The sequence below is a fragment of the Nicotiana tabacum genome, chromosome 24 (assembly GCF_000715075.1).
Source record: "Nicotiana tabacum cultivar K326 chromosome 24, ASM71507v2, whole genome shotgun sequence".
Taxonomy (NCBI): domain Eukaryota; kingdom Viridiplantae; phylum Streptophyta; class Magnoliopsida; order Solanales; family Solanaceae; genus Nicotiana; species Nicotiana tabacum.
This window is the reverse complement of record NC_134103.1, coordinates 54678938-54751026: the sequence shown is the minus strand read 5'-3', so window position 1 is coordinate 54751026 and position 72089 is coordinate 54678938. Positions and strand designations below refer to the sequence as shown.

Below are 72089 nucleotides of genomic sequence, written 5' to 3'. Positions count from 1 at the left end.
GAGAAAGGTTTTGGGAAAAAGATACAAATTGGGGAAAGAGGGGAAATCAAATAATTTCTTGTAACCATCCCTGGAATTATTCCCTATTTCCTCTTCTTCTTCTGGTTCTTCCTCTAGATCTTCTTCAAATTCCTTTTCATTGTCATTGAACTCATATTCTTCCTCTGGGTCTTCCTCTGACTCTGTCTCGGACTCTATTTGGATACACTCTACCACTCGGTCATCATCTTCAGCATGTGGGAGCATATGATCAATGGACCCCGGGACCACTTGGTGGTGCATGGAGGTAGTTACAAGATAGTGTTGCAGGATGTCATGATAGATTTGCAAAGCTGCCACTGCGTCCTCCAGCCAGGCTATTCCTTTCCAGCTTGGTCGAGCTAGCTCGTCTTCTTCGTTGATCTAGACATAATATTCCAGAGTGCACCACGAGTTTTGACCCATTGGCATTGTGACCAGATCATTCGACTCTTCCTGAAGCCTTCTTATCCTTGGTATTGGAATCTGTCCATTGTACTCGTGTCATATAGTGCTTGTCCAGAGAGGCACATCCGAAATCAACCCAAAATATCTGAGAGCCCGTAGGGGTGAGTAACTGGATGCCCTCAAGTCCTATTAGATCAATAAAGTATTTATGAGGATTCCTTAGGATTGCCCTTCCACCTAGCCATGACAACTTCCAATTGACCCATTTTTCGCTTAGGTTAGTCGACATCACTCTCCACTCTTCCTTCCCGTGTGGGAATACCCAATGTCTCATCCTCTCGTTATGGCTCCAAATCATGTTGCTGATGCCCATAAAGTATTCAAATATGGCCTCTCGCTGAAAGAAATGCTTTGTGGCCCAGATTTAAAGCAGCAAATTACAGTCCTTAAAGAAATCATACCCTCGAGCACATGCAGACAAAGCCCTTAGAATCTCAGCTAACACCACGGGTACCAGAGTGGCTTGGAGGTTGCCTCAGAATGTCGCCAGAACCACGGGTAACAAGTTGATATTTATCCTCCCTCTTCTTTGCGGGAAAACCAGCAGTCCCAACAGTGCCAAGGAGAAGGTTATGGGGGGGGGGAGACTCTCCACGTTGCCTGATCACACTGAAATTCTCCCAAGTACCATTCATAGCTTTCACGATGTCCGAATCTGTAGAACAATTGATCCAGGCTTACCCATCCTTCCTCGATGTTTCTCAAACCTCGACTATTTACCAGACCCAAAGCATCAAGAAACTTGTTACCAGGCATGGTGACTAGCAGTATCGGTTTCCTCCCTATAAATGGAAGCTCCATGAAACTTGTAACTTTTTCTAACGTTGGCACTAACTCACAATCAGCAAACTTGAACATCACATTTGCCGGGTCCCAGAACTCTATCAGTAGGTGAGTAAGCACCTTATCTGCTCGGATGTTTAGCAAAGCAATCAGCGCTCCTAGATGTGTCCTCATTTCATCTCCATGTTCTTGGTGGATATTTTTCCACTATGGCTTTAGCTTGTGTGGTGCTCCCATCACCATATTGTTCTCAGGGATGTTTTGGTTGATTTTCATTTCTGAAGTGGTTAAAGAAAGGGTTTGATAAGTTTTTGCTTCGGATTTTAAGTGTCTCATCATGGTTTGTTCGTCTTTCCACAGAAGTCATGTCGTTGGGTGCAAGACCCATTGACATTAGGGTGGTTTTCCTAATCGTGTGTCGATGCCAAGGACCGATTCACCAAAGGTTTATGCAATATGACCTATGTTTGCTAGAGTAGAGTATTTCTTACTTTTGAATTGGACTGAAAACTGCGAGAAGTTATGTCAGTTGACCTGACAAAGCCATTCTATGAAACTAAAGAATTTTTGAAAAGAAAGATTAGAGGGGTGTAAAATACAATCCTCGCATGCCATTGTGTATGATAGTGTACGGCCAAGACTCGATAGGAAGGAGTGTGATGAAAGTATATGTAAAGCGGTAACAAATAGTGATGTAACAATAACAGTCTAAGATAAGTAAACATCCATGATAATGAGCAAGTATGGCAGGCAAGCATATAATTGCAAATTAAACATAGTTAAAGCAATGTACAAACAAATCTATGTTCCAAGTCCAGTCTAAGTCTGCTAAGGTCAGAACCTAAGTGTGAATTCCCCAATAGAGTCTCCATGTTGTTGCACCCTATTTTGCACTTAGTCAAGACATGATTCAACTTATGGTTTCTCTGTTGTTGATAAAAGAGAGTCGCCACCTAATATTTAATGGTATATAAGGGTTCCTATTTAATTACTAAAGTCATTCTTTATTGGTTTGCTAGCCGGTGAGATTTTGGATAAAGGTTCTTGTTATTCGAAGGGAAAGGTATTAGGCACTCCTTAAAATCTACCTGATGCAGCTCCATAGGACTCAGACTAGGTTTAAAAGATTAGTTCTTTACATTCTGATTAATTAGGATTAAAGGGTACGACTTACTATATATCTGAGTGAGAATATGATATTAACAAAGGGGATGTGCAGCTTTAAAAGGATATGAGTTTATAAAGGAGTCTTTGACAAATAATGTTGGTGTGTATAATTGAAAGAGTTAAAAAATATGTACATGGGTGGTTTATATATGGAAAAGGGGCTAAGATGTAAAATACTTTATTTTCAAAAGAATTGATGTTCGTGTAAGTCTAATAAGATAAAGAGGTTGTAAGCAAGTGAGCCTAAGATATACCTTGACTTCTGAAATTATTAATATTAGACTTGAGGAATCGTTTTGAAAATCTTTGCTAGACGGCAACACTTAGGTTTTGAAAGAGTCAATTTTCTTTTTAAGGAAGCCAGTCTTGAAATTCATTTATGGTTATGAAAAAAGGGGCTTCCGTCTTTGCTAAGTTATTTTGGCTTCAAAAATCTTCATGAAAGATTAGTAAAACATGAAAGATTAATAACGTGAGCAGCACGTGATTAATGAATTTAAAACTAGTTACTATCTAGTATTTCTTTTAATCCTATGTCTTTTAAGGCTTGCCTAAGTTATTTATGTAATTCAAAAGGTAAAGTAAAATATTAAATCAAATATGATGAGAGCAATGTCATATACATGTAAGAGAATATATAGAAAAACATGATATAATAAAGCAGTAAAGAGGTAAGTAGTGACTTTGGTTTGGGCCTCAAAGAGGTAGGCCCAGCAATCAACAGGGACGGACGACAATAAACTCCAGACTCTCAGATGCACTGGTATGAGATTTGCGCCCGAGTTCTTTGAGAACTCAGCAGGCCCAATGGTTGCATATGTAAAAAAAAAGAGAAAGAGTAATTAGAAATAACATCCTATACATACAATCATACATGAAATATGCAAGTGAATGACTTGAATAAATAACGACTAATGATAACTAAAAATTACTAAAGGTTTCACTAATGCAGGGTCTCGTATGGTAAAGTGATTCACATTGAAAATCTTTCGTTGTCATTAAACACTAAAACTAAAGGGAGTAATGAATGTCAATAGATCAGAGGCTAAGGGTAGAGTTCCACTTAAGGTCAAGGCTCCCTTTGGATCCCCTGACACTTCAAAGTTTTCAAGGGTCTCAAGGCCTAGGGCAATACTTGTGTCAGATAGAGTAACCCAACCAAAGGTTAAACTCTACTCACAAATACCCCTAATCTTTAACACTCACTCTTCCCTATAGATTTAAGTGCCAATGAGGCACGTTCAATGTAAATCCGATCACCACAGTAATACCATACCACAGAAGTATATGCCTTTCTCATGATGGCCAAAACAGAACACCATAAGGCTACAAGACAGTTTATCTACATTATCATAACCATTCCCAAAAACTAAATGGATGATTAACACATTAAACATGTCCAAAGAAATAGGCTTCAAACACACATTATCATGCTACTGTTAAAAACCAAACATCTGAGGTCAAGCATCTTAAGGGTAGAGAGAGCATAATTCAAGTCTGTAATACCTTATAAACACATGTGCATTTTCCTTTACAACCCTCAATTACACTAATCATAGGTTGGTTAAGTCTTGCCCTTTAAGTACACACGGGTTAACAATACTAATTGAGACTTCTGAAAATGTTAACAGAGATATGGACTTACAGTTTCAACTAAACATCTGAGGAAATTAGGAGAGGGTAGGTTAAGAATCACAACTATGATCCCTGAAGAGTGTTAACGACATTACAGGTTCATTACTACTATTGATGCTTTCTAAAGAATGTTAGCACAGACGTAGCTCAAATAGCTTCAGTTATAAATACAGATCGGTAGTCTTAATCAAGAGGAACAAGTTGATAACTTCGAATGGAGCATTCAAAGATTATTGACAGAGATTCAGAGCAACAACTTCACAGCTGAGACTCTTACAGGTACTACCGGGGATGTCAGACTACAAATTAGAGTTTCTAAAGCATTGATAGGGTTACATATTCTCAACTTACAATAGAACTTCTAAGAACATCAACGAGATCACAAATTAGCAGACTGTAATTAGAACTTCTAAGGATATTAACAAGATCATAAGTTCATAAATCCAATTAGAGCTCCTAAAAGTACTTGAAAGAATCTCAAACCATCAATTCTACTTAACTTTAAGAATTAATGACATATTCACTTCTTTTAAAAGTTTTTAACTTCAAACTAATCCCATTAAAATAAAGCAGGCTATTATATCCAAGCAATAGTAACAAAAGGGGGTTTCTTTGAAGTCCACAAGCTAAGCCTAGTATACCTAAGAGGACATAGTGAGGTTTCAAAGCAGTGTGGGCATGTATATAGTCATGAAGGATAAACAGAGACACTGGATAACACAACTGAACACAGGATCACAAACACACGGAGGGAATTTAGCAGAGATTATATCATAGGGGTGCTACTAATAGTGCCATCATGGAAGGTCCACGAAAAGGATAAATATATCATCACATTAAGGGAAACATGTTAAGCATGTATGGGATTGGGTTTCAGGCACAAAGGGAACTTAGTAGCAGTGTTCTAAATGAACAAATGTGTTACCATAACTTAAGTATATTTCATCAGCTCTACATAACTTAAATTCAATATAAAGCAATCTCAGAATCATACACAATGTAGCACAAAGATCCAACTAACTCAAGATATGCCTACATAAATAGTCATGAGTTCAATCAAGTAATTGACAAAATTATAGAGATATATTAGAGAGGTAAGAATAGATTCAAAGATCATAAGCTAATGCATTAATACCATAATAACAATCTGACTCTCAACAACTAATAGAATCATGTTCTATTGGATTGAACCAATATAGAATGGTAAAATGATGTTCAAAACAGATTAGTGTAGCAGTCATGATAGTGTTAACAGAACATAAGAGAGAGAGAGGTTTGGACGAAATATTAAGAACATCAAGAAAGTCTTTGGTCATTTCAAAGTTAACAATAAACATGAATCAACATAAGCATATCAGTATCAGCATTCAAATATTATTGGCAAAAATGACCTTCGGGCCATTTAAACTTGCACCCATTTGACAACCCGGTAGATAAACTTAGAAATTTTTCATTTAAACACCTCAACTTAACTAAATGACTATAAATAAACACACATGACCATGTGTGTTGTTCAATCGCTGCTGACATGGATAGCATTTAACATTTTTTATTACCATGCCTTCCACATTATATTTTCTGGACACTGTAAATTATGGGTCTCACTTTTTTTTCATAATCATTTTTTGTCAGATTGTTTTAATTGCGTGTACCCCTTCGTCTTCTTTAGAAGTAGCCGGAAATTTTTAGATTCCCTTCAATTATCACTGGAAACGTTTCTCCAGCCGCTGTCATTTTTCTTTCACACCATTACCTTCTCTTCCATCTTTCGTCCTCTTCTCACTAACAAAGTAAAAATCATTAAAAAATAAAAATCTTCAGATCTGACTTTCACCAAACGATGCTTCGAATGGGCACATCAATATTAGTTTGATATTGTCTACCAACGACTTGATTTATTTGATCTTTGCCTTGAAGATCCGGCTGCAAGATTGCTGGCTAATAACCTTTTTCTTCATAAAAAAACTTGTCTCTGCAATTCTCCATCATTTGCATAGCGAAGAGATGAGATTGAGGTAAAAAGGTGAAAAACGGTTAATATAAATCTTATTTACTTGGCCTTCAACATCCTACTTTCCTCAGTAGTTTTATTATCATCTCCACCTCCTTTGTTGGTCCATTCATTGCACTTATTCCTTCACCTCCCATGGTGATTTTTTTGTTATGGCGAAGGAATGATCTTTAGTTTTATTGGGTACTACAATGGTTAAAGGCAATGTTAGTGGAATGGAGATGACAAAAATGGTGGAGCAATGGCAAAAAGTGGAATAGAGAAAGAAAGAAAAGAAAAGAAAGGGGAGGGGAGGTCGAGGGTGGGTAGCGGGAAGGAGAAAGCGGTTTGGAGAAAGCGGTTTGGGTTTTCTTTTTCTCTTTTTTTTATTTATGATTTATTTATTTTAGTATTTTTTTTATTTAAAAAATATTTTCACGCTCCTTTTCAGCGTGAGCATCACGCACTATTGCAACATCAGTTACCTTGTTGCCACATAAGTATGGTCAATGGTTAGAGGTGTATATTTATATGTATTTTATGGAGTTGAGGTGTTTACATGGGAAATTTCTAAGTTCATCTATCGGATTGATAAACGGGTACAAGTTTAAGTGGCCCGCAGGCCAATTTGTCTTAAATCAATAACAACCCAATGTACAGGCCCAACCTCTCATCTACCCGGTCCCGGTCCAAATCCCAGTACATGTTGGCAATCCGCCCCATCCCTGCGAACCAATCAAAATTTACCATATCACCCATCTTCAACACTCACACAATAAACACACTTTATTTAGGTCGTTGATTCAAATAATCAACGGTCCATCTTTAAACCGAATTTTTTTTTAATTTCAAATACCCACCAATAATTTATCTCCACCGTTGGATTAAAAGAGATCCAACGGACACCCCTTTTTTTAATAAATAATTTTATGTCAAAACCCTACATATTCCGTCTAAAGACCAGCTGCCCCTTCCCCTTTCTCTCTCATTTTTCCTCAAATCCCAGACCAAACCAGTCTCAAAACCTTGCACCGTGCAAGATCGTATCTTCTGACCCCGCGAATCCCGCCGGAACCTTCCTATATCATCATACACATTCAAAATCTTGAGTTCTCTGAACTCAAACACAAAGATGAAACTTCGAGTCCATAGACTTCCTTATGATGCGACCAAATTAGAGCATGCATGAGCTCCTCATGATGATTATTCTAAATCAGAGGTCAAATGCGATGACCTATGGACCTCCGGTATTTGTCTGATGGATTCTTTACTTGTAATGGCTGTCACACATTTAGGTAAGGCTCTCACTCATTTTTCCTTATGATTCACTCTGATTTCACCCTCCCTACTATCATCATTCATCCTTCGTCGTCCTCCACTATCAATTTGAAATTTGAAACCCTAAGGCTTTACAACCACTATAAATTGGGGCTTTTAATGCCTTCACCTAAGACACAATAAGATATACCTACTAGCTACACCTAACGTCTAAAAGTTAATACGTAATAAAGTGTTTAGGAAGATTTCGATTAAGTTGAGTTCTTGGTCAGTTTTCTGCTTTTCTTTTTCTCTCTGATTCTGAGTGTGTTACTGATTAAGATCTTGAGCTCTTGGATTCCTAAAGGCTAATTTGAACACTCGTTTGGTTTGCTGCACCAAACGAGGTCAGTAAAACCTCAACCTTGCTCTTTTTTTACTAGTTTAAATCCATGAATATGTTTACTATTTCTGTTGATTGATCTTATTGGTAATGTGTTCATTCCTTTTAGTCGTTTTATGTGTTTGTTAATGACTGATGAGTAGATTCTGCAATCATGAACTTCTTTAAAAAATATTGGCAAAATGGCCTGCGGACCTTGTACCCGTTTGTCAATCCGGTAGATGAACATAGAATTTTCCCATTTAAACACCTCAACTCCATAAAATACATACAAATATCCACCTCTGACCGTTGACGTGGCAATAAGGCAACTGATGTGGCAATAGTGCGTGATGCTCACGCTGAAAAGGAGTATGGAAATATTTTTAAAATAAAAAAACTAAAATAAATAAATCATAAATAAAAAGAAAAGAGAAAAAGGTAAAGAGAAAAAGAAACCTAACCCACTTTCTCCTTCCTACTACCCACCCTCGGCCTCCCCTCCCCCTTCTTTTCTTTCTTTCTCTATTCCACTGCTTGCCATTGCTCCACCATTTTTGTTATCTCCATTCCACAACCATTCCTATTTCACTTCTTGCCATTGTTCCACCATTTTTGTCATCTCCATTCCACCACCATTCCTATTTCACTTCTTGCCATTGTTCCACCATTTTTGTCATCTCCATTCCACTACCATTGTCTTTAACAACTGTAGTACCCAATAAAACCAAAGATCATTCCTTCACCATAATAGAAAAATTACCATGGGAGGCAAAGGAATAGCTGCAATGAATGGACCAACAATGGAGGTGGAGATGATAATAAAATTACTGAGGAAAGTAGGATATTGATGGCCAAGTAAATAAGATCTATATTAACCATTTTTTACCTTTTTACCTCAATCTCATCTCTTCGCTATGCAAATCATGGAGAATTGCAGAGACAAGTTTTTTTAGGAAGAAAAAGGTTATTATCCAGCAATCTTGCAGCCAGATCTTCAAGGCAAAGATCAAATAAATCAAATCATTGGTAGACAAGATCAAACTAATATTGATGTGCCCATTCGAAGCATCGTTTGGTGAAAGTCAGATCTGAAGATTTTTATTTTTTAATAATTTTTGCTTTGTTGGTGAGAAGAGGACGAAAGATTGAAGAGAAGGTAATGGAGAATATTTTTCAGTGATATTTGAAGGGGTTCTAAAATTTTCCGGCTAGTTCTAAAGAAGACGAAGGGGTACACGCAATAAAAAATATCTGACAAAAAATGATTATTAAAAAAAAGAGGGACAAATAATTTACAAGTGTCGAGAAAATATAATGTGGAAGGCATGGTAATAAAAAATGTTATATTTTATCCATGTCAACAACGATTGAATAACACGCATGGTCATGTGTGTTTATTTATAGTTATTTAGTTAAGTTGAGGTGTTTAAATAGAAAATTTCTAAGTTTATTTACCGGGTTGACAAATGGGTGCAAGTTTAAGTAGCTCGGAGACCATTTTGCCTTGACTTAAAGAATAACCCTTTTGTATTTAATAGAGAATTGCAATTATAGCCTTAGCCATTTTAATCCCTTTTGAAATTAAATTACATAAACTTAATTATTTTCAACAAAATGTGATAAAAGTATAATTATCATATACACTACTAATTATTGTAAATTAATTAATTATAAAATACTTTATTTTTTGAACTGTAATTAGTTTCGAATTATTGAAATGATAGACCAATTAACTAAAAATCGAAAAAATAACTAATTAAACTAATTGTAAGACCTATGCAATATATATATATACACACACACACACACACACACACACACACAAGGTTATTTTACTAATAGTAGGTATAATATATTTATAGTTACAATTATAAAAATTAAATTATCAATTTTAAAATTACTAGTACCAAATTAATTTTGTAAAAATAGATGTTATTGATTGCAAATATATTCAAAAATATACATTGTAAATTATTAAGTATAAATAAATTAATTTTAAAAGGGAAGGTCAAAATTAGCCGTCAACAAAGCCAATTCCGAATGCCCGACATTCCCAAATATAACGGCACCACAGATCCAAACGAGCTTGTAATCCTCTTATACGTGCGCAATAAAAGGTAATGACCTAGAAGATGACGAGATCGAGTTGGTGTTATTGAAGAAATTTGGGGAAACCTTGTCCAAAGGGGCGATTATATGGTATCATAACTTGCCTCCAAATTCTATTGATTCATTTGCTAAGCTTGCAGATGCCTTCCTTAAAGACCATGCAAGCACCATCAAGGTCGAGACGGGGAAATCGGACCTCTTCAAAGTCAAGAAGAGAGACAACGAGATGCTTAGGGAGTTCGTGTTGAGGTTCCAAATGGAGCGAATGGACCTGCCCCCGGTCGCAGATGATTGGGCCGTTCAGATGTTCACTCAAAGGCTGAACCCCCGGAGTTCCATTGCTTCTCAACAGTTGAAGCAAAACTTGGTGGAGTACATGGCGGTTACTTGGCCTGATGTCCATAACAAGTATCAATCGAAGATCAGAGTCGAGGACGACCATCTGGAGCCCCCCCTTTGGGTCTGTTTACCCCAACAGAGTGAACGATAGATCTAAAAGAATTATGGACCAGGAGCCAAGGTCGGTTTGAGACCGGTATCATCCATACTGCTCGGACAGAAGGGGAAACGGCCCCGGTCGCCACTCAACCAGGAATGATAGGAGAAGAGACCAAGGACCTAGCAACCAAGATTTGATGAATAAAAATGATTTTGACAGATCACTTGAGGGCAGGGAAGCCCCGAGATTATCGGAATATAACTTCAACATGGACGCTGCGAGTATAATGTCAGCCATTGGTCGCATCAAGGAGACCAAATGGCTTAGGCCACTTCAGTCTGATCCCGCACAAAGGGATCATAGCTTGGTGTGTTATTACCATGGTACTCACGGTCACAGGACCAAAGATTGTCGACAATTATGGGAGGAAGTAGCTCGACTATTCAACAACGGGCATCTTCGGGAATTCCTAAGTGAGCGGGCAAAAGATCATTTCAAAAATAGGGATGCCAAAAAACAAATTGAACAAGAGGAGCCTCAGCACATGATCAACATGATCATTGGGGGAGTGGATGTTCCACAATGACCAATGATAAAATGTACCAAAGTTTCTATCACGAGAGAAAATAACGCACCCAGGGTTACATCCCGGAGGGATCCATCTCGTTCAGCACTGAGGACGCCGAGAGCATCATCTAGCCTCACAAAGATCCACTGGTAATATCTGTACTTATCAATAAATCTCGAGTTAAATGTGTATTAATTGATCCAGGTAGCTCGGCCAACATCATCCGATGGAGGGTCGTAGACTAATTGGGAATATTGGACCAAATCGTACTAGCAATATGGGTATTGAACGGGTTCAACATGGCATGCAAGACGACGAAGGGTGAAATAACCCTACCAGTAAACACTGTCGGGACCAGCCAAGAAACAAAATTCTACGTGAACGAGGGGGATATGACATACAATGCCTTGTTCGGGAGGCCATGGGTTCACAGTATGAGAGCAGTGCCTTGGACCATACATCAAGCATTAAAGTTTCCCACTCGGGGTGAAATCAAAATGGTCTACGGGGAACAACCGACTGCAAAGAAGATTTTTTCCGTCAAGGAAGTGACCCTGGTGCCCCCGATCACGACATCAAAAATTAGGGGACTGATCGAAGAGAAAGAAACCAAATAGCAATCAACGGTTCCGACCCTGACCAGGCTGGGGAAATAAGAGGAGCACACAGCAAACAAGGAAGATGATTATGGTGTCCCGAGATCCTTTATAGCACCCGATGATATCGATGCCACCAAATCGACAATCGAGGAATTGGAGCAGGTCATACTGATCAAGTACCAACTAGATAGAAAGGTATACTTGGGCACGAGGTTAACTCCCGAGATCAGGAAATTTTTTATTGATTTCCTTAAAGCTAACGTCGATTGGTATGCCTGGTCCCACTTAGATATGACAGGAATCCCACCGGAGGTGACAACTCACAAACTGAGCTTGGATCCAAAACTCCACCCGGTCAAACAGAAGAGGAGGGTGCAGTCCGAGATCAAACACGCATTCATCAAAGACGAGGTACCAAAACTTCTGAAAATAGGTTCCATTCGGGAAGTTAAATCCTGGATTGGCTAGCTAATGTAGTTGTCGTTCCTAAACAAGGAAATAAACTTAGAATATATGTAGATTATAAGGACTTAAGCAAGGCATGTATAAAGGATTCATTTCCTTAGCCTAACATCGACCGAATGATTGATGCGACGGCCGAGCACGAGATACTGAGTTTTCTTGATGCCTATTCCGGGTACAACCAAATTCAGATGGACCCGGACGACCAAGAAAAGACTTCTTTTATAACTAAATTTGGTACCTACTATTACAACGTAATGCTGTTTGGGCTAAAAAAATACTGGTGTCACGTATCAATGATTGGTTAACTGGATATTTGAAGAACAAATAGGAAAATCAATGGAGGCTTATATTGACGATATGTTAGTTAAGTCCCTGCGAGCAGAGGACCATTTGAAGCATTTGCAGGAAACCTTCGACATACTGAGGAAATACAACATGAAGCTGAATTCAGAGAAGTGTGCCTTCGGAGTCGGCTTGGGCAAGTTCCTCGGTTTCATGGTATCCAATCGGGGAATAGAGATTAACCCGGAGAAGATAAAATCCATAGAGGATATTACCATAGTTGACAATGTCAAGGAATTACAAAGATTGACTGGGCGGATAACTGCGTTGGGCCGGTTTATTTCGAGGTTGTCTGACAAAAGCCACCAATTTTTCTCATTACTAAAGAAGAAAAATGACTTCTCCTGGCCCCCGAAATGTCAGCGGGCTTAGGAAGAACTCAAATGATACATGTCGAGCCCTCTTTTGTTGCACACCCTGAAGGCAAACGAGCAGCTATACAACTACTTGGCAGTTTTTGAGGTAGCAGTAAGTGGTGTCCTAGTTCGGGAATAAGAAGGTACGCAGTTTCCTATTTACTATGTTAGTAGAACCATAGGCGATGCCGAAATAAGGTATCCACACTTAGAAAAATTGGCACTCGTCTTATTGAGCACATCTAGGAAATTAAAACCGTACTTTCAGTATCACCCCATATGTGTCGTGACCTCGTACACACTGAGGAATGTTATGCATAAAACCGAACTCTCGAGCCGGCTGGACAAATGGGCCGTAGCGATTAGCGAATAAGAGATCGAGTACAAACCCTGAACTACCATAAAATCAAAGATTTTGGCAGACTTCGTGGCGGACTTTATCCCGGCCTTGGTCCCCGAGGTTGAGAAAGAATTACTGCTCGCCTCGGGGACTAGCCCGGGGGTTCGAACCCTATTCACAGACGATGCTTCTAACGCGAAAGGGTCTGGGTTGGGAATCGTACCAAAACCACCTACGGGTAACGTAATAAGGCAGTCTATTAGAACTGTGAAATTGACTAACAACGAAGCCAAATATGAGGCTATGATTGCAGGTCTAGAACTGGCTAAGAGCCTGGGGCTGAGGTGATCGAAGCCAAGTGTGACTCCCTCCTCGTCGTTAGCCAAGTCAATGGGACGCTTGAAGTAAAAGAGGACCGGATGCAGAGATACTTGGATAAATTGCAAGTGACCTTACACCAATTCAAGGAATGGACTCTACAACATATACCTCGAGATCAAAACAACTAGGCCAATGTATTGGCCAATTGGATGACTCCGACGAATTCAACTCTGGAGCAGTAGTGTAATTGATGAACTCAGTAATAGAGGAAGATCACATCGAGGAAAACTCGACAAGCTTGACTTGGGATTGGAGAAACAAATACATAGACTGCCTGAAGAAAGGGAAATTATCGTGGGATCCCAAGGAATCAATGGTCCAACATACTAAGGCTTCTAGGTTTGGCTTGGTTGGTGGAAAATTATATCGAAGATCATTTTTCGGGTCGTTAGCAAGGTGCTTAGGACCGGGGGAGACCAACTACGTGATGAGGGAAGTACACGAGGGTACTTGTGAAAACCATTCGGGAGCAGAGTCCTTAGTTTCGAAAATAGATCAGAGCCGATTATTACTGGAACGAGATGGAAAAAGATGCGAAATACTTCATTCAAAAGTGTAACGAATGACAGAGGCATGCCCCAATGATTTACCAACTGGGGGAGATGCTTCACTCGGTCCTGTCCCCCTGGCCATTTATGAAATGGGGGATGGACATCGTCGGTCCCTTGCCATGGGCACCCGGCAAAAGCCAATACATATTACTCATGACCGATTATTTCTACAAGTGGGTCGAAGCACAGGCGTTCGAGAAGGTTCGGGAAAAAGAGGTCATTGACTTCATCCGGGATCATATAATATACCGGTTTAGGATACCGGCCGAGATCACTTGCAATAACGGGAGGTAGTTCATTAGCGGCAAGGCTAGTAAGTTTTTTGAAGACCACAAAATCAAAAAGATTTTATCGATGCCCTACCACCCAAGTGGGAACGGTCAAGCGGAATCAACGAACAAAACTATACTCCAGAACCTGAAGAAGAGATTGACCGACTCAAAGGGGAAATGGAAAAAAATTTTGCCCAAGGTCTTATGGGCATATCGAACGACTTTGAAGTCTAGCATAGTAAAACACCGTTCTCTTTAGTTTACGATGCGGAAGCCTTGATTCCGGTAAAGGTAGGAGAACCGAGCCGAAGGTTCCAGTATGCTACGGAGATGTCAAACGACGAGGCTATGGCCACAAGCTTAAATTTAGCAGATGAAAGGCCAGAAGCAACCCTAATCCGGTAAGCGTCCCAAAAGCAACTAATGGGGAGATACTACAACCGAAGGGCAAACCTTCGACAATTCCAAGTTGAGGATTTGGTATTGAGGAAAGTTACAATGCATACCAAGAACCCGAATGACGGTAAACTAGGCCCGAATTGGGAAGTATGGTACAGAGTCACCGGTATATCCAGGAAAGGCTCATACAAGCTCGATTCCGGGAACGGTGTACAACTACCCAAGAATTGGAATGTGGCACACTTAAAGCGGTACTACTACTAAGGTACGAACACAATTTCCTTTGTAGTTTATTACGCTTTGAACTAACCTGTGCAGGTACTCAGTCGAGGTCAAACCTGAGGATTAGGTCTGAAAGCACGTGTTGCGCTCTTTTTCCTGTGGACCATTTTTTCCCGAAATTGGTTTTACGGCAAGGTTTTTAATGAGGCAACAGTAAAACATGCTACCCTAGTTTTGAAGACCGGCCTAAGGCCGGGACTGCGGGTCACCCATGTTAGACCATTAGTATTCGAGCCCTCATAAGTTCAGTCTCGAATACTAGGGGGCCATCACACCCTAAGTCAAGATCTTGAGTTCGAAAATTCAGAAGGCATTTTTTCTTATTCGATATTGAAAGCCAAGGCTTGAATATTAGAATTAATTGTAAGTGTCAAACGAACCATGCCCGTGTAGCTCATTCTCGCCATGGCAGAAATCTTTTTGTACCTTCGGTTATGTATTCTACATTCAAAGTAATAAAAGAAGTTTGCCTTCTATATTTCATCAGTTCATATTTGCACCAGTGATATTATCGTAAATATTGGGTTCAAAATCCTTAAGCCTACGTGAGTCTCCGAATCGGGGACTGCTACCCGACAATAAGATTGGACAGTTCGGGCTACCAAATCCCGGAGGCACCGAGCCTACTAGGCAGGGCCCAAACACGAAAGGCTACGGCTAACTTAAATGACTTGGAAACGTCCGAGTCCCTACATAGAAAATAAGGTCCTTACACGTTTTGTAAACCTATGAAATATTATTTCAGACCCGGCCATGAAAGGATCCATCTTCGACAAAGAATAATCGTGTCCGGTTAAAACATTCAAGTATTTTAATAAAGAATTTGTTTTTAATTGGATCCTCCGAAGTCAAAGCAGCTGGGAAGTGTTACTTAACCCAGGCCTCATCCGAGCTTTGGGGGAACGAACAGTAAGACATGTCAAATTCTATGCTAGGCATTGATGGCATATTTTAAACATGAGTTATAAGTCTCGAACATAAAGCAAATACTGAAAAGTCAAAGACACAATATAACCGAAAGGAATTTATATATATATATATATATATATATATATATATATATATATATATATATATATATATACCAAAAGGTATTTACAGAGGCACTATAAAATGTCCCCAAGATAAAATTAAAAAAAATGCACAAAGGAAAACAAAAAATAAACTAAGACATTTTATGCCTAGTCTTCACTGGAGCCAGACTCATTGCTCGTACCTCTCTTTGGCCTCGACCTCTTTGCCTCTTCGATCTCGGCCGCTAGATCAAACCCTCAGGCATGAATCTCCTCGAGGTCTCCCTTCGGGATAGCCACTTTACATGCTCGGCCTTTGTTGTTATACGGGCCCCGACCACCTCCATGTCATTCTTATACTGGGCCAGCATATCTTGAACTTCGGAGGACTCATTTAAAGTCGCCTCCAACTTGTAATTCAGTGCGGTGTACTCCTGGCCGAGGGCATCTCGTTCCGTGATGGCCGAGTCCAGTTGTGCTCGGAGCTTATCATTTGGCCGAGACCATTTGTCGGCTTTATCCTTCATCAACCGGAGCTGATCCTTGGCCAATGCCAAATCCTCTTTGGTGGCATCCCGTTCCGAGGCCAGGAGATCCATTTTGCTCCTCAACTCCTCGGCCGCGGCTTTGAGCTCGTTCATTTTGGCCCTAAGCTGGTCGATCAGGTCTATCTTCTCATGGACCTGCGAAGTCGAGGCCTCCTTTTGAGCTTTTTTCAGCTTGGCTTGGAGGACAGGAAGGTCCTTGAGTGCCTCATCATTTTGCTCACTAAGAGCTTTGTACATGTCCTTCTGCCGAACCTACTCCTTGAGCTCGAACTTGAGATGACCCACCTCCACCCGAGATCGGTGGAAGATCTCATGATGAAGCACCGAGACCTGAGGAAATTTTTTTTAATCATTAAAGTATGCTAAGGCTAAATGAACCCTTTAAGGGAAATAAGGAAAGGGAAACATACCCTGTTCAGCGCCTGTTGTGCCTCGTTGAAAATGCTTGAAGAGTCCACTTCATTCATCCTCGCTTGGTCCTCTTCGGTTACCATGCAACGAAGGTAGCTGGCTACACTAACAGGCCCAGATAACCCTGGTATCCGCCAGTATCTTAAAATTGACCGTTCTCTTACGGTCGGGATCCGCACTGTCACGACCCAAACTGAAAGGCCGAAACGGGCACCCTATGCCTAACTCAACCGAGTACCAATGTAACATATCTTTCTTATCATACTATCATGTGTAAATGAGCCAAAAAGGCTGTTATGAGATAACCAGAATAAAACATAAGAGAATACTTGACATAGGATGACCCAACATGGAATACAGACTTATACATGTGATATACGGGCCTATAAGACCAAAATGATCACTTGTACACTCAAAACATAGGACGACAAGGCCATACAATATTTCATATGCATGACATCTGTCTACAAGCCTCTAAGAGTACATAAATATCATCAAGGTCGGGACAGGGCCCCGCCATACCAATCAATACATGTCCAAAGCATATTGACCAAATAGGAAACTTCAGAGCAAGTGGAGAGCATCAACACCTTTTACTGAGTTGATAGCCTACTAAGAGGACTGTCAACCTATCTATTGGGACCTGCGGGCATGAAACGCAGCGTCCCCAGTCAAAAGGGATGTCAGTACGAATAAAGTACTGAGTATGTAAGGCATAAAAAGTAGTATATAAAAGACATGAAAGAAACATGGAGTAAAGGACTCAACCTGAAAGTCTGAATAGCTTTGTGAATCATGAAACATTTATAATGTCATGCATGTGCGTATAAATGTCATATTATGCATAGGTATATGAATACATAACATCATCAAGCCTCTAGGGCATCCCATCATATCATCTCGGCCTCTGTGGGCGAAATGATCAATGTATACCAGCTGATCATGTGGTGGTGCGTATATAACGATGTAACCTTTCCCCATAGCCCATATACATATAATATACGTGTATATAATACCATCTTGTCATGGGTCAATGTACATGTATAAATGAATGCAATGCATAATGAAGTAAGTCAATAATATCTCTCGGAATGTCATAAGATCAATATGCATTTGGATAAACTTTATCAACTTACGTATTTTCTAAACCCATGAACAAACTATATAATAATAGGACACATTGGGAATCAAGAGCATATGCACTCGTAGTACTTCTATGAATAGTGTCATTTATGAAAGTTGCGCGTTTGCTCATTTTGTTTTTATCATATGGATCATGCCAAAAGGAAAGAAGGGATATCCTTAACATACCTTATAGAAATATGTCCAATAACAATGCTAAACTCAGCTCACTGCACCTTAATCTACAACAACGACAATGAAGCTATTGTCAAGCTATGAATGACTCTCTCATTTATATAACGAAAGTAACTTAATCTGTAACAAAACGGGCAGCCTTTCCCCTGTTTTACTGCTTCCTCAAGCCTATTATAGGCGAGACAATAACAAAATACAATCAGCAAATCAAAAACAACCTAACTACAATTCGAAACCTTTAATACAACAAAAATCCCAAGTATACCATAACACAATCAACAAGTTATCAATTAGCCTAAAATTGCAACGATGAGCGACAAGCCCACTATCATACCATATGTGGCATTTCTCCATGCCCTTTTCCTTCCAAACTCCATAAATTAGCGGCACAAGATGCCAACACGAGTGGACTACAAAACAGTCCACTACAAGTGGAATAAATCAAACTCACGGCTTCTGATCACCGTCGCGTGAGTTCTGACTACTAGAAAATGAATTTATAAACCTTCCTTGATATTTAAAAAGCTTAAATACAGAAAGTAGGTGTTTTCTTAACCATGAATTACCTTCCAAAACTCAAACTACAAAGAAAAAGAGAGGAGGTATAAAGATACTTACGTCGTAGGGATCGTTCTAGTGTTATCACTTCTTGATTTCATGAAAGGGATGTTGATCTTGCTTGGAATTTCTTGGAACAGTACTTGGATAGCTTGAGAGTGTTTTCGTATAAGCATTTTCTGTATATTGAAGAGATATAAAGGAAAAATATCACTTATAAGCCCACCGCCTTAATTCTCCAAGCAGGTGGGTAAGATGTTTGCTTGGCAGCTTGAGCGGTGCAACTTCGGATACTTGTATCTCTCTACTACTACATTGTATTGACAAACGGTTTAAAGAGTTGGAAACTAGACACATGGGGTTTTAATTCATTATTAAAAAAACCATGTAACTCTCAGTTGATTGGGAGAAAACTGCCTCGCAACCTGGCCTATAAACCTGTCAGTTTCTCCGAAGTGCGGCAACGTGACTTGGTGACCCTACTTTAAAAATTCATATTTTTCTACCCCGATGTCGCATGAATAAATGGTTTGGACCGTTAGAAACTAGTTTTCAACTTCCAAGACCTTCATTTTGGTATGAGATATCTCCCAAAATGATATCATAAAGCTTACGAATTTAATTTCTCAAAACGATTCATTACAAGGCAAATCTTAACTCGATTTTTCAGTAAGTTAAATCCGATTTTTCTCAAACTTTATATTTTATATCCAAACATCATATATAGTCATATTGTGACTTTACACTCATTTAAATCATGATTAACAAGTCTCATATTCATTATACGTCACCTTGGGATGCACAGGGTGTAATAATCTTCCCCCCTTAGGAACATTCATCCTCGAATATTTACTCTTAAAGGCTTGCGAAAACGAGGCATAAAATCATTAAATCAGTTTATATACTTTCAAAGAAGATCTCATTTCCTAGCTTATATCAATTTACTTATGATGTACTTTCACGTACGAAAATATAGGGTGTAACATCATTCCCCCCTTTGGAACATTCGTCCTCGAATATTGACTGATGTGCTTATCATTCTCATAACCTATAGCTCTTATGAATACTTTAATACCATCCTTTCCATCTAGGCAATTGTTCTGTGAATAAATCCAAAGGCCAGGGCATTCCCCCCTTTAGCCACTTTCTCACACCATGACTTGTGGTCGGAATTCTTTCAATCTCGTAACTATTGCTACCTTCTATCATGCAGTCTGTGTGACTTTGTCCTTGTATGTACGCCTATGCGACACTTCTCTCCTTTTTCCTCTAGCTTTTAGCCAATCTCTAGGCCTCACTTTGTGAACATATACAGAAATATGACAAGCTATCCCTCTGGGCATCTATAGGTGTACTGAAGTTCTTCGCTTGGTACTTTGTCGAACTTACAACTATTGCTATATCTTGTTTCCTAGCCTTGGTTATCTATGCTTATGGTTTTACTATGTCTATGTAGGTTATACTATACCATAAAACTTACTTCAGTTTATTATTACCGAGGTCTGCTACCCAACTCCATGTTCCTCTCTTACTGCTTATCCTATATGTATAAATCTAAGTCCTTTAATGCTTCCTTATTACTATTCATCTTAAGAATGACGACCTAATCTTATCTCATACTTTGTAACTTTTATTCATCCATTGTTGATTCACATTAATTTTGATCCATAATCTACCACTGATAACTTGAAACCTCTTACGTAATACATTATCACTAGCGCTCACGTCGCATCGGGGAACATTTAAAGTAATTTTCCTGATCCACCTAGGGACGATACTATACTTCAATAACCATATTTCATAGCATCCCAAGGTGATTCATCTTATCGAGTGTATTCTAATCCCGTGCAATTCATGAAATACCTTTTCTTTTAATCATTACTCAATCAAAGGCCTAAACGTGTCACGCCCCAAAACCGAGGAGCGTGACCGGCGCTCAACCGAGTGAACCCGACTGAGCAAGCCTGTTAGATTTTATTCTACCCAAATTCTTTCGTGAATAAAGACGAGATGTACTCCGTTAATCAAATACTGAAGAGATTTCATTAACCGCTTCCATTTTATTCCCATTAACAGCATCATTCAATATTTTCAAAATAGTACGAGTTTATAGATTTAATGAATAACATGTTGCCAAATACCAACAGTTCTAATCCAATTCCAACATCAAATATCACCCACAACCTGTCTATGGAGCCTCTAAGTACAACTGAAGAGTAATATGGAAATGCCGGCAACAAGGCCCCGGCTATACCTCAACCATAAAGTATATGAGAAACAAAATATACATGACCCTGAAATGAAGTGGGGCTCACAAAATCGGCTGAAAGGAGTGTACTGCTATCACTGATCAATGCCACCTGCTGTAGAACTACCTGTATCAATTAAAGATGCAGTGCCCCCGGCAAAAGAGACGTTAGTACTGTCATGGGCGGCTTTCCAGCCATGCCCCATGACCCCTTGGACGCGCCTCGTGGCGTCCTGGCCAGCCTCCCAACGCCCGTCGCCACGGTCGGCCCCGTGGTCTCGGCAGCTCCAAGTGACAAGCGCGCATGTGCCTCTGTCGCCCCACCGATAGCCATCGCCAGCGCCCAGCCACAGGCAAAAGCCGACAGCGCCGCGCGCGCAGACAATGCCGCGCGCGCAGACCCTGATGCTAAAGACAAAGTTGCTGCCAAAGGACTTGCTGCTGCTTTGTAGAAGACTAAGTCCTTTTCATTGTAAATATAGAGTAGTTTTGCTGCATTTTCTTTAAGTGTGATTTTCCAGCTTTCATAGGTCTAGTCATGTAACTTTGGTTTATTTTTTTAAGCATTATTAAGGGGGACCAAGCAATCAAAACTTTCAAGCAAGCAAACAATTCTCTGTACTGGTGTCTCTCCCCCCGACACCGTCTTGTTTTCTGTAATAGCTTTCATTCAATGCAATCAAGCTTTCTTTCATTCTCAATTCTCTTTTCTGCTCTGATACCAACTGTTACGCGGCGCCTTCCTGAAGTTCCTTGGAAGGGCGACGTAAGGCTAGGCAACCGATGTCAGTACGGTTGCTGTCCGCCAACTGAGGAAAGACCTTGGGAAAGCGTTTCCCTGGACTTCATCACCGGATTGCCCAAGGTCGGAGATCTCACAACTATCTTGGTTGTGGTGGATCGGTTTTCCAAGTATGCTACCTTTATAGCAGCCCCACAATATATATCAGCAGAAGATACAGCTCGACTATTCTTCTCTCATGTCGTCAAGTATTGGGGCTTACCTAAAGACATTGTTAGTGATCGCGACTCACGCTTCACTAGCAATTTTTGGACCTAACTCTTTAAGTGCCTCGGGTCAAAATTGAGTCATAGCTCAAGTTTTCATCCGCAATCTGATGGCCAGACGGAGCGATTCAATGGCATGCTAGAGGAATATCTCCGGCACTTTGTGACCGGATCGCAGAAGAATTGGGTGAAGCTTTTGGATGCTGCTCAACTGTGTTTCAATTCACAAAAGAGCTCAAGTACCAACAAAAGCGCTTTTGAAATTGTTACCGGACAGCAACCGCTACTCCCACACACAGTGAACGCACCAAACATGTCAAAATCTCCTCGGGCTGCCAGCTTCTCAAAAGAATGGAAGCAAAATTTGGAGATAGTGCGGAGCTATCTTGTCAAAGCCCAAAAGCGGATGAAGAGGCATGCTGATCAGAATCGCCGCTTTGTGGAATACCAGGTGGGAGACAAAGTGATGGTCAAAATCCCAAAGCGGTCGGCCCCGTCGCCACGGTCGGCCCCGTGGTCTCGGCAGCTCCAAGTGACAAGCGCGCATGTGCCTCTGTCGCCCCACCGATAGCCATCGCCAGCGCCCAGCCACAGGCAAAAGCCGACAGCGCCGCGCGCGCAGACAATGCCGCGCGCGCAGACCCTGATGCTAAAGACAAAGTTGCTGCCAAAGGACTTGCTGCTGCTTTGTAGAAGACTAAGTCCTTTTCATTGTAAATATAGAGTAGTTTTGCTGCATTTTCTTTAAGTGTGATTTTCCAGCTTTCATAGGTCTAGTCATGTAACTTTGGTTTATTTTTTTTAAGCATTATTAAGGGGGACCAAGCAATCAAAACTTTCAAGCAAGCAAACAATTCTCTGTACTGGTGTCTCTCCCCCCGACACCGTCTTGTTTTCTGTAATAGCTTTCATTCAATGCAATCAAGCTTTCTTTCATTCTCAATTCTCTTTTCTGCTCTCTTTCAATTGCTCATGACATTGGTTTTCCCGTACGGCACTGACAATCTAGTCTAGCGTACGGAGGGGACCTCAGTTGGCGGACAGCAACCGTACTGACATCGGTTGCCTAGCCTTACGTCGCCCTTCCAAGGAACTTCAGGAAGGCGCCGCGTAACAGTACTGTTGAATAGCACTAGTATGTATAGCTAGAAATCCTCTTTCAAAATAGAATGCCCATATGATCTATACGTTGAACACATAATATAATGTAATTGAAACAACCTGTACAAACAAGGATAACAAAAGGGGCACCTATTGTTTGCATTAATAATGTGTCTCATTAGACCGTCCTTAGTGTTCACATATCATATTATATACTTATGCGTTTCATAGACCGTCCATAGTGTTTATTCATACCGTACATCTATACCTCTTATACACAATGCACCTATGCGTCTCATAGACCGTCCACAGGATTTCATATCACAATGGATTTCATAACACAAGATACCTATGCGTTCATAGACGACACAGGATTTCATATCGCAATGTACCTATGCGTTCATAGACCGTCCACACGATTTCATAACACAATGTACCTATGCGTTTCATAGATCGTCCACAGGATTTTATAACACAATGTACTTCATAACACAATGTACATATGCGTTTCATAGACCGTCCACAGGATTTCATAACACAATATACCTATGCGTTTCATAGACCGTTTATAGGGTTTCATAACACAATATACCTATGCATTTCACAGACCGTCCATAGGGTTTCATAACATAATATACCTATGCGTTTCATAGACCGTCCATACGGTTTCATAACACATTGGAAATAAAAGTACAAATACGTACATCTCATAACCTATCACACCACATATCAACTAATCCGTACTTTCAACCACTTACAACATTATTATTTCATTGGCTCTCTTGGCCATACATATGATTCTTTATTCATGGCGCAATGGTCGTACTTCATATTCCACAATTCCATTTCTTTCCTTTCATAGATCATCATCATAATTATCAACAAGTAGAATATTCTGTAATTCACAACTTTAAATTCATTAGTAATGAAGGCTTTAAACACAATCGATTTCTTTCCAATAAATGGAGTAAAATGATTGACAATCGAAGTACAAGTTAAAATCATGCACAATTTCCACTCACGAATATGTAAGAACGCAAAACACATTGAAAATTTCTTACAAAGCATAGCATTAGCTAAAACAGCCACATATGGGCATCACTTGAGTTCATAAACTTTTAGCCGATTATATTGTCGAAGTCAATTTTGAAATAGTTGAGTCAAAGCTCATTTTATAATCTTTCTCACATTATTTCATTTCATTGGCACCATTGGTCACAAGTATAACTTTCACTAGTGGCACGTTGGCCACACTTCATATTCCCAATTTATTGATTTCACTTCCAACCATCTTTATAGGTTATCAACAATAGGACATTCTCAATCAAGACTTTAGGTACGCATATGAGCAATTAAGAGTCTTAAGAATATTGAGATTTTCTCACACAATTTGGCATACTAGCTTTCATTTGAAATATGATTCAAGCCATCACATTTTAATACGTAACCCATACTATGAAACTCATGGAAACATTATGGAATTCAATTCCAAGAGAGAAAGTTTAGCCAACATACCTCAATTGAGCTTTCCTTAAATTACTACAACGTTCCGGAAATTCTAGCAATCCCAATCTATTTGAGACATAACAAAATTGAACCATAATTAGGAAGATATTCATGGTCTCAGCTCATTTGAGCATTTTATCAAACACTAAGTGTGGATTAAGGTTCAAGGTCCTTTTATGGAGGATTCCATCATCCCACAACCCAATCTTTATCATTTTTAGCTCAACAATCTTTATACACCCTTTGATAACACATGCATGTAAAATAAATAACCCTCTTGCCCAGAAATTACCTTGCTTATTATCCATTTCTACACAAAATTCGAAATTGAGGGTTAGGGTGTAGAATCTTACTTCTAGGATGAAGACCTAGTGAGTTTCCCTTCTTAATCTTCCAAAACTTGGGCAAGAATTGAAGGACAAATATTGGAGAACACCTTCTCACTCTAGGGCACCCTCTCTCACTCTAAAATATCAGATTATACCTCAAAAATGACCCAAAGAGTGTATTTAATGAAATAGGGTCGGATTTTAAAAACCTAAAAATGAAGCTCCGGAACAGGTTCTGCGGTCGCATATCGATCGCATAATTGGAGTCCAAAATGACCAAAAATCTGCCTGAGTCTGCGGTCACTATGTGGTCCGCATAACTGTTCTGCGGTCGCATAGTATACCGCATAACAGTATGCGGTCGCATAGTCGACCGCATAATTGCTTCCAACTAACCCAATTAACTGCCTCACTCTGCGGCCATTATGCGGTCCGCAGAGTGATTCTATGGTCGCATAATGGACCGCAGAAATGCACTTTTCCGCCAAAAATTTTCCTTTACTTTCCCGTGTATTGTTCAACCCAAAATGTCCGAGCCGCGGATCGCAAGCTCGCCGCGAAGAATTTCTACAATCCTCAAACACGTAATCCTAGTCCGGCACCATGAAACATTATTTGTTTTGCAAATTTTATCGGGCTTTACACTTAAGTTTTTCAAAATTTTCCGGGGTGTTACAAAATGTTATCCTCGTATATCACAATTACACCTTTATTCTACTACTAAGGTAGCATTTCGTCTCTTCTACATGTTCCTAGGCTTAAACTCCTCCGAGTTCATTCAGGCTATACTGAGCTTTCTATAACTTACGAAAACTATCAAATATCTTTTTGGGCTTAATCCCGAGGCCTTACCTATTCTCGTCACCTTCTCACTCGCCTTTTCTTATTCTTACTCCTATCTACCTAAAACCTTGTCACTCTACTATACTTTAGCTTCCGGCCTACACATATCCATTTATATTACTCGCAACCTTCCTTTAACTTTCTAGCACCATAGATTTCCTTGTGTGCCTTCTCAGTTGTATTTAAATGTAAGCAATTACTTTTTCTGATCGTTCTGCTACTTGTTGCATTAATACTTGGCTTATCTCAATGCCCACGAATACTAGAATTCCCTATAACTCATATGTTCTCAAATATCACTTTTGATTTTTTCTCCCGTTCATTATCCACGATAGGTGCTACTCTCTTATGGAGTGTATACAATATTGTAGTGTGACTATTGTTACAAGGCCATTTCTTCTTCAAGTTACTATGCTTAGGTTGAAGCCTTCTTCCTTATTTCCTCAGCTAGTCTTTCATTGTAGTACTTAGGGAAGACCCTCTGACTCTTGTAAAGCTGCGAGCTTATTACATCATACACCTGACGGAATTTTTTATATTCTTGCTCGCCAATAATTATCCCTAGTTACTTACCTCTACACCCTCGTGCTCGTAGGGTTGCTTCTAAACTGAAATTTTGACTGTCTTCCAAGTGGCACTATCTTTTATTTTCGTAACACATATACGGTATCTTTAACTACCCTAAATCCTATATGAATATTTCTCAAGGATCATGATGTCATATCTGCGATATTGAATTCACTATGTTAGGGTTCACTACGTTTATCTTGCATGATCTGGTGATTTGTCTGTATCCTCTTGTCTAGCCATAACTAGGCTCTTCCCGAATCAACTGCTAACTACCCGTTGGTCCATTATACCTCTTGAACTGGCTCATGATGTATCAAGTGTCCATTCACACTTATATATCAATAACATCTATTGCTGGAACCGTTACTGCCTCTCCCTGGCGTCGTGCTTGCATAATGTTCTGGAGTCGTATCACATCTATAGGATCTGAATAAATGCAATCTCATTCCTTTTGCCTTTCTACCAAATTCTTCCTTTGCTATTCTATAGTTACCTGAACCACTTAACTCCGACTTAATACCACATCACATCATCTTCCCCCTTTAGGAGAGTACTAACATTTAATGCTATGAAGTTTTACCTATAAATGTTTTATCTCTTCATCTTTGGCATCTTTGCACATCTTCAAGGATTTTTACTCGCCTTGCGATAACCCTTCTGTACCAAGGATAACTGAATTTCTTACGCACGAAGGTGACACCTAGTGTAACAGGCTGACTTAGTCCCTTAAGCTTAACTATGCTCACAGTGCTTGCTTTAGAGAAGCGTCTTCCTGAATGGCCTTTAAAGGTTGTTCTTCTGTTGTCCATTCTATTATTGGCAGAACGCGGTATCTGAAATTTTCACAATGTTGACTATTATCAAATCCTTCGGTCCCTAATTTATGTTCAGTTTATCTTGTTCACTAGCCCATACTGATTTCCATTACTTCGGGGGACTAAATTTTCCTTTTGGTAATCACGTTGGAGTCACCAATTTATTTATCGAAATGAGGACATGAATTTATGGCTTATACTGTTGAATTATTTCAAGGCTTGTCTCCACTTGTCTATCCCTTCACTTGACTATAGACTCTGTCTTCCTGTCATATTTTGATTTTCCGTTATCACTTATTTATCACACCTTACTCATAATGCTTCATTTACTCTCTTCTTATTCTCCGGCTAATATTTCTGTCTATCACTTTATTCTGAAAACTTCAATAAAATGTTCTTTCACTTTTAGCTCCCTTGCTCCATTCACTGGCTCTTCAGGTCGCCTAACATTCTCTCTTGGCTAGGGAAGAGAACCATACTAAGGTAAATATTTATCCCTTCTAGGATTCGAGTGCCTATCTTCTGAATTTTATGAACATGGTAATATTCATATCTAATTGTATTATTCTAGAGTGCACTGTCTGGGTGTCTCACAAGAAGAACTATTACCATGTTTGCACTATCCTTCGGAAATGTTAGCTAATGATAATAATCCATCCACCATTTTGAGTTACTCTAACCCCAGCGGGATCCTGATATCTCATCCTTCACTTAAACTATATATGTTAGCTCCCATAGGGCATAACTGAGATGGGTGTGGCCAATTGTAAATATCTCTCTTACTGTTGAAAGTAACTCAGAATGCTTATATTTCTCTGCTTGAATTGTAAATACTGATAATCTTCACTAACTGGGTACCTCGTACCCTTCTTCACCATGCTTCTTTTACTTGTTGAAACTTGTATCTACCTTCTGATTCTCTTATTTCTTTTTACCATATGGGTGGATAGATATTCTTTCCTTGGGCTCCTTATCAAGAAGCTTGCACGTCTTAGTACACACATGATCCGCTGAAGAGCTCACATTTACTCATCATAAGAATGATGCAAAATCGAGTTCTTCTAACTCAACTCTACCACAACCATATTCAATCACTTACCAACTATCTTTCTGGATATGGGTATCGTGGTATTACGAATAAAATAGAATTTAGGAGTTTGAATTCTTACAACTGAGCTCTACCATACGATCTAGAGTAAGAAGAAAGAGTGACAGCCCTAAATGCCCTATAGCCTCCTGCTTATAAGTGTGGTGCACAACACACCCATAAACAAGACTCTACTAGACACAGCTTGTAGACTCTTAGGATAGAACTGCTCTGATACCACTTTTGTCACGACCCAAACCGAAGGGCCGAGACGGGCACCCGATGCCTAACTCAATCGAGTACCAACGTAACGTATCTTTCTTATCATACTATCATGTGTAAATGAGCCGAAAAGGCCGTCATGAGATAACCGGAATAACATATAAGAGAATACTTGACATAGGATGACCCAACATGGAATACAGACTTATACATGTGACATACGGGCCTATAAGACTAAAATGATCACTTGTACACTCAAAACATAGGCCGACAAGGCCATACAGTATTGCATACGTATGACATCTATCTACAAGCCTCTAAGAGTACATAAATATTATCAAGGTCGGGACAAAGCCCCGCCATACCAATCAATACATGTCCAAAGCATACTAACCAAATAGGCAACTCTGGAGCAAGTGGAGTGCACCAATACCTTTCGTTGAGCTGATAGCCTACTAGGAGGACTGTCAACCTATCTATCAGGACCAACGAGCATGAAACGCAGCATCCCCAGGCAAAAGGGACGTCAGTACGAATAAAGTACTGAGTATGTAAGGCATAAAAAGTAGTATTCTAAAGACATGAAAGAAATATGGAGTAAAGGACTCAACCTGTAATTCTGAATAGCTTTGTGAATCATGAAACATCTATAATGCCATGCATGTGCATATAAATGTCATATCATGCATAGGTATATATGTACATAATATCATCAAGCCTCTAAGGGCATCCCATCATATCATCTCGGTCTCTGTGGGCGAAATCATCAATGTATACCAACTGATCAGGTAGTGGTGCGTATATAACGTTGTAACCTTTTCCCATACCCCATATACATATAATATATGCATATATAATGTCACCTGGTCATGGGTCAATGTACATGTATAAATGAATGCAATGCATAATGAAGTACGTCAATAAGATCTCTCGGAATGTCATAAGATCAATATGCCTTCGGATAAACTTTATCAACTTACGTATTTTCTGAGACCCATGAACAAACAATATAATAATTAGACATATGGGGAATCAAGAACATAGTACTTCTATGAATAGAGTCATTTATGAAAGTTGCGCGTTTGCTCATTTCCTTTTTATCATATGGATCATGCCAAAAGGAAACAAGGGATAGCCTTAACATACCTTATAGAAATATGTCCAATAACAATGCTAAGCTCAGCTCGCTACACCTTAATCTACAACAACGACAATGAAGTTATTGTCAAGCTACAAATGACTCTCTCATTTATAAAATGAAAGTAACTTAATCTGTAACAAAACGGGCAGCCTTTCCCCTGATTTTACTGCTTCCTCAAGCCCACTATAGGTGAGACAACAACACAATACAATCAGCAACTCAAAAATAACCTAACTACAATTCAGAACTTTTAATACAATAAAAAGCCCAAATATACCATAACACACCTAATCAACAAGTTATCAATTAGCCTGAAATTGCAACGATGAGCGAGAAGCCCATTATCCTAAAACATGTGGCATTTCTCCATGCCCTTTATCCTTACAAACTCCATAAATCATCAGCAGAAGAGGCCAACACGAGCGGACTACAAAACAGTCCAATATAAGTGGAATACATTGAACTCACGGCTTCTGATCACCGTCCCGTGAGTTCTGGCTATTAGGAAACGAATTTATCAATCTTCATTGATATTTAAAAAGTTTAAATATAGCAAGTAGGTGTTTTCGTAACCATGAAGTACCTTCCAAAACTCAAACTACAAAGAAAAGGAGAGGAGGTATAATGATACTTACGTCGTAGGGATCGTTCTAGTGTTATCGCTTCTTGATTTCATGAAAAGGATATTGATCTTGCTTGGAATTTCTTGGAACAATACTTGGAGAGCTTGAGAGTGTTTTTTAATTGATGGTAGGCTATAATTACATGTTTTAGTTGCTTATCACACTCTAATTTACTACACTTTAATTGAGTTTGAGCGTTAATCGCTAGTGTTATGCACTAATTATGTGTTTTATGCCTTATAGGAGTGATCTCGAGGTATGTAGATGTTATGGGATGAATTCACGCCATTTTGGAGCTTTGAAGTTTGAGTAAAAGCCCAAGGATTAAGTTGGGAACGAGTTCGGGGAACAACGGACACTAGTGCATTCAAAAAGAGAAACGAAGAATCGAGTCGGGCATCACCCAAGTGCCCGAGCACGCACTGGGTGCGCATGTGAGGAAGTGGACCACACAAAATGCACGGCCAAATGTGCGAGCAGGTCCCCAGGTGCGCGACCGCGCACGTCCTGTCAGGGAAAAGTCCTACTTCGTGAAGGAGAAGGTATGCTTGTTTGGGCCCGACCCTACTTGGTATATATACATGGGAAAACGGTATTTTGAGGACTTTTGACATAATTTAGACCTAAGTAGGCTAAGGAGAAGTGGGAGAAGCAAGAGCACAAGGATTTCGTGATTCAATCCTCACTCAAGATAAGGGTTTTGATCGTTTATGTTTTCCTTTAACTTAAACTTATTTGTGATGAATTACTCCATCTCTATGGAGTAGTTCTCTTTAGGGATTGATGGATTTGGTGTATTGAGAATTGTTTGTGGATATTAACTCGAGTTTTTATATATTGAATCATTTTGGGTGTTTTAATTATTGCATCTATTTTCACATGTTCATGTAATCGAAAGAGGCATAACTTGTGATTTTTTGCATTATCTTGTTAGTTAAATTCATTGATTCTTCTTAGTAATCGAAAGAGGCTAGTTGAATTATTGTTTAGACCTAGTTAGGAGGATAATCAAAAGAGGTTCTTCTAAAGACCAATCCACTACGAATTCTTGCATATCTTTACCGAGCTTAATTTAGTTCTTATTGTGAGGTTGAGACTTAATCGAGAGAGGAGTATCTACTGAAGGTTTGAACCAATAATAGAGTGAATTTGAGAGACTCACTTGAACTTTACAAGTGAATCGACTAAAGTTAAATCCCAGACAAGTATCTTGCACCTATCCAATCAACCCCTATTTTCTCCCATTGATATCTTGATTACTCTTGTTGCAATTGTCATTAGCCAATAGTTTAGACTCTTAGTTAATTTTAGTTTTAATCACATAAATCTCAATTGTTGATCATCTTGGATAGCAATCAAGCTATAAACTATGAAAATACTATTTAACTCAAATCCATGTGGATACGATATTATATTATACTATATTCGACTAGCGAGCATATTTAAGTGTGTATTTTGTGCTCGTTAAATTTTGGCTCCGTTGTCGGGGATTGGAAATTAATAGTGTTTGAAATAGTTTGTAGTGCTAATTCAAGAATGTTTCCTTTTTTTCCTTCTCTTTTTACGTTTGGTGTTACTTGATTGTGCGCAGGCTACAAGTTAGATTGGTGTATGACTCGATCTTCTGAGAAGGAAGTACTCCCATACGAATCGAGAAACAACTGCGATAGTTGAGGAAGGAAAGAAATCTCCCCGAGAATACATAGAAGGTTGGGCAATCCTCAACCAAAGAAATTATTGCGGGAGATGATGATAATGTTGATTTGGATGCAAGAGAGGCAGCCCCGTAAAGAGAAAAAGTTGTACGAGATGCTGAGGAGACAACTCTTCGAAACGCACAACTTGTCTTTGAGGAGGAGAGGGCTCGGAGAATGGCTCAGAATCAACCTGTGACTGTAGACCAATTCGGAAACATAGCTCCCCGTACTAGGAGACCACTTGGCGATTATGCTAGACCGGTCTACAACCAAGGCTTATCAAGTGTGAGACCACCTCCAGTTGCAGCTAACAATTTTGAGTTAAAGCACGGGTTGCTCCAAACTCTTCAAAATAGATGCGTTTTCAGAGGAAAGATGAACGAATATCCAAACAATCATTTGTGGACTTCGAGGAGATTATGAACACCTTTCAATACAATTGTGTGTCATAAGATGCAGTTTACTTAAAGGCATTCCCCTTCGCACTCAAAGATGATGCAAAGCACTGGCTTCGAAGCTTGCCTAATGGATTGATTAGAACATGGGATGAGATGACCAGAAAATTTCTTGATAAATATTTTTCATAAGCTAAGACGGGCAAGTTTAGAAGAAAAATCCATAACCTTTGTCAGAACAAGACTGAAACTGTGTTTGAAGCTTGGGAGAGGTTTAAGGAAATAGTGCGAAAGTATCAACATAGCGGAATTGAATTCTGGATGCAACTCCAGGAATTTTGGGATAGATTGACACCAGCCTCATGCAGAACATTGAGCAATGCAGTTGGAGGTCCGTTGATGAAAAAGACTCCAAAAGAGATAGTCACAATTCTAAATGAGTTATCTAAAGACACAAATCAGTGGCCCTCTGAGATTGCTGAAAAAAGAAGATCAACTGGTGTTCACCAAGTTGATGCTAACACATCTGTACAGGTACAGCTTGATGCCATGGCCAAAGAAATAAGGAAGCTCACCCTAGCTTCAATACACAGTGAGCCTTATGCAGCGTGTGATATATGTGGAAGAGGGCACCCTACTCATGAGTGTCAAGCCTCGATGGAGGAAGTTAATGATGTTGGGAATTATAACTTCAATGCAATGGGTCAGAAGCACCCCGATTTTTCATGGAGTTTACCTGGGGGTACTGCAAATGCATGGCAACAAAACAATCCCTGATTTCAAGGACAAGTAGCACTTGGTTTTGTGAATCAACCGAGGCCGCAGTTCCAGCCTCAACATTCCACTCAGCCTGGGCTAGAAGATCTAATAAAGTCCTTCATTGTCAAAAAAATATGAGAGATTAGATGCTCATGGTTCAGCTATCAAAGAACTTGGCACTGGTTTGCGAAATTTGGAGAATCAAGTGAGATAAATTGCAAATGTATTGTCTGAGAGAATCCCAGGTACTCTACCAGCTGACACTGAAAGAAATCCCAAAGAAACAGTAAATGATGTGACCTTGAGAAGCGGGCAAATCTTGAAAGATCCCACTCCAATCCAAAAAGAGGTTGTGCCTGAAAAAGAAGTTGAGGAACAGTTGAAAAATGAAGTTGATAAGAAGAAGAAAGGTAAGAAAGGAGGTGAGAAATAGAAGGAGGAGGAAATTTCAAGAAGGGAGGAATCTAATGAGAGCGAGCACATGCCTTCTCTACCTTTTTCCCAAACGCTGTATAGAGAAAAGTTGTACAAGCAGTTTGAGAGTTTCTTAGAGATGCTGAGATAGGTTAATGTAAACTTGCCATTCACAAAAGTTCTCTCACAAATGCCAGCTTATGCCAAATTCTTGAAGGAGATCCTTACAAAGAAGAGGAAGATAGAAGAGACCTCAGTGGTCAAGCTCACCAAGCATTGCAGCGCAATCTTGCAAAACAAACTCCCACAAAAGTGTGAAGATCCAGGGAGTTTTACTATACCTTGCTTGTTAGTCACTCTTAATTTTGATAAATCTTTATGTGATTCTGGTGCCTCAATTAATTTACTGCCTTTGTCTATTTACAAGAAATTGGAGAATGAGCTTAGAGAGATAAGGTCTGCGCCAATATCTTTACAGCTGGCAGAGAGGAGAATAAAGAGGTCTCCCTTATTTTAGGAAGACCATTCTTAGTGACGGGCATAGCAATATTAGACATACATGATAGAAAACTCATGCTTAGAGTAGGTGATAAGACGGTGACTTTCGAGATAAATGTGGAGATGGGGTGAGAAAGAAAAAGCCAGTTGCAAGTGTAAAGTGGAGAGTGAAAAGCTCGAAGGAGAAGGTCCCAGTGATTGAGAAAGACAAGTGTGGGGTGTACCCCAAGAAGGCTGAGAAGAAGTTGTCCGCGTGGATGTGTGCACTAGTTCGGGCAAGAAGAATGGAGCCCGACTTCAACTCAGATCCCGACTAGAGATTCAGGGAAGTTTTCTCTACCTTATACTTTTTAAGTTTGTGTCATGGGGACATGCCACAACTTAAAGTGTGGGGTGGGGGATATTTATATATATGTATGTATGTATATTAGTCTTAGTTTTTGTTTGTTAGTTTTAGTAGTTTGATAAAAAAAAAAAAAAAATTGGAAAACCATAAAAATTTTAAAATTTTCGATTTTTCCCGACGATGGATATCATTCGACAGGTTTCTTGAGGGATTAAAGTCGAACGAAAAAGACAAAAAGATTTTCTTTTGTAGTTAGTGTAATAATTCCCCCTTGATTTTCTTTTTGTGCCTGTTCTTTTCCAAGGATTTTGTTTGAACCGGGTATAGTTAGTTTTTATTTTGTAGAATAGTAGGAAACCTTGTGCTATAATTTGAAATGAAAGCAATATCTCTTTACTTTATTATTCCTTGAGAATAGTAAGTGCTTTAGTTATGACGCTTAGGCTCAATTTTTGACTCTTGCATAAGTACCTTAATTTGTATAAGTTTTACTTTGTTCAACTACTTTGATTAGAGTGTCTTGATAATCCAATCTTGAGTGAGTTATGTGCCAGGTGTGTGTGAGATTTTTGTGTTATTCTGTGTCTTACATTTGATGTCTAGAACTTGGCCCGTGTGTTTGCAAAGCGAAATAGTAGTTTTATTCAGTCTTGGAAGTGATATAGGCATTTCTTTGTTAAGCCAATGATATGCTTTTACCCACCTAATTGTTATGTATCTTAGTTAACTTCTTTGAACCGGTAATCCTGTTTCTTTGGCAACTACATTACAAGTCTTACCCATTTGTTTAAATTGACCATCTATTTAAACCATGTACCTCTCATGAGCACTTGAAATTGTATGAACTTTGTAAAAGTTGAAGTGTGGGGTGATTGGGTTAGTTTTTGAGTGGAGCTAATGAAATAAGGAGAAAGATGTATTGTTTTGAAAAAGTAGGAGCCACCTAAATTGAAAAAGAAAAAAAAATATACATAGTTTATTGTTGTGAAAATTATTCATTGATAAGTGATAACTCTTGATGTATTTGTGCTTAAAGAAGTTGGGAGTTAATGTAAATTGATGTGAAGATGGAGTATTAATTTGATATAAGTGTGGGGTTTTGACAATGAAATATATGTATTAAAGTGCTTAGGGAGGTGTAGCCACTCTTATATCTAAATGTATCCTACTCATCCCGCAGCTTACATTACAACCAATTAAAGTCCTACTTGATCCTTGACTAAATGAGCTCAATTAGTAGAGTAGTACACTACGGGCAAGCCTATGGTTCATCGTTTGTGGCATATGAAGTTATTTCTGAGAGTGAGTGAATTCTGTCTATCTTGAGTTCCTAGTTATTCTTAATGTGTATTGTGTGTGGAACTACTCTCTTTTGTCGTGAGGGCACTTGATTCATGAAGGAAAGGTAATGTCATTGACCTCTATGTTAGAGTAAGTGAGCGAGTTGTAAATAATGCATGGTGCTTTAGAGTCAAATCTTGAGGCGAGGATGTTACACTATTGTGCTTAATCTATTTTAAATATTCTTGGTATGATGAGTTATGAGAGTTGTGTAATAATGTTGTGTCTATATAAAGTGTAGTTTGATTGCTCGGGGACGAGCAATCGTTTAAGTGTGGGGTGTTGATGGTAGGCTATAATTGCGTATTTTAGTTGCTTATCGCACTCTAATTTACTGCACTTTAATTAAGTTTGAGCGTTAATCGCTAGTGTTATACAATAATTATGCGTTTTATGCCTTCTAGGAGTGATCCCGAGGTATGTAGATGTTATGGGATAAATTCACGCCATTTTGGAGTTTTGAAGTCTGAGTAAAAGCCCAAGGATTAAGTTGGAATCGAGTTCGGGGATCAACAGACACTAGTACATTCAAAGAGAGAAACAAAGAATCGAGCCGGGCGTTACCTAGGTGCGCAAGTACACACTGGGCTAAAACATTAGAAGAACTAAAATATAAAAAAAATAAACTCAGAAAGCATATGGACAAATAAAGAAGGAAGAAGAAGAGGAAATACTTTTTCAGCTTTTATAAAAATATTGCTTTAGAAAATTATTTTTCAGTTTTTACAAAAATATTGTTTTAGAAAATATTTTTCAGCTTTTTTTAAAAGCAGCTTTTTTGTAAAAATTAGGAAAAAAAATATTTTCGTTTTTTTCAGTTTTTAATAAAAAAAATTTTACTTTTTCCAGACTAAATAAATGCTACATGTTTAATTAAAATGCTCATCAATGCCATGTCATCTTTCCGTTAAGAGAGGGGCATTTTTAAGCCTAAAAATAACATTAAGGGCAAATTTGAACCTATAAGTGGAAGGAGGGTATTTTTGAGCCATTTCTAATACGTTAAGGGTATTTTTGGCCCTTTTCGTTTTAAAAATCACTATTGACACGCATATCAAGGCAATAAAGTTATTTTTTGTTCTTTAGCTATTGTTCAAAGTGTTCTTCAGCTGCTTGTTTATTAAGTTGTAACCGAGCTTGTTCCGAAGGTAGAACCGGGGCCGATTTCCAAACGTTCATTACAAGGCTATACTTATTCATCAATTGCATTTGGTTTGATCATTTTGATTTTCTTCAATCCCATTATTTATCGTTCATACTTCATTCGTGTTAAATAAAATTACATATTCTTTAATCGCGTATAAATTCAATTGTTACTTATTTTAAGGGTAAACCGTTATAATTTCACACCTCTTTAGTCTTATCTTTAGCAGAAAATATGGACAATTACCTTCTTCTTAATCATGATCCTACACGTCTATTTTAATATTAAATGATAATTCGCATAAAAATATCATTTGTGAGAATTTTGATGCAACATAAAATTCTCAACATATAGAGAAATATGGATGCTAAAATACCAATGTAAGAATTCAGATCCCAGTCACGGCAAAATGGAGTAATGTCAGGATCAATGGGTAGACTTTTCATAAAAAACAAATTCTTTTTTTTTTCTTAAAAAATTGTGCCCATCCATTTACGGTGGCGGACGCACGTGGTGGCAAGCGGGTTCAACTGAATCTGCTTCATCAAAAAATAATATTGTATATATGTATAAATTAGGATTAAAGCTGCGTAAATTTTGTATAAATATTTTATTTGAACTCACTTGACAACTACTATTTTACGACTAAAGTTATGTACTTCTAAGATTGAACTCGCTTGCACAAAATCCTGAGTAGTCCGCCACTGGCAATTTGGGTGTGTCGCCATGATTTGTTCAGTTTGAATTCCATTGTTTGTTGCTAACGCACCCATAGTGGGTGTGTTTGTTGTAAGTTCATCTTGTTTAATCAAGTGCATGGCTAGCACACCCGTGTTGGGTGTTTCTTCAAGATACCACATTGTGGTAGACTTTTCATAATTGATACGTAAAATTCCAGCTTCCTTTTCACTGTTGACCTGTTGATTAGTACTATGTAAATGGCATTATTTCGTAAACCCAAAACAGAAAAAAACGCAGGAAGTTTTATAGCTTTATCTTTTTCCACTTGTAACAATTTGAGAAAATAAACAAATAAAACTGTAACCTAATTTGGACCTTTTCTTTTTCTTTGCTTTCCCCCATAAAAGCAACATTCTAAGGGCCCGATTGGCCATAAGAAATTTTTTATTTTTTTTTCCTTTCATTTTTTTCGAAATCGGTGTTTGGTCATGAAAATTTCAAATTTTACTTGAAAATAAATTTTGAAATTTTTTGAAAATTTAAAAAACTCTAAAAAGTTGTTTTCAAAATTCACTTTAAGTGGGCGTTTGGACAAAAGAATTGTAAAATTCTGGGAAAAAGTGAAAAATAATTTCAAGTGGAATGGTATTTGAAAGTGTTTGGACATGAATAGAATTTTGGGCTGTTTTTGAATTTTTGTAAGTGATTTGAAGTGAATTTTGAAAAATAACCTTTTGGAGTTTTTTAAATTTTCGAAAAATTCCGAAATTTATTTTCAGGTGAAAATTGAAAATTTCACGGCAAAATGCTGATTTCGAAAAAATTAAAAAATTTTGTATGGCCAAACGGCCCCTAAATCACTCACAAAAATTCAAAAAATAGCTCCAAATTATATTCATGTCCAAACACAACTCTAATTTTTAAATATCATTTTCACTTAAATTTTTTGTTTTACTTTTTTTCAAAATTTTATAATTCTTATGTCCTAACGCTCACTAATTATGTTAAATTATGTTTAGTCGATCCGCTGAAATTTGGCCACGTATGGACATGATGTGGTACATCTCTTTTCAAACTAAATGTACTAATGGGACAGCTTTTGAACTGAATCTTCTACTCTTTTCTTAGGTAATAACTATTAGGGTAAAAAATATTCCATGTAATATACAATTAATCAACTATTTAATTATGATATTTATTTTTATTGATGGAATTGGTACAGGTCGTGATAAACCTAAAATACTACGTTTGAGTTCAACTAAACCCATTATTTTAGGCTCGAAAAATAGATTTATATGTAAAATCATTAAAAGAAGAATTGATTATGATCTGATAACATAATTTGAAAGAATTACTCTGTCACCCATTTTTTTGATGCAGTTTGATAGGTCATGAAATTAGAAGAAAAAAAACTTTTAAAACTTGTTGACTAGCACAAAGTAATTGATAATTTGTGTGGTTATAAATAATCTTATCATAGATAAAATGAGAAATTTTAAATTAAGAATGCTCAAATATAAAAAGATATTCTTCTTCTTGGGATATGCTAAAATGAAAAATGTTGCACGTAAATTAAGATGGAGGGAGTAGTAAGTTTAGTAGCGATGTTTGAACTCCGCAAGTTTAAATTATGAACCGTCTATGATATTGCATGTTATAAAGTTCATTCGTACTGATATTTCTCTTCCCCTTTCTTCTATCCTTGGATTCCTAGAGCCCGTTTGGATTAGCTGATTGTAAATAGCTGATAAGCTTGTAGTGCTGAAAAGTTTTTTTAAATGTTGAAACTGATTTTTAAAATAAGCAATTACGTGTTTGGATAGAAGTGCTGAAACTGATAATAAGCAGTTGATGTGTTTGATTAAAAAATGCTGATAAGCTATTCTTTTGTTAAAATGACTAAAATACCCTTGAATCTTTTTCAAAAGATTATAAATTAAAAATTTCTTTGTAAAGAAAAGAATTAATAACGAATATGGAATGAAGAGAAAGTTAAGAAATTTATTTTGGGAAAAGTATTTTGTGAATTAGAAAATATTATTAAGGATAAACTAGTAAAAGTGTTGGTCAAACTAAAAGTGCTTATAAGTTGAAAAGCCATAAGTTGGGGGTGACCGGCTTATGACTTATGGCTGATTTTAGCTTATAAGCACTTGGCTTATAAGCACTTTGAGTGTTTACCAAACGCGTAAATAAACCAAAATGTGCTTATAAGCTTAGCCAAACACCCTCTTAGTCCTCCCCAGTCGCAAACACAAAACAACCGAAACTCTTCATATTTACTATGTATCTGGAGTGACTGGATGCTATGTACTTGGTCATACAAATTAGTCAAACAAAAGGTTATTTTACTTCACTTTAAGACTTAAGACTATGACGACTTTGACTAGTAAGTAATTTAAGGCTTTTGATCTAATAAGAGTATGGGAAATGATGGATTATATTATTGAAATAATTAATATAACTTCTGTAGCCAAACTTTGTGGCCCTCAATGGTACAATTTTTTTCTCTGGTTGGCTCTTGGTCACTGACTTTCAACTTTAACGTAAAAAGTTGCCATCCAAACTGGACTTTTGCAGATTATCATGTATGGCTGAATTCATGGAAGAAAATCTTCAGTATTGAAGGCTGCCAACCCTGCTTGTTTAATCCTTTCTAATGTCTCTTCCTTGAATACTATGAGAAAAAGAATACGAGTTATCCCCAATATAAAGGTTTGTCACAAAAATGATTGATATATATTGCGTAAGTGAAACTATTGTAACGCTGAACTTAAGTGATTCAAGAAAAAGAGTTTTTCACTTCTCTTTTACAAAACTGTCCTCAAGTTGATCAAGAAAATTGAAAACAGTGGAGGATGTCAAGAACTGCAGACAAAAATTACTTTCTAAAGTAGTATAACATGAAACAAGAGTTATAAGTTACATTTTGATACAATTTTTAACACTTAAATCAGATTTGCCCCTTGAGAACGTTGTGAATAGCCTCAACAGCATCTAACAGCAACCAGTCTGAACCATGTTTTCCCAGTAAAGAAACTGATATAGGAAGATTGTCTTGCATCCCCAGAGGTATGCTGACCTGTTGATCAAACAAATTTTGGACACGGGAAGCATGTCAGCACATTCATGTTGGATTTCTCTCTCTGTTATTTAGGGGACGCAAGTGGGGATGGGGCACATATTCAGTCTAGAATATTAAAGATAAACCTGGCAAAATCCAGATACTCCAGCAATTGATAACAGACTAAAAGCTTTAACACGAAATCCTTCCAATGCACTTGTGTCAGTTCTTAGTTTTGGTGGAGGCCCAGGAACAGTTGGGATTGCAAGTATACCAGAATCCTACACATACAGCAATGGAGGCTCGGAAAACCAAAAAGCACCTTAAAGCAGTGATTCAACAAGTAGTTTTGAAAGATACACTATATTTCATTTCCTAATATCGAGTGTCATATAACAGTACTAGGGTAACGGATAACATAAGAACTTAGAGAAAGGTTAATCTTAATACGGACTTCCCAGAAAGGAATAGAGACAGAGGACTTAAGATAATTGGAATAAAATCACTTCCAGACTATGAAACTTCTGTCCACAAAACTACTAGGAAGTCATAATATCCACAAAACATGGACTCTTCTATGTGGATGATTAACAAATCAAGCATTGACTTAGTGCAGTCGATTGAACATCAGATGACAAAAGGTCTGAGAGGGTGTCTAGTATGAGGTGAGCGCAGACTATGAGAAATATTTGACCATCCTTCAAGTTGCGTATCACCTTTAGTTCTGAAGCTCATCCATTTAGCAGAGTGAGGCATATTCTTCTTTAGAAAGAGAATCGTAAACATAAAAGCTGAACTAAGTTAGCATAGACTTCTATATCAATGTGCTGTCTAAGAATAAAGCATAAGTAATACAGTGGAATACACTTAAGCAAAAACATATATGGGCGGAGGATGGTTAAGCATTTGAAATTACCCCAAGGAGAGCAGTGAGAGCTGCTCGAAGCTCAGCCTTCACAGAGTGGCACACATCAATATTTTCATCTGTGGCCTTCAGCGCTTCCCATACGCGTTCTGCTATTCCCGGACCTAAACTAGGCTTGACTGTACTAACCCATTCTCCATGATTCTCCTTGAATTCATACCTGTTATCAAAGTAGCAGAGCAAGGCAACCTCAAGAAGAGCACAAGAAATCTGACAGACTGCATGTGATACTAATAAGCTGTTTCATGAATCGTACTAGTCTGTTGGAAGAGGAAGTGAACAAAATAAAGAAAGAAAATGCGCCAACAAAAACTGAAGCAGCTTTGTTCATAATTCTGCACCTTTGAAGCAACCGCATGGCAGCTGAGAGAGCTAGCAAGGATGGAATGTAAGATTCATCATTGCCAGTTCCAAGCGTCATGAATTTCTTCAAACTTGGAACATTTCCCTCAATGCAATCCCCTACACTCGCGTATTTAATCATATGACCTGCATAGGTTAGTCCAATTATTAAAATTGAAACGAGCTTTAGACTCCATTGTCCAACTGACCTGTCTATTAGAAGACATCTCAATCCCCACCTCTTCCCAACTATTCGAGGCACTTGCTGTTTTATTGTAATCACTTCACTCTTTGGACAAAATTATGGATTATACCAAATGATCTATGATTCCAAATGATGAGTTTACAAAGGAAAAGAAAAATAATCTCACAGATAAGGTAGTAAATACGACGTACTTCCATATAACTTCTCCACTGAGCTAACAAGTACTTCAATCAATTGGTTACTCTTGGAATCCAGGAGCTTAAAACAGTCTTCTGCAATGATAATGTTAGTTGGATGCACGGAATTCACTTGGGGAGATTGAAGTAGGACTCTTCCAACTTGCTTTAAGATCAGAGGATCCCTTGCAAACCACCCTGAGAAAGTAGATTAAGTCAGCCTGGACTTGCCAGATCAAATATTTATAGGACCTGTTTCCAGCAAAGCTAAACTTGAGAAGGTAAATTATTATTGTATTAAATAGTAATGCACTGGATTAGCTTCTACACATTGGATGATGGAGGGAATGAGAGGTGGGAATGCACCAACTTCTTTTTCTTATTTGGTGAAAAAAAAATAATGATAATTCAGGTTTATGCCAAAAAAGAACTTTTGAATTTCTCACCCACTGTATCAAAGCTTTGTGCCATAGGTGTGACTCCGGCAGTTGAAACAACTCCATGAGAAGGTCGAATCCCATAAATTCCACAATATGATGCAGGAACTCTAACACTTCCTCCAGTGTCAGTCCCTGCAATCGATGAACATCTCATTTAAGATATAATTAACCATCAGTTTATGAATTAAGCAAAGCAGTTGTCACACTATCTATAAAAGTTCACCTAAGGAGAAATCTACAAGTTTTGCACCGACTGCAACTGCAGATCCACTTGAAGACCCTCCAGGTACCCGATCTGGTGAAACAGGATTCACAGGTGTGCCATAATGAACATTTTCACCATTTATGCTGCCAAAGAAAGACAATAGGTTCACTTGCCTGACAAAATTTTCTGAATATATTTATTATGACTCTTTAAAATGCAGAAAACAAACATCAATTTGAAGCGACTATGGAATCGACAACGTTGAGAGAAATCTTCACAGTTATGATCTTAAAATTCTTTGTCCAATAGAGGATACAACAACAAGAACAGCATTATGCCTCAGTCTTAAACTAGTTGGGTTCGACAATATAAATCCTCTAAATCTATTCCGTGCTATTTGGTTCCAGTTATTTACTAGTCATCAATGTCTTTGGGGACAAATCAGGATTCTCCAAATCTCACACATATCCCTACATTGTTATACAATCTCTAACCAAACTTGAAAGGCTCTCTCAAACACCAGACTAGTGTGAGGCAATAATGACTAACTTTAACCCTAACTAGTTGGTATCGCCTCTAAGAAACTTTATTGCTGTTGTGCTATGTTCTTCATTAGGTCCACGTGGTTTTCAAGAAATTGTAGGTCTATTGAGATAAATTTCCTCCACATGATTTTGGGTCTATCTCTTCCCTTAACACCTTCAATTATCGTGGTGTCACACCTATGAGTGGAGGATTTAGATGGCTGAGCAAGACATGACTAAACCATTTTAGACAACTTTCTCAATGTTTCCTCCATATGTGCTACTTGCACATATTGTTAGATGTGATCATTTCTAATTTTATCTAATCTTGTATCATCGCACATCCATCTTAACAGCTGCATTTCTATAAACTCATCTTGTAGAAATGGCGGACCTTAGAGACCAACATTCACTCTCACGTAGCGTTTCTGATCTCACACATTCTGTAAAACTTGTCATTCACTTTGGTACATATCCTCCTATCACATAATATTCCCGTGGCAGATGGAAGCAGAGTAGGAATAATTTTCTAAACAAGATAAAAGTGGAGCTGTAAGAGTTATAGTTACATTAACTGTCCAGGAAACAAATACTGTAGTACATAGTGATCATATTGCCATGGAATCACTGAACTTTTTAATTTAAACTACAGATTTTTCATTAGTGTTATGCAGAAATTTCCATCTAGTGTTTGCCAAGTAAATTAGGTTCTTAAAAGACTCAGCAGGCTAGTAATGGGAGCAGTATTATATGAACACTCAGAATTTTTCTCTTCCCAGGTATGCTGCCACATGTGCCTCGGTCAGACACAAAACATTTTTCTTCGGCAGGTAATTTTCTCAATTTCAACCTTTTAGTTATGTTTTGAGAGTGTCTCAATTTGATTGATTAACCTTGCTAGTCTTTTAAGAAAAGACAATTACCTTAACCTTTCAAAAGACAAGGAAAAAAGAAAAAGAAAAAAAAAGTATACAGAAAAAGAATTAGATAAAAATTTCATCAATGAAATTAATAAACAAACAAAAAGTTTGAGAAAAGAAATCTTTTAAAGTAAAACCTGTAAGCCATTTCATCCATGACAGTTTTAGCAATACAAGTAGCACCAGCCTTCAAAAGAGTCAGCACAGTTGTTGCAGTAGATGTTGCCGCAGAATGGGTCTTGGCCCAGTCTGGATTTCCAAAACCAGTGATATGTCCTTCCACATCAAATCTAATAGTATCACATTATTACCAATAACTCGGATATCCCGATTTTTTGAGAGATTAAATTTCTTGATTTCAGAAGCAAATGACATAAGTTGAGTACTTCACTATCCACAGAAGAAATTGAAACTTTTATGAGACCAAAAGTATTTCTAACTGATAATCTTGTTAAGGACTTACATGTCTTTCACGGCAAAGGTTAAGCCATTCAAGGGGAGTTGCTCTGAAGAAGAGCAAATTGGTTGCAGTGTGAATTTCTCAATGAGAGCTCCATATTCACATGACTCCATCCTCTCCATTTTCACTCTGAAACCCCTAACAGAGGACTTACAGGATTGACAAAATGCTACAAACACATGCTTTTATTCCATTGGCCAATCTTGTTCATGTTTTACTGGAGGCTTTCTTTACTATCGAGTGTCCATATCAATTCGAACTGTCCCATTTACAATTATACCCTTTACATTCCTGATAAAGACTGGCTCAGCGGCCGGTTATTTTCTCGATCCTAGGCGATTGGACAGAAATACCCACCCAGTACAAAAGTATTCCACCATGTTGCCCCCCAAAACCTTAAATTACCCGACGTGCCCCAAAAACTAAGAAAAGCTTAAAAAGTGGAAATCCTCAAATCAGTTGTAACGTGGAAAAAGCCCACAACTACCATGCGTGGTTTTTTTTGGGAATCTTACCGAAATATCCCAAATAAATCTTAATTTACCAATATCTAGCCATTAATTATAAACTTACCAAAACTAGTAAATCACATAAACAAATTGAAACCACAAATAAATAAGGATTCTTTCTCTCCAGGAATCACATGTAAAGATCCCCATCTATATTTTTAAGCGTGATCAACAGCATTAGATGCAAGACGAAAAGGAAATTTCATGGATAAGGTAGCAAACAAGGTGATGAAATACAAAAAAAAAATACAAGATTCCAAAAATCTAAGCAAAAATGACATTTTTCAATGGGTATGGTTGAAATTAATTGAAAAGATATAGATCAGTCAATATAGAAAATTTTAGGAAGAATGGAGTTGATTTAGACTGTTTTGGTATCAAAATTCGTAGTTAAAATCGAGTTTAAAAAATTCTTTTGTGACATGTATCAAACATGTATCACACAAAAAAAGAGCGTGAGATTTGAGAGCTCTGGCGATCAGGCGATTTCGACGACTACCCTCGAAGCTTTTGTGATCATTTCATGGCCTCTCCGGCCACTGGCCAACCTCCTCTTGAGGTTGGTCAGTCATCCTCACCACTCTCACTGCCCCAAACAACCTCTACCAACCCTAATCCAATCCAAAACTATGCTAAATTACTACAACCTACTTCATTAAATGTGCCCATGCAAACCCTAGCCAAAATTCCTATTAAACTAGTCGAGTTTCTTCATGGTGAACCCATAATTAAGTGGAAGAAACAAGAAGTGAAACAATCAATCGTGTAACACGGCCTTCAACTGGCAGTTCTTGGAAAATTCTCTTATGGGAAGCCTGTTATTAGTGAATTACGTAAAGTTATTCCCATTCAACGTGAGTTTAAATGAGCATGTTCAATAGGTTTAATTGAAGATAATCATGTGTTGATAAAGTTGTCTTTAATGGAGGATTATGTTCATCCTCTTTCTAAGCCTGGATTCTATTTGAAAGCTCAATGTGAGATGTGGCAGATGAGGTGCACGAAGTGGAATCCATGGTGGAAGCATGGGGAAGAAACACTAATTGTTGTAGGGATCAGTTTTCCAGAATTACCACCTAATTTCTTTAGTAAGGAGTTTGTTTTTTCATTAGCTAGTGCAGTAGGTAATCCTTTGCATGTTGATCTTGCAACTCAAAATGGTACCAGACCTAGTTGAGCAAAGGTCAAGGTTGAGGTTAATTTGCTGTCCAAGTTCCCCCAAAGAATTAAAATTGTAAAAGAGGAAGATGAGTCTGGGCCTGAGGAGTTTAAGTGGATCAAGATTAAGTATGACTATATGCCAAAGTATTGTAAGACTTGTAAGAAGCAAGGGCACAATGAGCTTGATTGCTGGGTGATTCATCCTGAGCTACATGAGAGGTATGATGAAGTTGTAGAGGATCAAGGTTCTGGGAAGGAGGTAGTTGGCACAATAGCTGCCTCATCTAAGGTTCTCTCGAGTGGTAAGGTACTGGGCAAGCCAATTTCAAATCCTGCCAAACAGGAGTGGATGCAAAGAAGAAAGAATAAGTACCAACGAGATAATAGAGGTCATATTATTGAAACAACAAAAGAGCAGGAAGTTGACAATGTGAAGGGGAAGAACAAGGTTGAGGCACTAGCTTCAAAGAACAAATTTTATGCACTTGAAGTTGAGGAAATTGATCCACTAGTTCTACAAATTACGAGTGGCAAAGAAGATGGTACAGTTAAGGAGAAGGAGAAGCAACAGAAATTAAATGAATCCAACAAGGAGAAGAGAAGAAGCAACTGGAGAATGCACAATAGCCCCAGTCCAAATCCTAAAGGAACAGAGAGTTCTACTGCAGCGGTAAGAGAGTGTAACCCTAATCCTAATGCTATTGAGATTGGGGTGGTTACACAAAAGGAGAGAACTGTAGATTGGGTGCGTAGAAGGTTTGGAGCTCCCAAAGAGGCACTTAATATGACAACTAACTATTCATGTCAAGAAGTGCCTTCACAACGATGGGAGGTTACTCAAAGGAAATTGAAACAACTGGAACAACAAACGATGGTAAGGCACTGTGGAGTGATGAAGTCGAGCTAATGGAGGAGAATCCTAAAGATAACGACAATTCCAACAATCAAAGGTCGAATGAGCAGGAAAAGCTGGCAGGTTCAAGTCATGAAGATGCTATAGTAAACCCTAACCTAAAAACTAGGGTTGAAGGTGATAATGTTTTTAATGAACAACAGGCTAAAGTACCAGCTGAATTAGATAAAGGAGCATCAAAGGAAGCTACAAAAGATGGGGGAAAAGGTGCAGCAGCTTTAGCTAAGAAGCAGGAAAATGGAACAGTAAACCCTAGGGCATCTGAGATGGCCTCACTGTATCATGTAATACCTCTACATCAATATCACCATCTTTCTCCCCAGCTAAAACAACCATCGGAACACCTTCAATAATAGAAAAATCCTATCATCAGACAGTTGGTGGCAAGCCTCTTGATCCCAATGGAACAGTAACTTCTACAGAAACAGCTATAGTAAACCCTAGCTTGGAATATATCTATGTTTTACAATTTAAGATGCCGCAGGATTCTTTGGGAGCTCGAGAACAGAATGCTATGGTGATGAAGGAGACAAATGGAGAACATCCTCATCATGCCATTGTACCACAAGCAGCATGTGCTATTGAGCCAAGTCTTATGGCATGTGCTTTTGAAACTGGCTAACCAATGCAACTTCAGATTAATGTACCTTTGAGGACACCAATCCAGGTATTACATAATTTTGTCACACATAATGTTACATCAGTGGAGATTCAGCAGGCCATGATTTAATAAGAGCAATTTGAGGAAGAAGGTGATGATGAATCAACAGCTCGAAATTTCAAAGCGGTAGCAAGGGAAACTGATTTATCACCTAGGACTGGTGATAAAAGTGGTAAGAAGGGAAAGAAGCAAGGTCAAAACAAAGAGATTCCTCAACCTAAAAGAATTTTGCCCAGAAGGGCAGTTTCACAAACTAAATGATGATCAAAACACTAATTTGGAACATAAGGTCTATGAACACACAACAGGCCTTTCCTAAGGTGATTAACATGCAAAGAGAGCATAGTTTCTTTGTCATTGCATTGATGGAACCATTTTAGAATCAAAGGCACATACAAAGGTATAGAAGAAGGTTGAATATGGAGGCTGCCTTTGCAAATAGTAATGGGAAGATCTGGCTAATTTTTTTATGCTAATGTGGAATGGGAGTTGGTCATGGAAACTGCACAACAAGTGACTGTTAAGGTGTTTCATCATGACATTGGCCAACATATTATGATGACCTTTGTGTATGCAAAATGCTCAGCTCTTGAGAGGCTAGAATTGTGGGATAACTTGTACTATCTTGCAAGTGATATGGAAATGTTATGGATGGTTAGAGGAAACTTCAATGTGGTACTTAATGAAGATGAAAAGATTGGTGGTCGTCTAGTGTATCCTCCAGAATAGGAAGACTTTGCCTTTTGTGTTAATTCCAGTGGATTGTTTGATTTAGGCTACAAAGGGAGTCCTTTTACTTGGTTGAATGGAAGACCTAATGCTGAGTGTATCCTCAATAGACTGGACAGAATTTTTGTGAATCTTCCTTTCAAGAATCTGTTTCCTACTATTGAGGTTGAACATTTGATAAGAACTGGTTATGATCATGCTCCATTATTCTTTGGAATGCAAAACTTGGCACATGGTGAGAGCGGTAGAGGTGCTACTTTGAGGTTTGCCCTTGGCTTGAGGATACACACACCATCATGTGTTGGAAGCTGTCTATGATATCAATTGTGATAGTTAACTTTTACAGTTTTCTTAGCTTTAGCTTATCATGCTTTAGAGATGACTCTGGACAAATTGTAAACTTTGGATCCTTGTTTTTAGAGTATTATTTATATAGTAACCACTAGGCAGTCTGCCTAGTGGTATATTCGCTAAAAACAATATGTATCACACAAATATCTCACACACATGTATACATGGATATATATATGATACACGTTTGATACAAATATGATACCTATGTGATATACAAATGATACGCAATGTGATACACATATCACCTTTTCTCATGTTCATTTTCTTCTTTGAATTTTCAATCCAAACCATCTCAAAACTATACCAAATCATGCCAAAACTGATATTTAAACTCCTTAATAGGTATTCAATCTATTCCTACAACACATGCTCAAAAGAAATCAAAAATTTGACATTTTTTAGGCTACAAATAGCTAATTGGCTAATATTGGTAATATTTTAAAACTTGACTAATTTTTGTACTAACTTACTTATTTGCTGACATAACTGGTAATTTCTCTTTTTTTTTTCTTCCTACCAATACCTTTATAACTTTAATAATTTAAATCTTATTGAACTTTTCTGGATTTCTTGATAAATTTCAAGAACGTGGATTCTTCTTCTTCTCTTTTTTTTTCCCCCTTTCTTTTAGGTCTAATTCATAACATTAAAACCAACTATCATCATTTTTAATTTCTCTCTCAAGACACGTGCATTTTTCAATTCCTCTTCTTAGCCACAAATTTTGTGTTCAACCCATAATCTTATCTCATTGGTTTACTTTTTAATTCCTTTTCTAGTTGGTCTTTATTTTCTTTATTTCTTTCTTTCTTTATTATTAATATTTTTTTCTTTGTTATAATATAGATAAGGTATATTAAACTGAAATAAATTCTCTGCAACATCCAGCGAACAAGACAAAAATAAAAAATTGACTATCATTATTATTAATTTTTGGAATTGTACTCACACAATAAATAAAAAAAATAAGCATTGGGTTATAATATACTAGTGGGAGCAGTATGTCGATATGCTTTTGAATTTGATAAATTTAATCATTTTCAAGTTTTTTTAGAACCAAAAGAAAAATATATAACCAGAATAAATTTACTAAGTGAAACTAGTTTATTTATTTTAACTTTACTAAAAAATTTCTGAATTTTGTACTAATAATTTTTTAACATAAAATATTTGAAAAACATAAAAATATATTTTACAGCACTATTTTTTTTGGCAAGCAAAATTTTTAATTTACAAACCAAAGAGAGATATCACGAGTCAAAAAACAAAGGGATTTTTCCTTCATATACAATATTTGAAACTTATTTATTAAAATTGTCCAATTTTTGTATATTACTTCCTTAAACAAGGTTTGGTTACAAATTATATACAATCCCTTAAACTAGCATCCTTCCATCTGTGGGTTTCCTTAATTAAACTTGTGATTCAAGCAACAGAATTATTTTCAGTTACAAAATAGAGATACACTACAATCTACAAACAATATAAGACGCAATGGACACTGAATTTTCTGCAGTATCCATCTCTACCAAATATTTGCTATGCTTTTACAGCAAAACTCAACAAATTCAAAACAAAATTCTTATAGAAAAACATCGGTTGCAGATGAATGTGGAGCGTAATTAATCAGCTTCGAAGATATAGCAGATTTTTATACAATTTGACGATAAGAAATTATTTTTTCAAGTTTGAAATTGCTTCAACAAGTGAATTTCAATGGCAATACTTGCGATAATACTTCAACACAGTGGTAACTGGGATAGATTCGGGAGATATGTTGATTTCGATGTCGATGGAATTGTAGTCAATTCAGATTCAAGTTACAGTGCATTGAATTCAACAATTGCAGAACATCTAACAATAGATACATCTGTTAAAATCATTGAAATCACAAAAAGAGTCAACGAAAGGCGTCCTCCAATAGAAATTAGCAATGATATGGGTGTGCTGTATAGGGTAAAATCGGTTCGTATTAAATACTCGAATAATAGAGCGACACGTGGAACCAAAGACAGATGGAAAGTGAGGCAAGTAGATACCAAGACCAGGGACAACAACTTCGGTTGACACCGGAAAGACCCCGAAGGAAATATTGTTAATGAAGACAAATGAATGTTTGCCACCCAATAATATTCAAGGAAGAATATTCTTCAGTATTAAATACATAATCCATTATAGAGAATTTTGGCATTCATAGCCTGTCGTTACATATTCATCAATGACCCCATAATTATTTTTTTAAGAAAGGCTTGATCCTAGGACCTTGTTCCCTAGGTGTAGCTATAAATAGTGACTTCAACAGCCATTGTAAGGAACACGAATTTTCTGACAAACTTATGCTACACATTATTCTAAGCTCAATAATACTTTATTTCCTATCTATTGATATTCTTATTACTGCCTTCGGAAGCTCTGCTCTGGGAACCAAGCTATTTACTGTCTTATCTCGATTTCAATGCTATGTCTTGCATTTTATTTAATTTGTTTATCAGTTTGGGATCAAATCGATTCGCTTGTCTATAAACTACGTTATAAATTCAACTGTGCCATTTTATGGGTAAACAGTTTGGCACCCACCGTGGGGCTTAGACAGTTGCGTAATTGAGTTGATCCTTGCATCTATTACTAATCTGTTTAATTCTTTGTTTCTTAGCGAAAAATCATAAAAAATGGCAGATAACGATATCAACATCGCACACAACGTTAAGGACCAAGGAAATCGGCCTCAACACGAAGATTCGATCAGTGATACCCGCAACGAGGAGGATGTAGCCACGCCGGTCCACAACGGACAATATCCATGGCACGTTCGGGAGACAACTCCTGATAACGTTGAAGACGAACATGTTGCGGAAATGGTGGGAATCATGAGGGAATAACAAAAGGCTAATATGGGCCATCTCTCACGACACGATCAGGCCATGATAGAGTTGAGGCGAGAGTTGATGGGTGCTTCCAACAATGCAAATGGAAGAGGTCCAATTCCTCCCGGTGCTCCCGCAAATCAAACGGCGCAAAGGGTTGATAACAACACCCCGAGGGGTGAGGTCGACTTCGACGGGGCCGGGGAACGACAATGGATCTGGTAATAATAATGAGACTGATCCCTTTTAAACCGAAATTATGTAGTTTATGAGGGAAATAAAAGCCCGATTGGACCAAATCTCGGGTGCACCGTTAGTGTTGAAAGGACCAGACTCAAAGAAATACACCTAGTTATCGTTCAAACCGAGCGCGGCACCGGAGTTAATCCCGAAGCGGTTCAAAATGCCAGTGTGCCAAAATATGATGAGGACTTCGGATCCTCAGGAGCACATCACCACCTATACAACGACGGTGAAAGGAAACGACTTAGCTCCGCACGAGATTGAGTCAGTCTTGCTGAAGAAGTTCGGGGAGACCCTCACGAAGGGGGCCCTGACATGGTACTCATTTCTACCTGAGCACTCAATAAATTCCTTTAAGATGCTCACGGTTTCTTTTATCAAGGCTCACGCTAGGGCCAGGAAGGTATAGGCCCACGCCGGGGCTAAGAAGGTACGAGCCTGAAAGGATGACATATTCAAAATTGCGCAAGGAGAGTCCGAATTACTGCGAGAGTTTGTGACTAGATTTAAGAAGGAAAAGATGATACTACTAACCGGCCAAATGAATGGGCAGCTGAGGCATTTACTAAGGGGTTGAAATCAAGGAGCTCTAACGCTTCCCAAAAACTGAAAGAAAGTCTGCTCGAGTTCCAGGCAACATGCAGATGTCCACAAACGCTACGAATCAAAGATAAGAACAGAGGATGACCAGATCGATTTCCTGGCATCAACCAAGGGTCGGGACCGAGAGAAGAATAAGGAAAAAGTTGAAGGATGATATCGATACAGATCAATGGTCTTCTAAAGGCTGATTTTTGCCCTATGAAAGGGCCAAAGGATGCGGTAAAGGTTTCCTGTTGGCGGACAGGTTTGCTACCGATAGGAGAGTTGACCGTGGCCGGAATAACAGATCATTGCAGGACAAAGAGATATCGGGCTCCCTGGATTCCACCTATCCTAGATTGTCCAAGCATAATTTCAATGTCAACGTGGCAAAATTGGTATCGGCGATGAGGAACATTAAGGAAGCATGTTTTCTGAGGCCGATGAGATTCGATCCCAGTAAGAGAGATCCTAATCTATGGTGTGAGTATCATGGGACTAACGGCTACCAGACTGGGGACTGCTGACATCTGAGTGAGGAGGTGGCGACATTGCTGAAAAATGGCCATCTCAGAGAATTCTTAAGCGACCAGGATAAAAATTACTATGGCCGCAACCGGGATAACGCGGAACCCTCGAAGACAGGAGAAGATCCTCATCGTCTAACGATCAACGTGATTTTCGGAGGGAACAAGATTAATGGTGTAACCATTTCAGTAGCAAAAAAGACAAAGGTGTCAGTGACTATAGCAAAAGACTCCGGGAAGTCACCGAGGACGATATCACCTTCACGGAGGAGGATGCCGATGGACTCCTACTACCGCACAACGATGCCCTGGTAATTTCTCTTAATATTTTATATTATAAAAGTAAACTTATTTTGGTGGACCCAGGGAGTTCAGCCAATATTATCCAATGGAGAGTGTTGGAACAAGCCAAGCTAATCAGAAGCATTATTCCGACTTTAAGGCTCCTTGCCGGGTTCAACATAGCAAGTGTGACAACCCGAAGGGAGATTCTGCTGCCCACAAATGGAGAAAGGGTCATGAAGACGACCCTGTTTGAAGTAGTAGACGGCGACATGGGCTACAACATTATTCTTGGAAGACCATGGCTACACGAGATGAAGGTTGTGCCATCAATATACCATCAACTTTTGAAATTCCAAACTACAAAAGGAATTAAACAAATAAAAGGAGATCAACCGGCAGCAAGGGAGATGAACACGATCTTGGTTTCCAGTAGCAAAGGGAAGGAACATGTGGCATAGCAATTATAGGAACTGACGCCTGCTCCCGAGCTAAACAAAGTTGACAAAGGAGGAGCCATCGGAATCCTATCAGGTACCAAGGTATTTCTAAGTACTAGAAGAAACAGACACAACCAAATCCATAACAGAACAACTCGAAAGAGTCGCATTGCTCGAGAAGTTCTTGGAGAGGAAGTTCCACTTAGGGACATGGTTAAACCCCAAGCTCAGGTCAGGATTTATTGAATTTTTTAAATTTAATGTTGATTGTTTTGTGTGGTCGTATGTGGATATGACAGGTATTTCCCTAGAGGTGGTCGTGCACAAATTAAGCCTGGATCCCAACATCCCTCCGGTAAGGCAGAAGAAACTCCCTATTGCCGAGGTCAGAAACAGGTTTGTCAAAGAAGAGGTAACTCGATTGCTCGATATCGGTTCAATCCGGGAGGTAACGTATCCCGACTAGCTAGCTAACGTAGTAGTAGTTCCAAAAAAGAATAATAAATTTTGTATGTGCGTATATTATAAAGATCTGAATAAGGCGTGCCTAAAAGACTCGTTCCCATTGCCAAACATTGATCAAATGATTGATGCGACGGTCGGGCATGAGTTGATGAGTTTCCTCGATGCCTATTCCGGGTACAACCAAATCAAATTAACCTGTAGGATCAGGAAAAGACTTCGTTCATAACGAACTTTGGCACATATTGCTACAATGTGATGTCCTTCGGGCTTAAGAATGTCGGAGCCACTTACCAAAGGCTTGTGAACAAAATGTTCGAAAAGAAAATAGGAAAAACAATGGATGTTTACATAGATGATATGCTGGTTAAGTCTTTGAATGCAGGTGATCATCTGAAGCACTTCCAAGAAAACTTTGACATCCTAAGGAAGCACAACATGAAGCTTAACCCTGAAAAGTATGCATTCGGAGTCAGCTCCAGTAAGTTCTTGGGTTTCCTGGTGTCACAAAGGGAGATCGAAGTCAATCCTGATAAAATTAAAGCCATCGAGGATATTCCCGACCAGCTATCAAATGTGAAAGAGGTTTAGAGGTTAAATGGAAGACTGGCTGCTTTAAGAAGGTTCATTTCCCGGTCTTTAGAAAAATGTCATCACTTCTTGTCACTTCTGGAAAAGAAGAACAACTTCGAATGGACTCCGAAATGCCATCAAGCCTTTAAATATTTGAAAAGGTATTTATCGAGCCCTCCGTTACTATCGAAACTGGAGGAAGGCAAACAATTGCCAATTTACTTAGTGGTTTCGGAGGTAGCGCGTAAGTGCCGTTTTAGTCCACGAAGGCAAACGTACACAATATCCTGTCTATTATGTTAGTAAAATTTTAATGGGAGTGGAAACTTGCTACCCACACCACAAAAAAATTGTCTTAGCTCTCGTAGTCGCCGCTCGAAAGCTTAGGCCTTATTTTCAATGCCACCCTATAGGCGTGGTGACAACCTTTCCCCTGCCGAAAATCCTTCATAAACCTGAATTGTCAGGTCGACTGGCCAAATGGGCAGTCGAAATGAGTGAATTTGACATAGAGTGTAAACCCAGGACTGCGTTCAAATCGCAGGCTTTGGCCGACTTCGTGGCCGATTTCTATCCTGGACTGCTGCCTTTAGCCACCAAAGAAGCAGTGATGGTTTTCGAAATGACATCAGGAGTCTGGACCTTGTTCACGGACGGAGATTCCAATGTGAAAGGGTCCGGGCTCGGGGTAGTACTAATTACGCCCTCGGGAGAAACCCTGAGGCAGGACATAAGAACTGTTTCCTTGACAAATAATGAAGTCTAGTATAAGGCTTTGATTGGAGGACTTGAATTGCCCCAGGGACTAGACTCCGAGGTCATTGAAATCAAATGTGATTCCCAACTGGTAGTAAATTAGGCATACGGGATCTTCGACATCAAAGAGGAACGCATGCAACAATATGTAGTGAAAGTCCAGACTCTACTCGCACGGTTCAAGGAATGGTCAATAACTCACATCCCGAGAGAAAAAAACGCAGAAGTAGACGCACTGGCCAATCTGGGCTCTTCCGCGAAAATGAAGGGATCAGACTCCGGTACGGTCGTACAACTCATGCATTCGGTATTGGATGTGGATGGTTATTATGAAGTAAATGCGACAAATTTGGTCTGGGACTAGAGAAATGAGATCATCGACTATCTTGAGCATGACAGACTACCTAAAGATCCCAAGGCATCCCGAGCACTCCGCACCAAAGTAGCTCGTTACAGCTTCTGGGATGCCAATTGTATAGAAAATCTTTCCAAGGCCCGTTGGCCCAATGTCTAGGAGCCTCCAAGGCTAATTACATCATGAGAGAAGTTCACGAAGGAATCTGTGAAAATCACTCTGGTGCAGACTTGTTAGTATTAAAGTTGATTAGAGCAGGATACTACTGTCCCCCAGAAGGAACAAGACACTAAGGCATTTGTTCAGAAATGTGACAAGTGTCAACGTCACGCACCATTAGTGGATCAACCGGTAGAACTATTGCATTCCGTATTGCCGCCTTGGCTATTCATAAAATGAGGGATGGACATAGTCGGTCCGCTGCCACCGACTTCCGGTAAGGTAAGAGTTCTTTTGATTTTAACTGATTACTTCTCTAAGTGGGTTGAAGCAGGTCCTTACCAGAAAATTGGCGAGCACAAAGTGGTCGATTTCCTGTGGGAGAACATAATTACAGGTTCGGAATACCAAAGGAAATAGCCTGCAACAACAGGCTACAATATATAAGCGCAAAGGTCATAAAATTCCTTGAAGACTTGAAAATCAAAAGAATCACATCTTCGCCATACCACCCGAGTGCAAACGGCCAAGCAGAATCGACAAATAAGGTGATTATTCAAAATCTCAAAAAAAGATTGTAAGCATCCAAAGGGAAATGGCTCGAAGAGTTACCGGGAGTGCTATGGGCATACCGAATGACATCCAAGTCAAGCACGGGAGAGACAACTTTCTCTCTCTCGTATACGACGCAGAAGCCCTTATCCTGGTGGAAGTGGGAGAACCTACCATGAGATACTTCTAGGCAGACGAAGAAGCAAACAACGAAGCGTTGCTAGTTAGAATGGAGCTGTTTGACGAACACAAGGACTTGGCGCATATAAGGATGGTGGCCCAGAAACAAAGAATGGAAAGATACTATAATCGAAGAGCCAATCTCCGTTATTTCAAAGTGGGAGACTTTGTTTTAAAAAAAGTAACTCAAAACACCAGAGAGCTCAACGCAGGAAAGCTGGGTCCGACATAGGAAGGCCCCTATCGGGTTTTAGCTATCACCGGGAAAGGATCATATGAATTGGAAAATCAATACGGAGTAAATCAAGTATTGGAAAATCTTGTTTCTTGTCCAAACGATAAATTAATTTTATTATTTGAAAGTTAATCAAGTACTTCAAATTCTAGTACTAGAATGAACAGGAGACGTTCTCTTCAAGAGCACCGTAAACATAAGAGGGCCCTCTCTTATGAAACCCTCACAATAAAAGGGTTGGTTCCGAAAGAATTTATGTCCGGAACCCAAATGCTATCCGAGAATAATACACCCGAAGCCTTGCATAATTTGACGCAAAAAGTAAACTTTGCGCAATGCTTAACCAAAAAGCATTTTTATATAACAAACATGCCAAGCAGCATGAGTACAAGAGTATAAAACGAAAACAACAAAAGAAAAGGAAAGCAAAAAACTAAACTACTTGATAGCATCAAGGACAAGGATAGAGTTTTGGAAGCTCCAAGGCCATTTACAAGATCTCAAGCTAAAGAGTTGCACTCTAAGATTGCTGGACTTCAATGGCAAATAAAGAAGCTTTTAATTTTAGAGGAAGAGCTCAAGCCCAAAGTAGATGAATTATCCAAGTTTTATAATTATTTGGTGATCCAAATTGAAGTCCAAGAGGAGGAAGATTGGGCCACCAAATCAACCCTTGAAGTCCACCAAAGGGGCTCAAAATGAGCTTAAAAGAGGTCCAAACGGGGTGTTTCAAAGGGAGCCCAATTGGAGTCCAAATCAATGGCCCAAACTAGTAGTTTTAAGGTCCAAATCTGCCCCAAAGGGATTTGGCCGCCCCCCACCTAATTGTAATGACTTTTCTTACTCCTTAGCAATCACCCCACCTAATTGTAATGACTTTTTATGCCTTAGCAACCACCCTACCTAATTTTAAGGACTTTTTGTGCCTTAGTACTCCTATAAATAAGGAGTTCTTCTCATTCATTGGGAGACTTCATTATTGATTAAGTATATCATACTTTGAGAGTTCTTTTGAACCTTTGTTACTTGTGCTTTGAGATTTATCTTTCAACCTTTACTAGTTCATAGTTCAAGGTAGTAAGATTACTTCTCTATTGTGATATCTTTGATTTCTTTGTGGTATTCTTAGAAGGCGATTAATACTAGTTATTAATTATTGTCTCAAGTTACTCGTAAAGCGGTCAAGATCCGAATCTATTGTTTTGATTTGCTTTTAAGTAAAGGCGTTTGATTTCTTCAATAAATCAAGACGTTGTTGCTTTGATCTTGTCAAGGCTATAGAACTTGCGTTCTTGGAAGTTCTTGGAATTCTTTCCTTGAATTTTCCCATATCCTTTATTTTCTGCCCTTTAGTTCTAGTTGTTCAATTCCTTATTGTTATTGCTTCCGCATTTACTTTTCAAATTCTTACTCTAGTTTGGATTCCCGACCTTGTCGTTATCAAGTGGTATCAGAGCGGTTCTATCAAGGTTTCGTTCTTGATAATTCTGGGGATTTCTTGAATACTAAGAGCGAAAAAAAAGTAAAAAAAAAAAAAAAAAAAAAAAAAAACGAAAATCAATTTTTTTTTAAAAAAATTGCTTGCTCTCTAGGAACTTTCTTTTGTATCTAATTTGTTTCCAAAAACTATCAAAGGAAACAAGAAGAGGGGATCCCAGATTTCAAAGATAAGATAAAAATTCAATTTTTCTTACCTTTCTAATCTAAATATATAATCATTTCCTTTTTGTTCGTGTCTTGTTTCAACCGAGCCTAATAGTTCTAGGATTTGGTTCTTCTTTCATTTGTTCCCCAAAAATCTATATTTTACTACTAAGAACTTTATACGAGTTGGGTTTAACTATAAATCTACAAAGTATTTCGTTCAAAGGTTATTTCGAGAGAGAAAAAAAAAAGGCAAAGTGTGTGTGAGAACAATTGAGGAAAAAATTAATTTTCTGATATAGTTTTTTAAGATGTCACATACACAGGTAGTGATGATGAACGAAGGGTTCTCCAAGAAGCCGAAATCAAAGTAAGAAATGATTTTACCTTGCAAGCTATGCATCAACAATTCGAAAGGTGGAATTTGCAACTCCAAGAGATGAGGGACACCATTGCTGAGCAAAATGATACAATAGCTGAACTTATAAGGGAAAATAATGTTAGGCCCCAAGCTAGGAGAAATGTACCCCTTGCTCCCATTGTAAATCAAGAAAACCCAATAGATGATTTTAATGATATCGATTTTGATAGGGTGGGAAGAGATAGGAGGGGACAAAGAGGTAGAGTAGAAGATGATAATATAAGTAGTATAAAGATGAAGATGCCATCTTTCAAGGGAACAAGGGATCCAGACTTGTACCTTGATTGGGAGAGAAAGGTTGAAGCCATATTTGACTGCCACAACTACTCTGAGGGTAAGAAGGTTAAACTTGCTATTGTTGAGTTTTCTGACTATGCTGCTATTTGGTGGAAAAAGCTTACTAGGGACAGATTGCAAGAAGGACAAGCACCAATTGCTACTTGGGCTGAGATGAAGAGGGTGATGAGAAAGAGATTCATACCATAACACTTTCAAAGAGAGCTACAACAACGCCTTCAAACATTGAAGCAAGGGTCCATGTCTGTGGATGAGTACTTTAAGGCTATGGATATGGCTATGATCCAAGCTAATTGTATGGAGGAAGAAGAGGCTACAATGGCTAGGTTTTTAAATGGTTTAAATAAGGAAATAACTGATGTAGTAAAATTACAACAATATGTAACAATAGATGAGTTAGTTGATTTGTCTGTAAAGGTAGAAAATCAAAATAAAAGAAAGCAAGCTAGCTCATGGAAAGGTCGGTCAAACACCATCTCCAAGAAGCCATGGTCGAATCAAGAGATGAAGAGTTCTTCTAGACCTCAAGAAGACAAGGATAAAGGTAAATTTGAGAACAAAGATGGAGATAAAACCTTTAACCCTAAACCTTTTACACCTTCTAGTTCTATTCAGTGTCATAAATGTAAAGGAAGGGGGCATATGATGCATGAATGTCCAAGTAGAAGAAACATCATTCTTAGAGAAGATGGAGGATATGAGAGTGAAAAAAGTGAGGGAGAAGAAGAGGGAGATGTGAGTAATGATGATGATATAGAACTTCCTAATGATGGCATGATTGGGGTAGTTAGGAGGATTATGACTATCAATTTGGGAAGCAATAGTGAAGAACAAAGGGAGAATATATTCCATACTAGGTGTGGGATAAAGGGGAAAACTTGTTCTATGATCATTGATAGTGGTAGTTGTGCTAATGTGGTGAGTTCATACTTTGTGGAAAAATTGGGACTTGCATGCATGAAACACCCTACTCCCTATAGACTCCAATGGTTAAATGATAGTGGTGAACTAAAGGTAAACAAATAATGCATGATTTCATTCAATGTTGGTAGATATGAGGATGATATTCTTTGTGACATAGTCCCTATGCAAGCTTGTCATATCTTACTGGGTCATCCTTGGCAGTATGATAGGAATGTTTTTCATGATGGAAGGAAGAATAGATATTCTCTTGAGCTAAATGGCAGGAAATTTACTCTTGCACCTTTATCTCCTTCTCAAGTGTTTGAAGATCAAAAGAGATTAAGGGAAACAATGGAAAAACCAAGGGGAGGGATAAAAAGTGAGCTTGAGGAAAAAGAAAAGAAAGGAGGCCAAGAGTTGGAAAAAAAGAGAGATGGCCGAGAGAAAGAGAGAGAGGGCAACAATTTGAGAGAAGAGATAAAAAGGGGCTTGAATGAAAAAATAGAAAGTCTTGGTGAGAGGAAAGAGGCTAAGGAAATAAAAAAAAGAGTTTTTATATAAAAGCCAAAGAGTGTTTAAATGCAAGAAAAGAGGGGTTGCCCATAATACTACTTACAAAGAAGTTTTGATTAATTCTGAGTTACTAACTTCTTCTTTGCCAAGTAGTATTTCTTCTCTTTTGCAGGATTTTGAAGATGTCTTTCCTGAAGATATTCCTAATGGATTGCCACCTTTACGTGGCATTGAGCATCAAATTGATTTTGTGCCTGGATCACAAATCCCAAATAGGCCTGCTTATAGGAGTAATCCAGAAGAGACAAAAGAGCTTCAAAGGCAAGTTGAGGAGCTGTTTGAGAAAGGTTTTGTGAGAGAGAGCATGAGCCCTTGCTCTGTTCCCGTCCTATTGGTACCCAAAAAGGATAGAACTTGGAGGATGTGCGTGGATTGTAGAGCAATCAACAAGATAACGGTAAAGTATCGCCATCCTATTCCTCGTCTTGATGACATGTTGGATCAATTACATGGATCCAAAATCTTTTCTAAAATTGATCTAAAAAGTGGTTACCATCAGATTCGAATGAATCCTGGAGATGAATGGAAAACTGCTTTTAAGACCAAATATGGGCTTTATGAGTGGTTAGTTATTCCTTTTGGCTTGACTAATGCACCTAGCACTTTCATGAGATTAATGAATCATATCTTTAAGGATTTTCATGGAAAATTTGTTGTGGTGTACTTCGATGATATCTTGATCTTTTCTAACACTTTAGAAGAGCATGTAGAACACCTAAAATAAGTTTTTGAAGTTCTTAGAAAGCAACTCTTATTTGCTAATCTTAAAAAGTGTACTTTTTGTGTGGATCGTGTGATTTTTTTGGGTTTTGTGGTTAGTTCTAAAGGAGTTGAGGTTGATGAAGAGAAAATTAAAGCAATAAAAGAATGGCCAAAACCTAAGAGTGTAACTGAAGTTAGGAGTTTTCATGGACTTGCTAGTTTTTATAGGAGGTTTGTGAGAGACTTTAGCACCATTGCTTCTCCTTTAACTGAAGTTATTAAAAAGGATAAGATTTTTACATGGGGAAAAGAACAAGATGATGCTTTTAACTTGTTGAAAGAAAAGTTATGTTCTGCTCCATTGTTACAATTGCCTGATTTTTCTAAATCTTTTGAAATTGAATGTGATGCTTCTGGCAAAGGAATAGGTGCTGTTTTGATGCAAGATTCTAAACCTATTGCCTACTTTAGTGAGAAGTTGAGTGGAGCCACATTGAACTATTCCACTTATGACAAAGAGCTATATGCTTTGGTAAGGGCTTTAGCCACATGGCAACATTACTTGTGGCCAAGAGAGTTTGTCATTAAAACTGACCATGAATCCTTGAAATACTTGAAGAGTCAAGGTAAGCTTAGTAGAAGGCATGCTAAGTGGGTTGAATTCATTGAAACTTTTCCTTATGTAATTTCTTACAAACAAGGGAAAGAGAATGTTGTTGCGGATGCACTTTCAAGAAGGTATGTCTTAGTTTCTACCCTGACTTCTAAATTGATGGGTTTTGATCAAATCAAGGGACTTTATGCTAATGATGTTGATTTTGGAAAGATTTTTGCAGATTGTAAGTTGGGTCCTTTTGAGAGGTTTAACCTCCAAGATGGGTTTCTCTTTAAGGAAAATAAGTTGTATATCCCTAATTGCTCTTTACGTGAAGTATTTGTAAGGGAAGCACATTGTGGAGGGCTTATGGGTCACTTTGGAGTCCCAAAGACGCTAGACATACTTGCTGAAAATTTCTTTTGGCCTGGAATAAGAAAAGATGTTGAAAGAACATGTGCACAGTGTTTGGAATGTAAACAAGCTAAATCTAAAGTGTTACCACATGGTCTTTACACGCCACTACCTGTTCCTACTTCACCTTGGATTGATATTTCTATGGATTTTGTGTTAGGTTTGCCTAGAACAAGGTATGGTAAGGATAGTATATATGTTGTGGTAGATAGGTTCTCCAAAATGGCTCGTTTTATTCCTTGTTTAAAGACTAATGATGCTTCACATGTTGCTGATCTTTTTGTAAAAGAAGTTGTCAAATTGCATGGTATACCTAGAACTATTGTTAGTGATAGGGATGCTAAGTTTTTGAGCCACTTTTGGCGTGTGTTTTGGGGGAAGTTAGGCACTAAATTATTGTTTTCTACTTCTTGTCACCCACAAACTGATGGACAAACTGAAGTAGTTAATAGAACCTTAGGAAACATGTTGAGGGCTGTTTTGAAAGGTAAATTAACTTCTTGGGAGGCTCACTTACCTATGATTGAATTTGCTTACAATAGAACAATTCATTCTTCTACAGGTATGTCTCATTTTGAGGTTGTTTATGGTTTTAATCCCTTCACTCCCCTTGATTTATTACCATTACCTACTAATGATATTGTTAATCTTGATGGTAGGACAAAGGCTGAGATGATGAAAAAAAAATTCATGAACAAACAAGGCTTGCAATTGAGAAGAAAAATGAGCAAACTGCCTTGAGAAAGAATAAGGGTCGAAAACAAGTAATTTTTAAACCTGGAGATTTAGTTTGGGTTCACTTTAGAAAGGAGAGATTTTCCTCCAAAAGGAAGTCAAAGTTGCACCCTAGAGGAGATGGCCCATTTCAAGTCCTTGAAAGGATTGGAGACAATGCTTACAAGTTAGATCTACCTGGTGAGTTCCAAGTAAGTGCTACATTCAATGTTGCTGACTTGTCTTTGTTTGATGTAGGATCGAATTCGGGGACGAATTCTTTTCAAGAAGAGGGGAATGATAGCATCAAGGACAAGGATAGAATTTTGGAAGCTCTAAGGCCATTTACAAGATCTCAAGCTAAAGAGTTGCACTCTAAAGTTGCTGGACTTCAATGGCAAATAAAGAAGCTTTCAATTGTAGAGGAAGAGCTCAAGCCCAAAGTAGATGAATTATCCAAGTTTTACAATTATTTGGTGATCCAAATTGAAGTCCAAGAGGAGGAAGATTGGGCCACCAAATCAGCCCTTGAAGTCCACCAAAGGGGCTCAAAATGAGCTTAAAAGAGGTCCAAAGGGGGTGTTTCAAAGGGAGCCCAATTGGAGTCCAAATCAATGGCCCAAACTAGTAGTTTTAAGGTCCAAATCTGCCCCAAAGGGATTTGGCCGCCCCCCACCTAATTGTAATGACTTTTCTTACTCCTTAGCAATCACCCTACCTAATTGTAATGACTTTTTATGCCTTAGCAACCACCCTACCTAATTTTAAGGACTTTTTGTGCCTTAGTACTCCTATAAATAAGGAGTTCTTCTCATTCATTGGGAGACTTCATTATTGATTAAGTATATCATACTTTGAGAGTTCTTTTGAACCTTTGTTACTTGTGCTTTGAGATTTATCTTTCAACCTTTACTAGTTCATAGTTCAAGGTAGTAAGATTACTTCTCTATTGTGATATCTTTGATTTCTTTGTGGTATTCTTAGAAGGCGATTAATACTAGTTATTAATTATTGTCTCAAGTTACTCGTAAAGCGGTCAAGATCCGAATCTATTATTTTGATTTGCTTTTAAGTAAAGGCATTTGATTTCTTCAATAAATCAAGACGTTGTTGCTTTGATCTTGTCAAGGCTATAGAACTTGCGTTCTTGGAAGTTCTTGGAATTCTTTCCTTGAATTTTCCCATATCCTTTATTTTCTGCCCTTTAGTTATAGTTGTTCAATTCCTTATTGTTATTGCTTCCGCATTTACTTTTCAAATTCTTACTCTAGTTTGGATTCCCGACCTTGTCGTTATCACTACTGCATCCCTAGAACTCGGGGGAAGAGAAGTGTCACGCCCCGAAATTGGGGGGCGAGACCGGCACCCGGTGCCTCACCTATCCTTGCGTACCAACTTGCGACTAAGGGATTCTGAACATATAATGTCATACTTTGGCCATGGGCCACATTGCAAGACAATTGCAAATGCTGACTAAACATTAATATAATACTGGGCCGACAAGGTTGTCATAACTACTACAGCTGGCAGACCAACAAAATATACATAAAAGGCCTACAAGCCCAAAATACTGCACTAACTAATAGGATATGTCTACAAGACTCTACTGATAGATATACAGTGATCGGAACAGGGCCCCGACCTACTCATATCATATATTCATATATAAACAAGATATACATAAAGCTCTAGACTCGGCAACTCCGAAGGGCATGAGCTTACCGATCAAGCTGAACTCGGGAAACACCTAATGAGGAGGTCTACCCGTCTGTCTGTCTGAACCTGCACGCATGAAATGCAGCGCCCCTAGAAAAGGGGCGTCAGTATGAAATAATGTACTGAGTATGTAAGGCAATATAATGAAAGCTGAAACTGAACTGATAATATAATAACAAGTAACTGGGAGTCAAAGATAATCTGAAGATATGCCTACCTGCTGATACCGACTCAACTATCTTAATATAGTAAGTAAAATAGCTGTCCAGCCCTATAAGGCTCGCTATATATATAACTGCTCTACCGTAGTAGGCTCGCTCATAGGCGCTCGGCCATACTAGGCTCTGTATCTCGGCCAACTGGGCTTGCTCATAGGCGCTCAGCCACATCAGGCTCGGTATATGACTTACCATCTGATCAGAGGTTGCCCAATAGGGGCATGCCCATCGATTATAGCTCGATGGTAATGAAAATACTGTAATACTATATATATATAGGCTCTATGCTCTCTTGACTAGAAGAAGACAATACTCAATTAAATATGAAGTCCCGATAAGGAGAATACTGTAATTTATGAGACTAGGATAATGTATATAAATTCGGGAGTATGAACTTCTCTTTATGCCTTGTTATTAAACACATGTAATTACCTGAGCCGAAAATGAAGGAAAGGTTTAGCCTTAACATACCTGAGCCGACTCTCTCGACAATCCTTCCAACACGTCAATTGCTACAACATGTAACGGCGAATCGGAGTAGGGAAAAAATTCATTTGATGTTCTTGAGAAAGATTGTATCGTGCTCTCTTAGAATTGCAAATCTCATTGCTATTACACTGTATAATACATCTTGTGAAATTTTGAAGTTGTAATAACTGATCCGTATGAATTCATTCCTAGAAAATGAATGAATGAATCTTAGGAAAGACCCTTTTTATAGTGGTGTGGGCCTCACTTGGTAAGGCCTACTTTAGCCACTCAAATACCTCTTAAAATGCCACTTTTTATGTGACTTTAAGAGTCACTATCTCTTAATACAAGGGCTGCCACGTTGATGGTTATCCTTATTCAATAATTAACCACCAATCACCTTAATTAAGTGATAATCTCCCACTAAAATTAATAATTACCCAATTATCCACATAATTAGGAATTATCTCAAATTACTTAAAATACTACTCACTTTTAACACACTTTGTACACCTTAATATTATGGTCATGTGGTACCTTGTATGGCACTAGTCCATAAATATCGGGTATTTTAGCTCAGGCCGTATTTTATCCCAAAATGTCAAACTTTGACGAAATTCCTTTTCTTCGATTTGCTTACCCCTCACCTTCACGAATTTACTGATCACTTGTTTGAAATGGCATAATGCTTATAATCTCAAAATAATCTCATTCCCGAACTTTATGTCGATTAACTTACGGCGAAAATTTAACATACGAAAATGCGGGATGTAACATCATTCCCCCCTTTGAAACATTCGCCCTCGAATGTTGACTGATGCACTTATCATTTTCATAACCTATGTCTTCCGAATACTTTAACACTCTCCTTGCCTCTAGGCAACTGTTTTGTGAATAAATTCAAAGGCCTGGGCATTCCTCCCTTTAGGCCTCTTTCTTACACCACGACTTGTGGTCAGAATCCTTTCAATCTCGTAACTGTTGCTACCTTCTATCATGCAGCCTATACGACTCTGACCTTATAAGTGTGCCTATGCGACTCTTCTCACTTTTTTTCATTCAGCTTTTAGCCAATCTCTAGGCTTCACTTTGTAAACATATACAAAGCTTGACAAGATGTCCCTCTGGACATCTATGAGTATACTGAAGTTCTTTGCTCGGTACTTTGTTGAACTTACAAATATCGTTAAACCTTATTTCATAGGTCCGTTTATCCATCCGTATGAATTTACTGCCATAACTCTTACTTTGATTTATCGTTACTAAGGTCTGCTACTCCAGGTTACTCTCGTGCTTATCCTATATGTATAAATCTAAGTCTTTTAATGCTTCCTCATTACTGTTCATCTTAAGAATGGTGGCCTAATCTCATCTCATACTTTGTGAGTTTTGTCCATCCATTGTTGATTCACCTCAATATTGATCTACAATTTACCATTGATAACTTGAAATTTCATACGTAATATATTGTCACTAGGGCTCACGTCTCATTGGGGAAACATCTGAAGTGATTAGACTGATCTACCTAGGGGCGATACTATACTTCAATAACCATATTTCATAGCATCCCAATGTGATTCTCCTTATGAGGGTATTTTAATCCTTTACAATTCATCAAATCATTACTCAATCGAATGCCCAAACGTCATCCTTTATCTATCATAATTACACCCTTATTCTATTACCAGGGCAACATTCCATCTCTTTTAAATTCTACTAGTCTTAGACTCCCTTGAGTATATTTAGGCTATACTGAACTTTCTATAATTCTTGTTCTCGTAGGCTTAATTTCGAGGACTTATCCCTTCTCGTCACCTTCTCACTTTCTGATTCTTATCCTTACTCCTGTCTTCCTAAAACCTTGTCGCTTTACCATACTTTAGCTTACGACCTACAGATATCTATTTATACTACTCGTGACCTTCCTTCAACTTGCTTGTACCATATATTTCCTTGTGTTATTATGGAACTTCAAGCGAGACATCGCATCATCTCTAACTCTTCTTTACTTTCTTAACTAGTCCTCTCGATACCTAGAAACCATAGGTTGGATGATATTCCACTGACGATGCCGCTATTATTCCTGGATGCTGAATCCCAGTGCTTCTAGTCTTCTATCCGAAGTATGGACTATTCACAACCTTCTGCACTTGAGTATCTCGTACATTGCTCACCTTTACCTTACTTGCCTTAAAATCTTGCATCACATCTTTTATTTCTTTCACGACCTCCCTTCCACATAGGTATAATTTACATCCACAACTTGAAGCTCTATTATAATACTTGCACCTCTAGTGCATACACAATCCGGCGGGAGCTTCAGACTGACTTCTTATGAGCATGGTACTCTTTTAACTGGCTTTCTTGTAGAGCCGTTATAGAATATGGTTGTTATACTATCTCTCTTGTACCTCTGATATTAAGAGTGATTCTGCTATGTTCTCAATCACGATTTCTGTAAGTTTTTGGGTCCAATAATCAGACTCCTAATTTACTTCATTGATGTAACTCTTTAGTTTCCTCTTTCTTCTGATCAGTCTTTATGTAGGCTTAAGCTATCTTCCGATCTGCGGCTCATGGTATTATTTATTATTTTAGCCTTTCATGGACGCTTTGGAATATCCATGATATAATCTTCTAACAATTCAATCCGTTGTTTATGTCTTGGACTCAATTTTTTCTTTTAACTTATACCAGAGTTTTCTATGGTTGTATGATTGTCAACATACATGTTACATGGATAATACTCCGAACTCTTAAGTGCGTTCATCACGTAACTAACTCTGGATCATTAATCGAATAATTCCTTTTGTTCCTTCTCAACTTTCTTTAAATGCAAGCAATTGCTTTTCCTGGTCGTCCTGCCACTTGTTGCATGAATACTTGACTTATCTTAGTGCCCACACATATTGGAATTCCATACAACCCATATAATCTTGAATATCACTTTTTGATTTTTTTTCTTCCCGTTCATTAGCCACGATAGGTGCCACTTTCTTATGGAGTGCGTACAATGTTTTTATGAGACTTGTTGTTACAAGACCATTTCCTATTTGGGTCACTATGCTTAGGTTGAAGCCTCCTTCCTTACTTCCTCAGCTAGTCTTTCATTGTAGTACTTAGGGAGGACCCTCTGACTCTTGTAAAGCTATGAGCTTATTACATCGTATGCTCGACGATGGTCGTACTCACCTATAATTATCCTTAGTTACTTACCTCCACGCTTATGTGCTCGTACGGTTGCTTCTGAACTGAAGTTTTGACTGTCTTCCCAGCGGGACTCTCTTTTATTTTCGTAACACTCATACGGTGCCTTTAACTACCCCAACTCCTATCTGAATATTTTTCAAGGATCACAATGTCATATTTGTGAGACTGAATTTCCCATATTGGGGTTCACTACGTTTATCTTGTACAATCTGTTGATTTGTCTGTAACCTATTGTCTAGCCATGACTAGGCTCTTCCTGTATTAACTACTAACTACTCATTGTCCCATTCTCATATCAATATTCTGCATAATTTTTCTTGGGTTATTTCCTTTGTCTTAACTTACGTCTCGCATTGGCTCCTTATTTATCAAAAATATCCCGAGCCGGAACCCTTACTTCCTCTCCTTGACGTCGTGCTTGCATAATGTTCTGGAATCGTAGCATATCTGTAGGATTTGGATAAGTGCAATCCCGTTCCTTTCTCATTTTTTTTTGCATTCTTCCTTCACCATTCCATAGTTACTAGAACCACTTAACTCTGGCTTAATACCACGTCACCCATATTCCCCCTTTAGGGGAGTACTAAGAGTTGGAGCCACAAGGATCTACCTATAGATGTTTTACCTTGTCCTCTTTGGCGTCTTTTCATATCATCGATGACCCTTGCTTGCCTTGCGGTAATCTTTCTGTATCAAGGATAACGAAATTTCCTTACTCGTGAGGGTGACACTTAGTGTAACCGACACATACAGTCCCTTAAGCTTAACTTTGCTCACATTGCTTGCTTTAGGGAAGTGTCTTCCTGAATGACCATTCTCTGAATCTTTCATGAATCTTCTTCTGTTGTCTATTCTATTATCGCTGGAACGAAATCTGAAATTCTCATGATGTCGACCATTATCAAATCACTCAATTCCTAATCCATGTTTAGTTTATCTTGTTCGCCAGCCCATACTGATTTCTATTACTCTGAAGGTCTAGCTTTTCCCTCTGGTAATCACGTTAGAGGCACGAACTTATTTCTCGAAATAAGGATTTGACTTTATGGCCTATACTCTTTTGTTGTCTCAAGGCCTATCACCTCTCGTTTCTTCCTTCACCTGACTATAGACTCTATTATACTGTCATTTCTTTTTGATCTTCCGTTTTCATCCATGTATCACACCTTACTCATAATGCTTCCTTAACTCTCTCCTTATTTCCCCGCTAATATTTCTGCCTATCACTTTCTTTTAAAAACTTCAACAAGACATTCTTTTGCTTTTAGCTCCCCTTGCTTCATCCATTGGCTCTTCGGGTTGCCTAGCATTCTCGCTCTATTAGGGACGTGAGCCATACTAAGGTAATATTTATTCCTTCCCGGATTCCAGTGCCTGTCTTTGAATATTCTAGTATTCATATCTAGCTGTATTATTCTAGAGTGCACTATATAGGAGTCTCACAAGGAGATCTATTAGCACATTTGCTATATCCTACGGAAAGGTCAACTAACGCAAACAATCCATTCACCATTTTAGGTTACTCTAACCTAAGTCGGATCCTGATATCACGTCCTTCCCTTAAACTACACCTGTTAGCCCCCATAGGGCATAACTGAAATGGGTGAGGCCAATTGTACATACCTCTGTTACTGTTGAGGGTAACTCAACATGCTTATATCTCTCTTCCTGAATTGTAGATAATATTCTTCTTTACTAACTGGGTACCTCGTACCCTTCTTCACCTTGCTTCTTTTACTTGTTAAAATTTGTATCTTTCTTCTAAATCTCTCATTGCCTTTCACCATAGGGGTGGATAGATATTCTTGCATTAAGGCTCCTTATCAAGAAGCTTGTACGTCTTAGGATCCACATATTCTGCTGGAGACCTTATATTTACTCATCATAAGCATGATGCAAAATCGAGTTCCTCTGACTCAATTCTTTCACAGCCATATTCAATCCCTTACTAACCGTCTTTCTAGATGTCGGTATCGTTGTATTACAAATATAATAGAATTTAAGAATTTGAATTTCTACGACTGAGCTCTACCACACGATCTAGAGTAAGAAGAAAGAGTGACAGTCCTAAATGCCATGTAGCCTCCTGCTTATAAATATGGTGCACAACACACCCATAAATAAGACTCTACTAGACACGGCTTGTAGACTCCCTAAGACAGAACTGCTCTGATACCACTTTTGTCATGCCCCAAACTTGGGGAGGGGGGGAGGGGGGGCGAGACCGGCAATCGGTGCCTCACCTATCCATGTGTACCAACTTGCGACTAAGGGATTCTAAACATATAATGTCATACTTTGGCCATGGGCCACATTGCAAGACAATTGCGAATACTGACTAAACATTAATATAATGCTGGGCAGACAAGGCCCTCATAACTACTACAGCTGGCAGACCAACAAAATATACATAAAAGGCCTACAAGCTCAAAATACTGCACTAACTGACAGGATATGTCTACAAGCCTCTACTGATTGATATACTGTGATCGGAATAGGGCCCCGACCTACTCATATCATATATACATATATACACAAGATGTACATAAAGCTCTAGACTCGGCAACTCCGAAGGGCATGAGCTTACCGATCAAGCTGAACTCGGGAAACACCTAATGAGGAGGTCTACCCGTCTGTCTGTCTGAACCTGCACGCATGAAATGCAGCGCCCCTAGAAAAGGGGCGTCAGTACGAAATAATGTACTGAGTATGTAAGGTAATATACTGAAAGCTGAAACTGAACTGATAATATAATAACTGAAAGTAACTGGGAGTTAAAGATAATCTGAAGATATGCTTACCTGCTGATACTGACTCAGCTTTCTCAATATAGTAAGTAAAATAGCTGTCCGGCCCTATAAGGCTCGCTATATATATAACTGCTCTGCCGTAGTAGGCTCGCTCATAGGCGCTCGACCCTACTTGGCTCTGTATCTCGGCCAACTGGGCTCGCTCATAGGCGCTCGACAACACTTACCATTTGATCAGAGGT

At 38.4% G+C, this 72089-nt stretch overlaps 1 protein-coding gene and 1 pseudogene across 1 annotated transcript; one reads left to right on the top strand and one right to left on the bottom strand.

The window, feature by feature from the left end:
• Nucleotides 1–40266: 40266 nt before the first annotated feature.
• Nucleotides 40267–44837, bottom strand: LOC107776547 (amidase 1-like). Its single transcript, NM_001325217.1, is given in 9 exon segments — nt 40267–40503; nt 40632–40766; nt 41402–41570; nt 41752–41899; nt 42149–42331; nt 42580–42705; nt 42797–42921; nt 44360–44512; nt 44686–44837. Coding segments are annotated over 9 exon segments (1278 nt in total). The 5' UTR covers nt 44796–44837; the 3' UTR covers nt 40267–40374.
• Nucleotides 44838–59302: 14465 nt separating this feature from the next.
• On the top strand, nt 59303–63575 carry LOC142178150 (uncharacterized; annotated as a pseudogene).
• Nucleotides 63576–72089: the final 8514 nt, after the last annotated feature.